At 43.4% G+C, this 72,089-nt stretch overlaps 2 protein-coding genes across 2 annotated transcripts; both read left to right on the forward strand.

The window, feature by feature from the left end:
- The first annotated feature begins 25,105 nt into the window (after positions 1-25,105).
- LOC310856348 (uncharacterized protein) lies at positions 25,106-37,316 on the forward strand. The gene is made up of 5 exons (XM_083761726.1): positions 25,106-25,629; positions 31,117-31,275; positions 33,375-33,762; positions 34,551-34,814; positions 36,335-37,316. The coding sequence occupies exons 1-5, from the start codon at positions 25,426-25,428 to the stop codon at positions 37,111-37,113; spliced, it is 1,794 nt and encodes a 597-aa protein (XP_083617852.1). The 5' UTR covers positions 25,106-25,425; the 3' UTR covers positions 37,114-37,316.
- A 15,743-nt stretch (positions 37,317-53,059) lies between these two features.
- On the forward strand, positions 53,060-54,292 carry LOC310856357 (E3 ubiquitin-protein ligase TRIM39-like; the record flags this gene model as incomplete). The annotated part of the gene is made up of 1 exon (XM_083761737.1): positions 53,060-54,292. One exon carries the CDS (start codon positions 53,060-53,062, stop codon positions 54,290-54,292), a length of 1,233 nt encoding a protein of 410 aa, XP_083617863.1.
- Between the last annotated feature and the right edge of the window lie 17,797 nt (positions 54,293-72,089).

Raw genomic sequence — 72,089 nt, forward strand, 5'->3', positions numbered from 1 at the left:
TAATAACTGTTGCTTTGTGTTCACTCTGTAATGTGTTCTGTTAGTAATCTGGCTCTGATGTTGTATTAATAACTGTTGCTTTGTGTTCACTCTGTAATGTGTTCTGTTAGTAATCTGGCTCTGATGTTGTATTAATAACTGATGCATTGTGTTCACTCTGTAATGTGTTCTGTTAGTAATCTGGCTCTGATGTTGTATTATTAACTGTTGCTTTGTGTTCACTCTGTAATGTGTTCTGTTAGTAATCTGGCTCTGATGTTGTATTAATAACTGTTGCATTGTGTTCACTCTGTAATGTGTTCTGTTAGTAATCTGGCTCTGATGTTGTATTAATAACTGTTGCATTGTGTTCACTCTGTAATGTGTTCTGTTAGTAATCTGGCTCTGATGTTGTATTAATAACTGTTGCATTGTGTTCACTCTGTAATGTGTTCTGTTAGTAATCTGGCTCTGATGTTGTATTAATAACTGATGCATTGTGTTCACTCTGTAATGTGTTCTGTTAGTAATCTGGCTCTGATGTTGTATTAATAACTGTTGCTTTGTGTTCACTCTGTAATGTGTTCTGTTAGTAATCTGGCTCTGATGTTGTATTAATAACTGTTGCATTGTGTTCACTCTGTAATGTGTTCTGTTAGTAATCTGGCTCTGATGTTGTATTATTAACTGTTGCTTTGTGTTCACTCTGTAATGTGTTCTGTTAGTAATCTGGCTCTGATGTTGTATTATTAACTGTTGCTTTGTGTTCACTCTGTAATGTGTTCTGTTAGTAATCTGGCTCTGATGTTGTATTATTAACTGTTGCATTGTGCTCACTCTGTAATGTGTTCTGTTAGTAATCTGGCTCTGATGTTGTATTATTAACTGTTGCTTTGTGTTCACTCTGTAATGTGTTCTGTTAGTAATCTGGCTCTGATGTTGTATTAATAACTGATGCATTGTGTTCACTCTGTAATGTGTTCTGTTAGTAATCTGGCTCTGATGTTGTATTAATAACTGATGCATTGTGTTCACTCTGTAATGTGTTCTGTTAGTAATCTGGCTCTGATGTTGTATTAATAACTGATGCATTGTGTTCACTCTGTAATGTGTTCTGTTAGTAATCTGGCTCTGATGTTGTATTATTAACTGATGCATTGTGTTCACTCTGTAATGTGTTCTGTTAGTAATCTGGCTCTGATGTTGTATTAATAACTGTTGCTTTGTGTTCACTCTGTAATGTGTTCTGTTAGTAATCTGGCTCTGATGTTGTATTAATAACTGTTGCATTGTGTTCACTCTGTAATGTGTTCTGTTAGTAATCTGGCTCTGATGTTGTATTAATAACTGTTGCATTGTGTTCACTCTGTAATGTGTTCTGTTAGTAATCTGGCTCTGATGTTGTATTAATAACTGTTGCTTTGTGTTCACTCTGTAATGTGTTCTGTTAGTAATCTGGCTCTGATGTTGTATTAATAACTGTTGCATTGTGTTCACTCTGTAATGTGTTCTGTTAGTAATCTGGCTCTGATGTTGTATTATTAACTGATGCATTGTGTTCACTCTGTAATGTGTTCTGTTAGTAATCTGGCTCTGATGTTGTATTATTAACTGTTGCATTGTGTTCACTCTGTAATGTGTTCTGTTAGTAATCTGGCTCTGATGTTGTATTAATAACTGTTGCATTGTGTTCACTCTGTAATGTGTTCTGTTAGTAATCTGGCTCTGATGTTGTATTATTAACTGTTGCTTTGTGTTCACTCTGTAATGTGTTCTGTTAGTAATCTGGCTCTGATGTTGTATTAATAACTGTTGCATTGTGTTCACTCTGTAATGTGTTCTGTTAGTAATCTGGCTCTGATGTTGTATTAATAACTGATGCATTGTGTTCACTCTGTAATGTGTTCTGTTAGTAATCTGGCTCTGATGTTGTATTAATAACTGATGCATTGTGTTCACTCTGTAATGTGTTCTGTTAGTAATCTGGCTCTGATGTTGTATTATTAACTGATGCATTGTGTTCACTCTGTAATGTGTTTCTGTTAGTAATCTGGCTCTGATGTTGTATTAATAACTGTTGCTTTGTGTTCACTCTGTAATGTGTTCTGTTAGTAATCTGGCTCTGATGTTGTATTAATAACTGTTGCATTGTGTTCACTCTGTAATGTGTTCTGTTAGTAATCTGGCTCTGATGTTGTATTATACTGTATTTTGATTGTGTTCTACTTGCATTGTGTTCTCGTAATGGTCTGCTTGATTTTAACTGTTGTCCTGTAATGTGTTCTGTTAGTAATCTGCTCTGATGTTGTATTAATAACTGTTGCTTTGTGTTCACTCTGTAATGTGTTCTGTTAGTAATCTGGCTCTGATGTTGTATTAATAACTGTTGCATTGTGTTCACTCTGTAATGTGTTCTGTTAGTAATCTGGCTCTGATGTTGTATTATTAACTGATGCATTGTGTTCACTCTGTAATGTGTTCTGTTAGTAATCTGGCTCTGATGTTGTATTATTAACTGTTGCATTGTGTTCACTCTGTAATGTGTTCTGTAGTAATCTGGCTCTGATGTGTTGTATTAATAACTGTTGCATTGTGTTCACTCTGTAATGTGTTCTGTTAGTAATCTGGCTCTGATGTTGTATTAATAACTGTTGCTTTGTGTTCACTCTGTAATGTGTTCTGTTAGTAATCTGGCTCTGATGTTGTATTATTAACTGATGCATTGTGTTCACTCTGTAATGTGTTCTGTTAGTAATCTGGCTCTGATGTTGTATTAATAACTGTTGCTTTGTGTCACTCTGTAATGTGTTCTGTTAGTAATCTGGCTCTGATGTTGTATTAATAACTGATGCATTGTGTTCACTCTGTAATGTGTTCTGTTAGTAATCTGGCTCTGATGTTGTATTAATAACTGTTGCATTGTGTTCACTCTGTAATGTGTTCTGTTAGTAATCTGGCTCTGATGTTGTATTAATAACTGTTGCATTGTGTTCACTCTGTAATGTGTTCTGTTAGTAATCTGGCTCTGATGTTGTATTAATAACTGTTGCATTGTGTTCACTCTGTAATGTGTTCTGTTAGTAATCTGGCTCTGATGTTGTATTAATAACTGTTGCTTTGTGTTCACTCTGTAATGTGTTCTGTTAGTAATCTGGCTCTGATGTTGTATTAATAACTGATGCATTGTGTTCACTCTGTAATGTGTTCTGTTAGTAATCTGGCTCTGATGTTGTATTATTAACTGTTGCATTGTGTTCACTCTGTAATGTGTTCTGTTAGTAATCTGGCTCTGATGTTGTATTAATAACTGTTGCATTGTGTTCACTCTGTAATGTGTTCTGTTAGTAATCTGGCTCTGATGTTGTATTAATAACTGTTGCATTGTGTTCACTCTGTAATGTGTTCTGTTAGTAATCTGGCTCTGATGTTGTATTAATAACTGTTGCATTGTGTTCACTCTGTAATGTGTTCTGTTAGTAATCTGGCTCTGATGTTGTATTAATAACTGATGCATTGTGTTCACTCTGTAATGTGTTCTGTTAGTAATCTGGCTCTGATGTTGTATTAATAACTGTTGCTTTGTGTTCACTCTGTAATGTGTTCTGTTAGTAATCTGGCTCTGATGTTGTATTAATAACTGTTGCATTGTGTTCACTCTGTAATGTGTTCTGTTAGTAATCTGGCTCTGATGTTGTATTATTAACTGTTGCTTTGTGTTCACTCTGTAATGTGTTCTGTTAGTAATCTGGCTCTGATGTTGTATTATTAACTGTTGCTTTGTGTTCACTCTGTAATGTGTTCTGTTAGTAATCTGGCTCTGATGTTGTATTATTAACTGTTGCATTGTGCTCACTCTGTAATGTGTTCTGTTAGTAATCTGGCTCTGATGTTGTATTATTAACTGTTGCTTTGTGTTCACTCTGTAATGTGTTCTGTTAGTAATCTGGCTCTGATGTTGTATTAATAACTGATGCATTGTGTTCACTCTGTAATGTGTTCTGTTAGTAATCTGGCTCTGATGTTGTATTAATAACTGATGCATTGTGTTCACTCTGTAATGTGTTCTGTTAGTAATCTGGCTCTGATGTTGTATTAATAACTGATGCATTGTGTTCACTCTGTAATGTGTTCTGTTAGTAATCTGGCTCTGATGTTGTATTATTAACTGATGCATTGTGTTCACTCTGTAATGTGTTCTGTTAGTAATCTGGCTCTGATGTTGTATTAATAACTGTTGCTTTGTGTTCACTCTGTAATGTGTTCTGTTAGTAATCTGGCTCTGATGTTGTATTAATAACTGTTGCATTGTGTTCACTCTGTAATGTGTTCTGTTAGTAATCTGGCTCTGATGTTGTATTAATAACTGTTGCATTGTGTTCACTCTGTAATGTGTTCTGTTAGTAATCTGGCTCTGATGTTGTATTAATAACTGTTGCTTTGTGTTCACTCTGTAATGTGTTCTGTTAGTAATCTGGCTCTGATGTTGTATTAATAACTGTTGCATTGTGTTCACTCTGTAATGTGTTCTGTTAGTAATCTGGCTCTGATGTTGTATTATTAACTGATGCATTGTGTTCACTCTGTAATGTGTTCTGTTAGTAATCTGGCTCTGATGTTGTATTATTAACTGTTGCATTGTGTTCACTCTGTAATGTGTTCTGTTAGTAATCTGGCTCTGATGTTGTATTAATAACTGTTGCATTGTGTTCACTCTGTAATGTGTTCTGTTAGTAATCTGGCTCTGATGTTGTATTAATAACTGTTGCTTTGTGTTCACTCTGTAATGTGTTCTGTTAGTAATCTGGCTCTGATGTTGTATTATTAACTGATGCATTGTGTTCACTCTGTAATGTGTTCTGTTAGTAATCTGGCTCTGATGTTGTATTAATAACTGTTGCTTTGTGTTCACTCTGTAATGTGTTCTGTTAGTAATCTGGCTCTGATGTTGTATTAATAACTGATGCATTGTGTTCACTCTGTAATGTGTTCTGTTAGTAATCTGGCTCTGATGTTGTATTAATAACTGTTGCATTGTGTTCACTCTGTAATGTGTTCTGTTAGTAATCTGGCTCTGATGTTGTATTAATAACTGTTGCATTGTGTTCACTCTGTAATGTGTTCTGTTAGTAATCTGGCTCTGATGTTGTATTAATAACTGTTGCATTGTGTTCACTCTGTAATGTGTTCTGTTAGTAATCTGGCTCTGATGTTGTATTAATAACTGTTGCTTTGTGTTCACTCTGTAATGTGTTCTGTTAGTAATCTGGCTCTGATGTTGTATTAATAACTGATGCATTGTGTTCACTCTGTAATGTGTTCTGTTAGTAATCTGGCTCTGATGTTGTATTAATAACTGTTGCTTTGTGTTCACTCTGTAATGTGTTCTGTTAGTAATCTGGCTCTGATGTTGTATTAATAACTGTTGCATTGTGTTCACTCTGTAATGTGTTCTGTTAGTAATCTGGCTCTGATGTTGTATTAATAACTGTTGCATTGTGTTCACTCTGTAATGTGTTCTGTTAGTAATCTGGCTCTGATGTTGTATTAATAACTGTTGCTTTGTGTTCACTCTGTAATGTGTTCTGTTAGTAATCTGGCTCTGATGTTGTATTAATAACTGTTGCTTTGTGTTCACTCTGTAATGTGTTCTGTTAGTAATCTGGCTCTGATGTTGTATTAATAACTGATGCATTGTGTTCACTCTGTAATGTGTTCTGTTAGTAATCTGGCTCTGATGTTGTATTAATAACTGTTGCTTTGTGTTCACTCTGTAATGTGTTCTGTTAGTAATCTGGCTCTGATGTTGTATTAATAACTGTTGCATTGTGTTCACTCTGTAATGTGTTCTGTTAGTAATCTGGCTCTGATGTTGTATTAATAACTGTTGCTTTGTGTTCACTCTGTAATGTGTTCTGTTAGTAATCTGGCTCTGATGTTGTATTAATAACTGATGCATTGTGTTCACTCTGTAATGTGTTCTGTTAGTAATCTGGCTCTGATGTTGTATTAATAACTGTTGCTTTGTGTTCACTCTGTAATGTGTTCTGTTAGTAATCTGGCTCTGATGTTGTATTATTAACTGTTGCATTGTGTTCACTCTGTAATGTGTTCTGTTAGTAATCTGGCTCTGATGTTGTATTAATAACTGATGCATTGTGTTCACTCTGTAATGTGTTCTGTTAGTAATCTGGCTCTGATGTTGTATTAATAACTGTTGCTTTGTGTTCACTCTGTAATGTGTTCTGTTAGTAATCTGGCTCTGATGTTGTATTAATAACTGATGCATTGTGTTCACTCTGTAATGTGTTCTGTTAGTAATCTGGCTCTGATGTTGTATTAATAACTGTTGCATTGTGTTCACTCTGTAATGTGTTCTGTTAGTAATCTGGCTCTGATGTTGTATTAATAACTGATGCATTGTGTTCACTCTGTAATGTGTTCTGTTAGTAATCTGGCTCTGATGTTGTATTAATAACTGATGCATTGTGTTCACTCTGTAATGTGTTCTGTTAGTAATCTGGCTCTGATGTTGTATTAATAACTGTTGCATTGTGTTCACTCTGTAATGTGTTCTGTTAGTAATCTGGCTCTGATGTTGTATTAATAACTGATGCATTGTGTTCACTCTGTAATGTGTTCTGTTAGTAATCTGGCTCTGATGTTGTATTAATAACTGATGCATTGTGTTCACTCTGTAATGTGTTCTGTTAGTAATCTGGCTCTGATGTTGTATTGTTGTATTAATAACTGTTGTTTGTGTTTGTTTGTTTGTTTGTTTGTTTGTCTTGTTTTCTATTGTAATGTATTGTCATGACTGTTATAAAGATTTGTTAAACAAAACAGAAAAGCCTTCATCACTGAACTTCCTTTGGGACACTTGTCGCTCCAACTGCAACGGCCAGTGAGGCGTGTATTTGTTATGATATCTATGACTGTAACTCTACACTGTCACCAACACCAGTGAACTGCAGCTGACACTGTGGAAGATCTGAGCAATGTTTTACAGTGACATGACTGTACAGTATGTGATCACGGAGGACTCCAGGGTGTCACTGTCTGTACTGTGAGTTTAAAACATTCTGGGCGGGAAGTACCCCTTTCGCTGTTTTAAGCATTGTTACACTTCAGCTATTGAAAAACAGCAGACCTACAAGTTCATAGCGCGCTACGACCACCATTTGATGATGATGAAATGGACCACCGTTTGATGACATTTAGCCTCTCAGACCCATCTGAGCCACGGAACCACCATCTGATGACATTTAGCCTCTCAGACCCATTTGAGCCACGGACCACCATCTGATGACATTTAGCCTCTCAGACCCATCTGAGCCACGGAACCACCATCTGATGACATTTAGCCTCTCAGACCCAATCTGAGCCACGGAACCACCATCTGATGACATTTAGCCTCTCAGACCCATCTGAGCCACGGACCACCATCTGATGACATTTAGCCTCTCAGACCCATCTGAGCCACGGAACCACCATCTGATGACATTTAGCCTCTCAGACCCATCTGAGCCACGAACCACCATCTGATGACATTTAGCCTCTCAGACCCATCTGAGCCACGGAACCACCATCTGATGACATTTAGCCTCTCAGACCCATTTGAGCCACGGAACCACCATCTGATGACATTTAGCCTCTCAGACCCATCTGAGCCACGGACCACCATCTGATGACATTTAGCCTCTCAGACCCATTTGAGCCACGGAACCACCATCTGATGACATTTAGCCTCTCAGACCCATCTGAGCCACGGAACCACCATCTGATGACATTTAGCCTCTCAGACCCATCTGAGCCACGGAACCACCATCTGATGACATTTAGCCTCTCAGACCCATTTGAGCCACGGACCACCATCTGATGACATTTAGCCTCTCAGACCCATCTGAGCCACGGACCACCATCTGATGACATTTAGCCTCTCAGACCCATTTGAGCCACGGAACCACCATCTGATGACATTTAGCCTCTCAGACCCATCTGAGCCACGGACCACCATCTGATGACATTTAGCCTCTCAGACCCATCTGAGCCACGGAACCACCATCTGATGACATTTAGCCTCTCAGACCCATCTGAGCCACGGAACCACCATCTGATGACATTTAGCCTCTCAGACCCATCTGAGCCACAGACCACCATTTGATGACATTTAGCCTCTCAGACCCATCTGAGCCACGGACCACCATCTGATGACATTTAGCCTCTCAGACCCATCTGATGACATTTAGCCTCTCAGACCCATCTGAGCCACGGACCACCATCTGATGACATTTAGCCTCTCAGACCCATCTGAGCCACGGAACCACCATCTGATGACATTTAGCCTCTCAGACCCATCTGAGCCACGAACCACCATCTGATGACATTTAGCCTCTCAGACCCATCTGAGCCACGGACCACCATCTGATGACATTTAACCTCTCAGACCCATCTGAGCCACGGAACCACCATCTGATGACATTTAGCCTCTCAGACCCATCTGAGCCACGGACCACCATCTGATGACATTTAGCCTCTCAGACCCATCTGAGCCACGGACCACCATCTGATGACATTTAGCCTCTCAGACCCATCTGAGCCACGGACCACCATCTGATGACATTTAGCCTCTCAGACCCATCTGAGCCACGGACCACCATCTGATGATATTTAGCCTCTCAGACCCATCTGAGCCACGGACCACCATCTGATGACATTTAGCCTCTCAGACCCATCTGAGCCACGGACCACCATCTGATGACATTTAGCCTCTCAGACCCATCTGAGCCACGAACCACCATCTGATGACATTTAGCCTCTCAGACCCATCTGAGCCACGGAACCACCATCTGATGACATTTAGCCTCTCAGACCCATTTGAGCCACGGAACCACCATCTGATGACATTTAGCCTCTCAGACCCATCTGAGCCACGGAACCACCATCTGATGACATTTAGCCTCTCAGACCCATTTGAGCCGCGGACAACCATCTGATGACATTTAGCCTCTCAGACCCATTTGAGCCACGGACAACCATCTGATGATATTTAGCCTCTCAGACCCATCTGAGCCACGGACCACCATCTGATGACATTTAGCCTCTCAGACCCATCTGAGCCACGGAACCACCATCTGATGACATTTAGCCTCTCAGACCCATCTGAGCCACGGAACCACCATCTGATGACATTTAGCCTCTCAGACCCATCTGAGCCACGGAACCACCATCTGATGACATTTAGCCTCTGTTTAGCAATGATTTAAATCTTTACACGCACGCACGCACGCACGCACACACACACACACACACACACACACACACACACACACACACACACACACACACACACACACACACACACACACACACCTCCTGAATCATGTACTAGTATCGTAATAATATTTGCATGACCTCACCGGGGCCACTCCTGACTCCTCCAACCACATGTCAGTATTTCCAACACCAGAAACACGGCTTTCTGCTACTATGTGTCGTCCTACTACCGAGTGAGTAGGCCTGAAGAGGACGTCTGTCAGTGGCCTTGTGGTTAGAGTGTCCGCCCTGAGGCTGGGAGGTCGGGGTTCGATTCCCCGGCCAGGTCATACCAAAGACTGTAATAATGGGACCCAGTGCCTCCCTGCTTGACACTTAGCATCAAGGGTTGGATTGGGGAGTCAGTCCCTGCTTGGCACTATGGGCCTCATGGCTACAGAAACAGGAGATAGGCTCCTGCCCCTATGGGCCTCATGGCTACAGAAACAGGAGATAGGCTCCTGCCCCTATGGGCCTCATGGCTACAGAAACAGGAGATAGGCTCCTGCCCCTATGGGCCTCATGGCTACAGAAACAGGAGATAGCCTCCTGCCCTATGGGCCTCATGGCTACAGAAACAGGAGATAGGCTCCTGCCCCTATGGGCCTCATGGCTACAGAAACAGGAGATAGGCTCCTACCCCCTATGGGCCTCATGGCTACAGAAACAGGAGATAGGCTCCTGCCCCTATGGGCCTCATGGCTACAGAAACAGGCGATAGGCTCCTGCCCCTATGGGCCTCATGGCTACAGAAACAGGTGATAGGCTCCTGCCCCTATGGGCCTCATGGCTACAGAAACAGGAGATAGGCTCCTGCCCCTATGGGCCTCATGGCTACAGAAACAGGAGATAGGCTCCTGCCCCCTATGGGCCTCATGGCTACAGAAACAGGAGATAGGCTCCTGCCCCTATGGGCCTCATGGCTACAGAAACAGGAGATAGGCTCCTGCCCCTATGGGCCTCATGGCTACAGAAACAGGAGATAGGCTCCTGCCCCTATGGGCCTCATGGCTACAGAAACAGGAGATAGGCTCCTGCCCCTATGGGCCTCATGGCTACAGAAACAGGAGATAGGCTCCTGCCCCTATGGGCCTCATGGCTACAGAAACAGGAGACAGGCTCCTGCCCCTATGGGCCTCATGGCTACAGAAACAGGAGATAGGCTCCTGCCCCTATGGGCCTCATGGCTACAGAAACAGGAGATAGGCTCCTGCCCCTATGGGCCTCATGGCTACAGAAACAGGAGACAGGCTCCTGCCCCTATGGGCCTCATGGCTACAGAAACAGGAGACAGGCTCCTGCCCCTATGGGCCTCATGGCTACAGAAACAGGAGACAGGCTCCTGCCCCTATGGGCCTCATGGCTACAGAAACAGGAGACAGGCTCCTGCCCCTATGGGCCTCATGGCTACAGAAACAGGAGATAGGCTCCTGCCCCTATGGGCCTCACGGCTCGGGGGAAGGCATAGCCTACCACACTTACTCACCACACTTGAAACTGAATGAAACACATTCAGTTTCAGTGTGACTGGTGAGTAAGACACTGTTCTAATGAATGAATGACTCAAAACCTTTTTTCCTCCAGGCCTGTTTATTCCAGAGCTGCTGACACCGTGACACAGCGAACACAGAAGAGCCTGGGTGTGATGCCACGTCATTGTTACTGCTGACCATGACACAGCGAGCTGAAAAACCTGCTATACGCCGCATGCATGTCGCATGCATACCGTATGCATACCGTATGCATGCCGTATGCATACCGTATGCATGCCGTATGCATACCGTATGCATGCCGTATGCATGCCGCATGCATGCCGTATGCATACCGTACGTCACCGTGGTTTGTGTGAGACCAAAAGCATACATTTTGGGTGCGTTCGGGAACCCCAAATGTTCCAGGGAAGGTTGCATTGTGCTGCTGGGTGGTCGTACAGTTCAAGTGGGCCCTGACTGTTCCAGGGAAGGTTGCATTGTGCTGCTGGGTGGTCGTACAGTTCAAGTGGGCCCTGACTGTTCCAGGGAAGGTTGCATTGTGCTGCTGGGTGGTCGTACAGTCCAAGTGGGCCCTGACTGTTCCAGGGAAGGTTGCATTGTGCTGCTGGGTGGTCGTACAGTCCAAGTGGGCCCTGACTGTTCCAGGGAAGGTTGCATTGTGCTGCTGGGTGGTCGTACAGTCCAAGTGGGCCCTGACTGTTCCAGGGAAGGTTGCATTGTGCTGCTGGGTGGTCGTACAGTTCAAGTGGGCCCTGTCTGTTCCAGGGAAGGTTGCATTGTGCTGCTGGGTGGTCGTACAGTTCAAGTGGGCCCTGACTGTTCCAGGGAAGGTTGCATTGTGCTGCTGGGTGGTCGTACAGTTCAAGTGGGCCCTGTCTGTTCCAGGGAAGGTTGCATTGTGCTGCTGGGTGGTCGTACAGTTCAAGTGGGCCCTGACTGTTCCAGGGAAGGTTGCATTGTGCTGCTGGGTGGTCGTACAGTTCAAGTGGGCCCTGACTGTTCCAGGGAAGGTTGCATTGTGCTGCTGGGTGGTCGTACAGTTCAAGTGGGCCCTGACTGTTCCAGGGAAGGTTGCATTGTGCTGCTGGGTGGTCGTACAGTTCAAGTGGGCCCTGACTGTTCCAGGGAAGGTTGCATTGTGCTGCTGGGTGGTCGTACAGTTCAAGTGGGCCCTGTCTGTTCCAGGGAAGGTTGCATTGTGCTGCTGGGTGGTCGTACAGTTCAAGTGGGCCCTGACTGTTCCAGGGAAGGTTGCATTGTGCTGCTGGGTGGTCGTACAGTTCAAGTGGGCCCTGACTGTTCCAGGGAAGGTTGCATTGTGCTGCTGGGTGGTCGTACAGTTCAAGTGGGCCCTGACTGTTCCAGGGAAGGTTGCATTGTGCTGCTGGGTGGTCGTACAGTTCAAGTGGGCCCTGACTGTTCCAGGGAAGGTTGCATTGTGCTGCTGGGTGGTCGTACAGTTCAAGTGGGCCCTGACTGTTCCAGGGAAGGTTGCATTGTGCTGCTGGGTGGTCGTACAGTTCAAGTGGGCCCTGTCTGTTCCAGGGAAGGTTGCATTGTGCTGCTGGGTGGTCGTACAGTTCAAGTGGGCCCTGACTGTTCCAGGGAAGGTTGCATTGTGCTGCTGGGTGGTCGTACAGTTCAAGTGGGCCCTGACTGTTCCAGGGAAGGTTGCATTGTGCTGCTGGGTGGTCGTACAGTTCAAGTGGGCCCTGACTGTTCCAGGGAAGGTTGCATTGTGCTGCTGGGTGGTCGTACAGTTCAAGTGGGCCCTGACTGTTCCAGGGAAGGTTGCATTGTGCTGCTGGGTGGTCGTACAGTTCAAGTGGGCCCTGACTGTTCCAGGGAAGGTTGCATTGTGCTGCTGGGTGGTCGTACAGTTCCAGAGTGGGCCCTGACTGTTCCAGGAAGGTTGCATTGTGCTGCTGGTGGTCGTACAGTTCAAGTGGGCCCTGACTGTTCCAGGGAAGGTTGCATTGTGCTGCTGGGGTGGTCGTACAGTTCAGTGGGCCCTGACTGTTCCAGGGAAGGTTGCATTGTGCTGCTGGGTGGTCGTACAGTTCAAGTGGGCCCTGACTGTTCCAGGGAAGGTTGCATTGTGCTGCTGGGTGGTCGTACAGTTCAAGTGGGCCCTGACTGTTCCAGGGAAGGTTGCATTGTGCTGCTGGGTGGTCGTACAGTTCAAGTGGGCCCTGACTGTTCCAGGGAAGGTTGCATTGTGCTGCTGGGTGGTCGTACAGTTCAAGTGGGCCCTGACTGTTCCAGGGAAGGTTGCATTGTGCTGCTGGGTGGTCGTACAGTTCAAGTGGGCCCTGACTGTTCCAGGGAAGGTTGCATTGTGCTGCTGGGTGGTCGTACAGTTCAAGTGGGCCCTGACTGTTCCAGGGAAGGTTGCATTGTGCTGCTGGGTGGTCGTACAGTTCAAGTGGGCCCTGACTGTTCCAGGGAAGGTTGCATTGTGCTGCTGGGTGGTCGTACAGTTCAAGTGGGCCCTGACTGTTCCAGGGAAGGTTGCATTGTGCTGCTGGGTGGTCGTACAGTTCAAGTGGGCCCTGACTGTTCAGGGAAGGTTGCATTGTGCTGCTGGGTGGTCGTACAGTTCAAGTGGGCCCTGACTGTTCCAGGGAAGGTTGCATTGTGCTGCTGGGTGGTCGTACAGTTCAAGTGGGCCCTGACTGTTCCAGGGAAGGTTGCATTGTGCTGCTGGGTGGTCGTACAGTTCAAGTGGGCCCTGACTGTTCCAGGGAAGGTTGCATTGTGCTGCTGGGGTGGTCGTACAGTTCAAGTGGGCCCTGACTGTTCCAGGGAAGGTTGCATTGTGCTGCTGGGTGGTCGTACAGTTCAAGTGGGCCCTGACTGTTCCAGGGAAGGTTGCATTGTGCTGCTGGGTGGTCGTACAGTTCAAGTGGGCCCTGACTGTTCCAGGGAAGGTTGCATTGTGCTGCTGGGTGGTCGTACAGTTCAAGTGGGCCCTGACTGTTCCAGGGAAGGTTGCATTGTGCTGCTGGGTGGTCGTACAGTTCAAGTGGGCCCTGACTGTTCCAGGGAAGGTTGCATTGTGCTGCTGGGTGGTCGTACAGTTCAAGTGGGCCCTGACTGTTCCAGGGAAGGTTGCATTGTGCTGCTGGGTGGTCGTACAGTTCAAGTGGGCCCTGACTGTTCCAGGGAAGGTTGCATTGTGCTGCTGGGTGGTCGTACAGTTCAAGTGGGCCCTGACTGTTCCAGGGAAGGTTGCATTGTGCTGCTGGGTGGTCGTACAGTTCAAGTGGGCCCTGACTGTTCCAGGAAGGTTGCATTGTGCTGCTGGGTGGTCGTACAGTTCAAGTGGGCCCTGACTGTTCCAGGGAAGGTTGCATTGTGCTGCTGGGTGGTCGTACAGTTCAAGTGGGCCCTGACTGTTCCAGGGAAGGTTGCATTGTGCTGCTGGGTGGTCGTACAGTTCAAGTGGGCCCTGACTGTTCCAGGGAAGGTTGCATTGTGCTGCTGGGTGGTCGTACAGTTCAAGTGGGCCCTGACTGTTCCAGGGAAGGTTGCATTGTGCTGCTGGGTGGTCGTACAGTTCAAGTGGGCCCTGACTGTTCCAGGAAGGTTGCATTGTGCTGCTGGGTGGTCGTACAGTTCTAGTGGGCCCTGACTGTTCCAGGGAAGGTTGCATTGTGCTGCTGGGTGGTCGTACAGTTCAAGTGGGCCCTGACTGTTCCAGGGAAGGTTGCATTGTGCTGCTGGGTGGTCGTACAGTTCCAGTGGGCCCTGACTGTTCCAGGGAAGGTTGCATTGTGCTGCTGGGTGGTCGTACAGTTCAAGTGGGCCCTGACTGTTCCAGGGAAGGTTGCATTGTGCTGCTGGGTGGTCGTACAGTTCAAGTGGGCCCTGACTGTTCCAGGGAAGGTTGCATGTGCTGCTGGGTGGTCGTACAGTCCAAGTGGGCCCTGACTGTTCCAGGGAAGGTTGCATTGTGCTGCTGGGTGGTCGTACAGTCCAAGTGGGCCCTGACTGTTCCAGGGAAGGTTGCATTGTGCTGCTGGGTGGTCGTACAGTCAAGTGGGCCCTGACTGTTCCAGGGAAGGTTGCATTGTGCTGCTGGGTGGTCGTACAGTTCAAGTGGGCCCTGACTGTTCCAGGGAAGGTTGCATTGTGCTGCTGGGTGGTCGTACAGTTCAAGTGGGCCCTGACTGTTCCAGGGAAGGTTGCATTGTGCTGCTGGGTGGTCGTACAGTTCAAGTGGGCCCTGACTGTTCCAGGGAAGGTTGCATTGTGCTGCTGGGTGGTCGTACAGTTCTAGTGGGCCCTGACTGTTCCAGGGAAGGTTGCATTGTGCTGCTGGGTGGTCGTACAGTTCAAGTGGGCCCTGACTGTTCAGGGAAGGTTGCATTGTGCTGCTGGGTGGTCGTAAGTCAAGTGGGCCCTGACTGTTATGAATAAAACCTACCTTTTTCCACTGAATAAAACCTACCTTTTTCCACTGAATAAAACCTACCTTTTTCCACTGAATAAAACCTACCTTTTTCCACTGAATAAACCTACCTTTTTCCACTGAAGAAAACCTACCTTTTTCACTGAAGAAAACCTACCTTTTTCCACTGATAAAACCTACCTTTTTCCACTGAATAAAACCTACCTTTTTCCACTGAATAAAACCTACCTTTTTCCACTGAATAAAACCTACCTTTTTCCACTGAATAAAATCTACCTTTTTCCACTGAAGAAAACCTACCTTTTCCACTGAAGAAAACTACCTTTTTCCACGGAAGAAAACCTACCTTTTTCCACTGAATAAAACCTACCTTTTTCCACTGAATAAAACCTACCTTTTCCACTGAATAAAACCTACCTTTTTCCACTGAATAAAACCTACCTTTTTCACTGAATAAAACCTACCTTTTTCCACTGAATAAAACCTACCTTTTTCCACTGAAGAAAACCTACCTTTTTCCACTGAAGAAAACCTACCTTTTTCCACGGAAGAAAACCTACCTTTTTCCACTGAATAAAACCTACCTTTTTCCACTGAATAAAACCTACCTTTTCCACTGAATAAAACCTACCTTTTTCCACTGAAGAAAACCTACCTTTTTCCACTGAATAAAACCTACCTTTTTCCACTGAAGAAAACCTACCTTTTTCACTGAATAAAACCTACCTTTTTCACTGAATAAAACCTACCTTTTTCACTGAATAAAACCTACCTTTTTCCACTGAATAAAACCTACCTTTTTCCACTGAATAAAACCTACCTTTTTCCACTGAAGAAAACCTACCTTTTTCCACTGAATAAAACCTACCTTTTCCACTGAATAAAACCTACCTTTTCCACTGAATAAAACCTACCTTTTTCCACTGAATAAAACCTACCTTTTCCACTGAATAAAACCTACCTTTTTCCACTGAATAAAACCTACCTTTTCCACTGAATAAAACCTACCTTTTTCCACTGAAGAAAACTAAATGGAAACTAAATTAAAACTATGCTTTGACGACTAAAACTAAGACTAAATATACTGACAATTTTGTCAACAAATAAAAACTAGACTAAAATGTTAGGAAGGGACTAGTGGACAACAGATCTAGTATAAGTCATTTTACACTTTGGTTGCATGCTGAAAATAGCAGATCTACAAGCGATCGGCCATTAAGTCAAAAGTAAAATAAGTCATTATGACGGCAACAAGGCCCGCAAAAATACATTTTAGTCGACTAAATCACCTGTAGATTTAGTCGACTAAAATCTTATGACATTTAGTCGACTAAAACTAGACTAACACTAAGACATTCCAGGTGACTAAAATGTGACCAAGACTAAGTGAAAACTATTCAGGAGACTAATGACTAAAACTAAAATAGAAATTTGCTGCCAAAAACAACACTGTTCCTCACAAAGTAACTCAAGTTCATAGAACACGATGACATGGAGGCATGTCACACATGTTCTAAACCATACCATGAGGGCAACATCACTTTAATCACATCTCAGGTTAATATCAGAAATGCAGAATACTATAGTTAGCTGAATTATTGATTTCAGAAATGATTGATTTCAGCTAATTACTAGTATTATTAGAATGTTATTGTCTTTTTTTTTAATGTCTTTGTCAATGTATTTGTATTTGTTTCATAAAGGTAACATAACTATAATAAACTAAATGCATCTGAAAACCTTTCAGGGTTCCAATTCAAAAATAGCAACAAAACAAATATTCAGGATTTCAATTAAAATTAAATTAGAAAAATAGCCGATCTATATACAAGCTCAAAACGTGTCGCAGTGCGACTGTCACGATCTGTTGCAGTGGCGTGCACAGACATTTAGAGGGGCAGGTGCTCAAGTGAAAAAAAGGGCACCTTGTGCAGCGCATTTTGGGGCGGGAACCCATTTTGGTGCTTTAGCTATTGAAAAATAGCAGATCTACAAGCTCGTAGCGCACCACCGAGTGGCGCGCTATGAGCTTGTAGGTCTGCTATTATTTTTTTTTTATCGAAGACCCACTGACATATAGAAACATAGCTTTAGAATTGTGGGGGGCCTAAATAATATAGTAGAAGCGTGTTTTAATCAAGATTTGATCAATGTCACCGCATGGTCCGCACACACTACACATTAAGAAAAAAAATAAAACGTTTTATTTTTACTTTTTAAGAGCAAAATTGCCAAAAGGGCAGGGGGTGCTCTAGCACCCCCTAGTGTCTATCTGTGCACGCCACTGATCTGGTGGTGGTGGTGAGGACCCAAATGCAGGACAGCCAGGCAGGAGGAGTGATCCAAACGCATGGTTGGGTCTTTCATTTAAACAGGTGAACAGAACATAAATCACAAATACAGAGTGACACTAAACAATGAACCGACAAGGACTGACTGACTGACTGACTGACTGACTGACTGACTGACTGACTGGCTGGCTGGCTGGCTGACTGACTGACTGACTGACTGACTGACTGACTGACTGACTGACTGACTGACTGACTGACTGACTGACTGGCTGGCTGGCTGACTGACTGACTGACTGACTGACTGACTGACTGACTGACTGACTGACTGACTGACTGACTGGGGAACAAGACTAACAGAGCGGCGCATTCCCTCCCCCTTTCAGAACAACGAACGGCCCAGGAAATGAAATGCAATGCATTCTGACCATAGGCTTTTCTTAAAGTATTTATTTAAAGACGGTTACGCCGCGGACAAAGACAACTCGGATCGTGACAAATCATGACAATGAACACAATGTTTTTGGGCCGATCAAATCATTAGAAAGAAGAAAATAAAGGCAGGAGACAACACTATTTGTTTTGTTTTTCTTCTAATAAATGATTTGATCGGCCCCAAAACATTGTGTTCATTGTCATGATTTGTCACGATCCGAGTTGTCTTTGTCCGCGGCGTAACCGTCTTTAAATAAATACTTTAAGAAAATCCTATGGGCAGAATGCATTGCATTTCATTTCCTGGGCCGTTCGTTGTTCTGAAAGGGGGAGGGACTGCGACGCTCTATATAAACAGGAGGGCTGATTACACATGAGAAACACCTGGGGAAGACATGAACATAGAACCACTAATATACACAGGAGGATTGATTGATTGATTGATTGAAATATTTATTAACAGTTTGTAGAATTTACAGTACATTTTAAGCACAAACTCAATACAAAGACTGTCAACTGTGAGTGGACGACCCAATTAAGCATTACACTTGTTTACAACAGGGTCCACATTGTTCAATTCATCAAAACATTTAAAGACATACAAACATTTAGAGACATACAAATAGACATTTCTATGTAGCTAAATTCATCATATGGGAAGCAAAAAAGGGAAAAGATACAATATACAGTGAGGGAAAATGGGGTGGGGGGGGTGGGGGGGATTCAGATTTTACAGAGGCCAGTTTCGAATTGCAGCCATCCGTAGGTGCCCTTTGAGAGCGTTTTGAAGGAGTCAAGGGATTCACATGTCTTAATGACTGATTACACATGAGAAACACCTGGGGAAGACATGAACATAGAACCACTAATATACACAGGATGATTACACATGAGAAACACCTGGGGAAGACATGAACATAGAACCACTAATATACACAGGCTGATTACACATGAGAAACACCTGGGAAGACATGAACATAGAACCACTAATATACACAGGATGATTACACATGAGAAACACCTGGGGAAGACATGAACATAGAACCACTAATATACACAGGCTGATTACACATGAGAAACACCTGGGGAAGACATGAACATAGAACCACTAATATACACAGGCTGATTACACATGAGAAACACCTGGGGAAGACATGAACATAGAACCACTAATATACACAGGCTGATTACACATGAGAAACACCTGGGGAAGACATGAACATAGAACCACTAATATACACAGGCTGATTACACATGAGAAACACCTGGGGAAGACATGAACATAGAACCACTAATATACACAGGCTGATTACACATGAGAAACACCTGGGGAAGACATGAACATAGAACCTGAACAAGTAGAACATAACATAGAAAAACAACATCTATAGATGAGCAAAGTCTGAGGCCGTGACAGTGACGCATTTTGAGCCTGTAGTTGCACACTCACTCACTCACTCACTCACTCACTCACTCACTCACTCACTCCCTCACTCCCTCACTCCCTCACTCACTCACTCACTCACTCACTCCCTCACTCCCTCACTCACTCACTCACTCACTCACTCACTCACTCACTCACTCACTCACTCCCTCACTCCCTCACTCCCTCACTCACTCACTCACTCACTCACTCACTCCCTCACTCACTCACTCACTCACTCACTCACTCACTCACTCACTCCCTCACTCCCTCACTCCCTCACTCACTCACTCACTCACTCACTCACTCACTCACTCCCTCACTCCCTCACTCCCTCACTCACTCACTCACTCACTCACTCACTCACTCCCTCACTCACTCACTCACTCACTCACTCCCTCACTCCCTCACTCCTCACTCACTCACTCACTCACTCACTCCCTCACTCCCTCACTCCCTCACTCCCTCACTCCCTCACTCACTCACTCCCTCACTCCCTCACTCCCTCACTCCCTCACTCCCTCACTCCCTCACTCCTCACTCACTCACTCACTCACTCACTCACTCCCTCACTCCCTCACTCCCTCACTCCCTCACTCACTCACTCACTCCCTCACTCCCTCACTCCCTCACTCCCTCACTCACTCACTCACTCACTCACTCCCTCACTCCCTCACTCCCTCACTCCCTCACTCACTCACTCACTCACTCCCTCACTCCCTCACTCCCTCACTCCCTCACTCACTCACTCACTCACTCACTCACTCACTCACTCACTCACTCACTCACTCCAGAATGATTGTGTCCTCCTGCTCTGTCCGTCTGTCCGTGGGCCGGGGAGGGAGGGAGGGGCTTCCCAGCATGCCTTGTGGCGTGTTTTCTTCTGCGTGTGTCTGAGTTTTATTATCGTGTTGTTATTTGTTCTTAATGGAACGCAGCGCAGCTGGGGGGGGGGGGGGGGGGGGGGGGGGGATGCAGTGTTGTTTTTGGCAGCATATTTCTATTTTAGTTTTAGTCATTAGTCTCCTGAATAGTTTTAGTTTTAGTCTTGGTCACATTTTAATCACCTGGAATGTATTAGAGTTAGTCTAGTTTTAGTCGACTAAATGTCATAAGATTTTATAGTCGACTAAATCTACAGGTGATTTAGTCGACTAAAATGTATTTTTGCGGGCCTTGTTGCCGTCATAATGAAAATAGCAGAAAATAGCAGATCTACAAGCTCACAACGCGTCGTCGCGTTGTGAGCTTGTAGATCTGCTATTTTCAGCATGCAGTGTGTAAAATGACTTATACTGGATCTGTTGTCCACTAGTCCCTTCCTAACATTTTAGTCTAGTTTTGTCGACGAAATTGTCAGTATATTTAGTCTTAGTTTCAGTCACCGTAGCTTTAGTTTTCATTTAGTTTCCATTTAGTTTTCTTCAGCGGAAAAAGGTAGTCGACGAACATTTTTCCTCTTCGTTTTAGTCGACGAAAACAACACTGGGGGGGACGCGTGTCATTTGGTTGTTGGCTTCTATAGGACAGGGGTTTTCAACACGTGGTCCGTGGACCACCTGGTGGTCCCTGGAGGTATTGCATGTGGTCCCTGACCATGCATTTAGTAATGTAGGATTTGTTAAAAATGTCATTCCACAGGTTGAGAAACAGTGAACTGAATGACCTGCATGGTGACCTCTGACCTGTGATGAGTCATTAGTCCTTTTGCAGTCAGAACTGCAGCATCACTCCCAATCTACCGCCGTAGTCTGAAAACCCACCTTTTCAGACTCCATCATGGCCCGTAGCACTTACCCTATAGAGCACCGAAGTCCTGACGTAACTCGCTCATCCCTTCCATTCCCCTGGTTCGCGGAAGTGATTTCTCTATGGAGAATAACATGGGGTGATCTTAATATCGTCTACTATAAGCGTTGTGGTCCAAAAATAAACAAGCTGTCTCTGCGTTATTGTCAGGGAGGTGTCTCTGTATCGTTTGCAACAGTCAGTCACTCATATATGATACAGTCTGCTTCTAGCGAAAATCTAACTAATTCAGCAGCAGTAACATTAGCGTTTTCTCTCAGTCAGTTGATTCTTCATATCCATATGAGTGAAGCGGCCGGGGTGACATGTTTATTTTTCAAACACAGTTCTTATATGAGGCGATCTCAAATCGCCTCAATGGGGATTTCAATGCAACTAAACAAATACATGAACCTGGGGACTGACGCCCTCTACTGGAAGTGACGTCAGACTTCGGTGCTCTATACCCCCTTAGATAGCATTTCTGTAGACTTAGATAGCATCTGATACAGACTTATAGCATGTTATGTAGACAGCACTATAATTGCATTGTATGTAAGTCATAGTACATATGTATAGCATAGTAGTATAGATGTATAGTTTATATGTATAGCTTCATTATATAGATATTCCACTGTTACTTTCTTAGCTTACGCATGTTTCTTGATAAATGTTTTTATGTGATCTATTCCCATGCTTTTTTTTGTTCTTGCTTAATGTAAGTCGCTCTGGATTAAGAGCGTCTGATAAATGCCTACATTGTAAATTGTAAATTGTAATTTTGTAGTAATTTTACTGACAAGTTTGGGTTGATTCTATAGTCAGGGTGGTGGTCCCCAGGTTGATTCTATAGTCAGGGTGGTGGTCCCCAGGTTGATTCTAAGTCAGGGTGGTGGTCCCCAGGTTGATTCTAAGTCAGGGTGGTGGTCCCCAGGTTGATTCTAAGTCAGGGTGGTGGTCCCCAGGTTGATTCTATAGTCAGGGTGGTGGTCCCCAGGTTGATTCTAAGTCAGGGTGGTGGTCCCCAGGTTGATTCTAAGTCAGGGTGGTGGTCCCCAGGTTGATTCTAAGTCAGGGTGGTGGTCCCCAGGTTGATTCTAAGTCAGGGTGGTGGTCCCCAGGTTGATTCTAAGTCAGGGTGGTGGTCCCCAGGTTGGTTCTATAGTCAGGGTGGTGGTCCCCAGGTTGGTTCTATAGTCAGGGTGGAGGTCCCCAGGTTGATTCTGAAACAAACACAAACAATGTCGATTCAGACAATATAGAGCATCACCAAAACTCATGTGGTTTTATTTTTTCATAAAAATGTTAGATTCCTGTTGATTTTACTATTTGAAGATCTGGATCCGGATCCACGGATCCAGTCCGGGTTTTCTTCCCAATAAAATGGACAAATCAACGGGAATCAAATTTTTTTATGAAAAAATAAAACCACATGCGTTTTGGTGATGCTCTATATTGTCTGAATCAACATTGTTTGTGTTTGTTTACGTACTAAAAGAGTGACTTTGAGAGCTGTTTTTAGCTACAATGTAAGTCAATGAGGAGCATATTTTGAATTATCAATTTCTAATCACTGGAGCAGTTATTTTTTATTTCTTGTCCACATTTGGAGTTGCATCATGGCAAAGTAACTACACAACCCAAACCTCAAAAAAAGTGGTCTTACCCTTTAAGAGTGATTAACAGTGATGTAACTGTTTTAAACCTTGTACGTCATCTTGTCCCTATGTGAAACTTTATTGACAGCCGTAGCCAGTAGAAGACAAACAACAATTAAAAAACATACAAAGCAGTTACAAATAAATACATTGGTTCATAAAACTCTAAAAACTCTCTTGTAAAAAAATAAGAAAATCTATAAGAGGCACTCGTACCAATGTTTCCACATCAGGGAGCGGTATCTAACAGTGCTAAACCTAGGATTAGTCAACACCTTAATCACATTATTAAGTGAGCCATCAAGTCTGCTTTTAAAGCTGAACATGAGGTTTCTTAAAGGACAACTTTAGTTTTTTTCAACCAAGGTTCATGTTTTAGGTTGTTATTAGAGAAAGTAAAAGATGAGTGTTATTTTTTTTCCATTTGCTGCTTTCTTTCGTTTTGGGGATTTTAGCTGTTTTGTACAGGGGGGGCGGGGGCATTCGAGCATGGGGCTAAATATGTATTTTTTTCCAAAATATTATGGAGATTTATTTTTTTATTATTTATACTATAGTCCTAATAAACCCCAGGAAATTACATTTGGCCACAAATAAATCACAGGATCTACTGAATGTGAAGGTAGCCTACTGGGGGAAGGCTTATACTGTGTGTCATAGGCTCAATGTCAGTTTGACACATTCAGTAGATCTTGTGATGTTTTGTGGCCAGATGAAATTTCCAAAAAGAAATCGCTATAAAATGTTGTAAACAAATACATATTTAGCCCCATGCTCGAATGCCCCCGCCCCCCTGTCAGAAACAGATAAAATCCCTAAAACTAAAGAAAGCAGCAAATGAAAAAAAAACAACACTCATCTTTTAGTTTCTCTAATAACAACCTAAAACATGAACCTTGGTTGAAAAAAACTAAAGTTGTCCTTTAAGAGAGCCTGGAAGGTGGTTAGACCAGAGTCGCAGAAGAGCTGACTAGCACTGCCACCCCTAGGCTTCTTCAGGAGAATCCTGAGAGCATCGTTATAAGCCACCTTTAGCTTTTATAACACGCAAAGATTAAATCCCATAAACAATAAAGATAGTTTACTGTTGGTTTATGTCACCGTGTGTGTTACATCACCATTACATCACCTAATCAACCATGAGTTAGACTTTAATATATTAGCGCCCCCGCTGCCCCTCACTTCACACAGGTGTGATTGTTTTTTATAGAAGTGTATATTTGTACGTCTCTAAATGTTCTGATGAATTGAAAAGGGTGGACCCTGTAGTAAACAAGTGTAAATGCTTTATTGTGTCGTCCACTCAGGGTTAACATGAAATGTACCGTAATTCTGCAAACTGTACAATCAATCAATCAATCAATCAATTATCAATCAATCAATCAATCAATCAATCAATCAATCAATCAATCAATCAATCAATCGATCCTATGGACCATAGAGGCACTTTCTTTGGGCTTGGGCCCTTATTTAATCAGACCAGTGTGTGTCCAGTGGAAACCTCGTATGAATCTGATCTCAGGTCAGAATGGGTTAATCAGACCAGTGTGTGTCCAGTGGAAACCTCGCATGAATCTGATCTCAGGTCAGAATGGGTTAATCAGACCAGTGTGTGTCCAGTGGAAACCTCGTATGAATCTGATCTCAGGTCAGAATGGGTTAATCAGACCAGTGTGTGTCCAGTGGAAAACCTCGTATGAATCTGATCTCAGGTCAGAACGGGTTAATCAGACCAGTGTGTGTCCAGTGGAAACCTCGTATGAATCTGATCTCAGGTCAGAACGGGTTAATCAGACCAGTGTGTTGTCCAGTGGAAACCTCGTACGAATCTGATCTCAGGTCAGAATGGGTAAAAAAAAAGAAAAAAAAGAAAAAACTTTTTGACTCCCCCCCCCCCCCCCCGCTCCAAATGCGCTTTAATGACGTCATGGCCGTGCGACAGCCACCACACAGAGGTCTGTAGTCTCCATCCATCAGCATCCATATCTCTGTGTCTGTCTCCTGGGAGGCCGTTACAGTCAGGATGGATTAGAACCGAACGGAACATCCTGGAGCCCACAGACAGAACCGACGCCATGGACTGTCTCTAGCCGAGGACTGGCGTTCTTTCCCCGCTGAAAACTGTTCCAGTGCTCCGCTCCGCCCCGCGCTGCTGCTGCTGCTGCGGAACAGCTAGCCTTATTAGCCCAGCAGGCTAATGCTAATGCTAATGCTAATGCTAGCAGCTAGCCTCTACTAGCCTCCATAGCTAATAGGCCGCCGAGGCGCCGCACAGAGACGAGCCGGGCTTCGGGACCTTCCACCCGGACCGAGAAGGACAAACACGCCGGCCTGTCGATCCTTCCGTCCTCCCTCCTCCAACCCAGCCACAGCTGGATTCATCCAACGGTTGTTTTAGTATTATTATCATTATTATTGTTATTGCCTCCTGAATGTGAGCGGGGTGTGATAAACATTATCGGGGAGAGAGTAGACGCACATAACGGTGATAAAAAAAAAGACCCAGACTGAGGCGTTAGCTTTAGCTTGTTTTGGTAGCTTTGTTGTTGACTGACACTAAACGGGGAGGAAGAAGAAGAAGAAGAAGCTAACGAGGCTAAAGAGAGGCTAGCATCTGTAGGGGTGTCCCTGCAGCATGTCGTCCCGGAGAGGGGGCTACGCGGCGGGCATGGAGGCCACGGGAGGGGCCGCTGGAGGAGGAGGAGGAGGGAACAACAACAACCACAACAACACCTCTGGAGGAACCTCTGGACGCAAACAGAGCATCATCAATGTCCCCAACACCAGGAACCAGCAGGACCCCTACGACCGCAAGATGGACAAGAGCAGCTACCAGCATGTAAGTCACACTGTGTTAAAGACCAGCTACCAGCATGTACGTTACACTGTGTTAAAGACCAGCTACCAGCATGTAGGTTACACTGTGTTAAAGACCAGCTACCAGCATGTAGGTTACACTGTGTTAAAGACCAGCTACCAGCATGTAGGTTACACTGTGTTAAAGACCAGCTACCAGCATGTAGGTTACACTGTGTTAAAGACCAGCTACCAGCATGTAGGTTACACTGTGTTAAAGACCAGCTACCAGCATGTAGGTTACACTGTGTTAAAGACCAGCTACCAGCATGTAGGTTACACTGTGTTAAAGACCAGCTACCAGCATGTAGGTTACACTGTGTTAAAGACCAGCTACCAGCATGTAGGTTACACTGTGTTAAAGACCAGCTACCAGCATGTAGGTTACACTGTGTTAAAGACCAGCTACCAGCATGTAGGTTACACTGTGTTAAAGACCAGCTACCAGCATGTAGGTTACACTGTGTTAAAGACCAGCTACCAGCATGTACGTTACACTGTGTTAAAGACCAGCTACCAGCATGTAGGTTACACTGTGTTAAAGACCAGCTACCAGCATGTACGTTACACTATGTTAAAACTAGATGGACAAGACCTCTGCCTACCAGCATGTAAGTTACAGTGTGTTAAAACTAGATGGACAAGACCTACCAACAGGTAGGTTATATTACTCTACTATAGTTAAATCATAGTTATTTGGCTATATATTCAGTGCTGCACACAAATATTTTGGTCTAGTACTCACAGGAGCACCTGGAGGAGTTAGTTGGTGCTCCTATAAAATGCGGCGACCCGTCTCGCCGGATGGATAAAAGAGGGATGAATAACTTATAGCAAAACGATATTTATTGGATAAGTGGGGACTGGGGAGTCAATGGAGAGTATTGCAACTCTAGATTCATCCCATTAAAAGAAATCTAGAGTTGCAAATTGCAGCTATAGGTCCATGTGTATTCCAGCCCTATATGCATATGCATATTCTAATACAAACTTCGTAATACTTCTAAGGATAATATGAGCATCAAAGCAATATTTTAGATTTTATTTTTTATTTAAATAGCCGATCTACTAGCTCACAACGTGTTGCGGAGGCGACACGTTGTGAGCTTGCAGATCAGCTATATTTGTTTAACATACGACACGTCACGGGGGCACAGTTGGTAGTGCTGTCGCCTCACAGCTAGAAGGTCCTGGGTTCGATTCCCGCTCGGGACGCTGTGGGCGCTGGGGGGCGTGTTCCCTCCTCCGCGTCATCAGTGCCCATACCCGAGGCGGGGGTTGGCGAAAGGGCCTTTCTGTGTGGAGTTTGCATGTTCTCCCCGTGTCCCCTAGGGTAGGTACCCTCACATGTTCTCCCCGTGTCCCCTAGGGTAGGTAACCTCACATGTTCTCCCTGTGTCCCCTAGGGTAGGTACCCTCACATGTTCTCCCCGTGTCCCCTAGGGTAGGTACCCTCACATGTTCTCCCCGTGTCCCCTAGGGTAGGTACCCTCACATGTTCTCCCCGTGTCCCCTAGGGTAGGTACCCTCACATGTTCTCCCCGTGTCCCCTAGGGTAGGTACCCTCACAAAAACATGCCGTAATCCTGGTCTCTAAAACTACCTCCCCCTGGCCAGCCGGGGCGCCTGATGGAGGGGAAAGGAACTGGTCGGAATAACGTGTTCCTTCCACGCGCTACGTCCGGCCGGGGAAATTCCCCCCTCTCTGTCGGGTGAAAAGAAGCAGCTTGGACTCCTCATGCATAGAAGGAGGCATGAGGTCACTCCGCTGCCCCCCCCCAGGTTGGCAGAGGAAGTGTAGCGCCCAGGATTACATTAGATAATTGGCACTGGGTGAAAAGAAAAACTGGGTTACAAAATCGTGGGATAAAAAATTAGAGAAGAAAACATACGACACGTCGTACGATGCTTCCCTTTTGTTTTTAGCCGAGGCGACGTACAGACTACACAGTCTACAGAGTCAGACACACATGGCTCCTCCTCGGTGCAAAATGAACAGTGTACACTACCCGACTTTACCATAATAATAATAATAATAATAATAATAATAAAACTTTATTTGTATAGCACCTTTCATGACATCAAATGCAGCTCAAAGTGCTTTACAGAACAATGGAGAATAAAAGAAAAGCAAGGCAACGACATTAAAAAACAAGCAGTAATGCAATACAGTGAGGACATGAATAACAAAAAATAAAAGATCAATTAAAAGCAATGTTGTAGAAGTGGGTCTTGAGCTGAGCTCTAAAAATGTCTACAGAGGCTGCCTGACGAAGGTACAGTGGGAGCTTGTTCCATGCCGACGGCCCGTAGAAGCAAAAAGCTGCTTCCCTGTATTTTTTAGTTGCCATTTTTTTAGGCAAAGCGAGCAGGCCAGCAGTGGAAGACCTTAGGGGGCGGTTTGGGACATATTTAGGCAGGCAGTCATGTAGGTAGGAAGGTGCGAGACCATTGAGAGCTTTATAGACAAGTAAAATAATTTTAAAATAATAAGGGACAGTTATTGTCGGGACACGCTGTTGTCATGTTGATAAGCTTCATGTTGTGCAGCAATTCTGCAAACTGTCAATCAAACGAGACCCCTGGCTACCAGCATGTAAGTTACACTGGGGAACCCCTTTTTCGTGTTTTAAGCATTATGTTATACTTTAGCTATTGAAAAATAGCAGATCTAAAAGCTCATAGAACTTGTAGGTCTGTTAAAAAACATTCCTCAAATCTTTGAATATATATTCTTTCAGAGTTTCAGTTTTTAACTCAAATAAATAAAACTTGTCCTATGGCCTGGCTACTAGACTATTAACAGATTGCAGAATGGGTACATTTAAAATAAGGTACAGGTCAATGTCTACGAGGATAAAAAGCACTAAGACTTGTGGGTCCTCCATTTTCAATTCATCAAAACATTTAAAGACATGCAAATATACACTTTTATGAAGAGAAAAATGTAAGAAAAAAAGGGGTACAAGTTTTTTTTTTACTTCTAGTTAAAACTCCTGTTGTGACTGCAAGATGGGTACCAGCAGCAGATGTATTGGGGTTAATATAATGGTATACTATAGTTGTAGTTTAACCCATTCTGACCTGAGATCAGATTCATACGAGGTTTCCACTGGACACACACTGGTCTGATTAACCCATTCTGACCCGAGATCAGATTCTAAAAAATGTCAGTCGTTCTTCGACTTTTTTTCAAAAATAGCAGACCTACAAGCTCATAGCGCGCCACTCGGTGGGGCGCTATGAGCTTGTAGATCTGCTATTTTTCAATAGCTAAAGCACAACATGATGCTGACACCAAAATGGGTTCCCGTTCAGAATGGGTTAAACACTAGAATAGAAGTGAGTGGTAAAGTGAGTGGAAAAGTGAGTTTAAAGGAGAATTCCATGTTAGAATGCTTTCTTATCTTTCTTATCTTTCTTTGTAGTTGCTACGTCCCCACCAAAGAGGTCCAGGTGTTATTTTGTGCAAAAACTCCTAATTGGCTATTTTCCCTACCATAAGCCCTCAATGAATTGCATTGCATTGAATGGGAATTGAATGGGGCTATGGGGTGTTATGCTAGTTTTGCTTATTTCCATCGAAATAAGTAGTAAAGTGTGCCGCTTGGGATATTATTTACATTATGAAGAGAGGATATATACAAAGAAATTTTAATTTTGAGCGATGGAAATAAGCGAATTAGCACAACACCCCATAGCCCCATTCAATTCCCATTCAATTCAATGCAATTCATTTAGGGCTTATGGTAGGGAAAATAGCCAATAAGGAGCTTTTGCACAAAATAACACCTGGACCTCTTTGGTGGCGACGTAACGACTACAAAGAAAGGTAAGAAAGCCTTTTAGTGTGGAATTCTCCTTTAACGTCATTTAACCCATTTTGGGTGGGAACCCCTTTTGGTTGCTTTAAAGCATTATGTTATAATTAAGCTATTGAAAAAAATAGCAGATCTACAAGTTCATAGCGCGGCCCTGAGTGCTGCGCTATGAACTTGTAGGTCTGCCAGTTTTGAAAATATCTCTAATAACTCAAATTCCCTACCTACCAAAAATGACAGCCAATCGGAGACCAACGTTTTATTTTGCTTGGCCTTATATGCGACTAACTCTGAGAGTGTACAAATGAGTGTACCATTTATTTTGTACACTCTCAGAGTTAAATTAACATTGATTTTACAATATAAATTGGGGGTCCCAGATAATTCCATTAAATGGGGGGGGTCCATTAGACTAATGGGCGGGAACCCCTTTTGGTGTTAGCATTATATTATGTTTTAGCTATTGAAAAATAGCAGATCTACAAGCTCATAGTGCGCCACCGAGTGGCGCGCTATGAGCTTGTAGATCTGCTATTTTTGAAAAATCTAAGAACGACTGACACAGAAACAGCTTTTTCAGAAAACTGTCAGGATGTAGAAGAACATCTTTAGAATCTGATCTCAGGTCAGAATGGGGGTTTGTTTGGGGACCACTGCAGTAGGTTGCCTAGTTATGCACAATGTCCTCCTGTGTGTGTGTATATATAAATGTTTGGGGACCACTGCAGTAGGTTGCCTAGTTATGCACAATGTCCTCCTGTGTGTGTGTATATATAAATGTTTGGGGACCACTGCAGTAGGTTGCCTAGTTATGCACAATGTCCTCCTGTGTGTGTGTATATATAAATGTTTGGGGACCACTGCAGTAGGTTGCCTAGTTATGCACAATGTCCTCCTGTGTGTGTGTATATATAAATGTTTGGGGACCACTGCAGTAGGTTGCCTAGTTATGCACAATGTCCTCCTGTGTGTGTGTATATATAAATGTTTGGGGACCACTGCAGTAGGTTGCCTAGTTATGCACAATGTCCTCCTGTGTGTATATATAAATGTTTGGGGACCACTGCAGTAGGTTGCCTAGTTATGCACAATGTTAGTGATAGTCTGTTTCTATTGAAAATGTAACTAATTTCAGCAGCGGTAACATTAGTGTTTTCTCTCAGTCAGTTGATTCTTCATATCCATCTGATCACGTGGGCGGAGATCGGGGCCAATCACGTCCTTTGTTCTGATCACGTGGGCGGAGATCGGGGCCAATCACGTCCTTTGTTCTGATCACGTGGGCGGAGATCGGGGCCAATCACGTCCTTTGATCTGATCGGAATGGCATCGGGAGCGACAAAACGTGTTCCGGGAGACATCCCTAGTACGAGAAGCGACGAATAAAGTCACGTTGACCTCTGTCTCTCTCACTGACCCCTCTCTCTCTCTCTCTCTCTCTCTCTGTCTCCATCCAGGGGAACATGACGCTGACCCCTCTCTCTCTCTCTGTCTCTGTCTCCATCCAGGGGAACATGACGCTGACCCCTCTCTCTGTCTCTGTCTCCATCCAGGGGAACATGACGCTGACCCCTCTCTCTGTCTCTGTCTCCATCCAGGGGAACATGACGCTGACCCCTCTCTCTCTCTCTCTCTCTGTCTCCATCCAGGGGAACATGACGCTGACCTCCCTGAAGCTCCGCCTGGCGCCCTCCATCCAGTCGGCCATGTCGGCGGCCGTAGACACCCTGCTGGGGGAGGTGGTCCTGGTTCTCAACGAGACGCAGCAGGAGCTGATGAACAAGGAGCAGGAGAACCAGAGGCTCAAGGTGAGGACCACCACCTCAGGATTACCCTGATAACGGAACGGCTCACAGTAATCTTATAGTTCTATCGTTCATTACCCTGATAACGGAACGGCTCACAGTAATCTTATAGTTATATCCTTCATTATTGTGATAATAGAACGGCTCACAGTAATCTTATAGTTATATCCTTCATTATTGTGATAATAGAACGGCTCACAGTAATCTTATAGTTCTATCGTTCATTACCCTGATAACGGAACGGCTCACAGTAATCTTATAGTTATATCGTTCATTATTGTGATAATAGAACGGCTCACAGTAATCTTATAGTTATATCGTTCATTATTGTGATAATAGAACGGCTCACAGTAATCTTATAGTTATATCCTTCATTATTGTGATAATAGAACGGCTCACAGTAATCTTATGGTTATATCCTTCATTATTGTGATAATAGAACGGCTCACAGTAATCTTATAGTTCTATCGTTCATTACCCTGATAACGGAACGGCTCACAGTAATCTTATAGTTATATCGTTCATTATTGTGATAATAGAACGGCTCACAGTAATCTTATGGTTCTATCCTTCATTACCCTGATAACGGAACGGCTCACAGTAATCTTATGGTTATATCCTTCATTATTGTGATAATAGAACGGCTCACAGTAATCTTATAGTTCTATCCTTCATTATTGTGATAATGGAACGGCTCACAGTAATCTTATAGTTATATCGTTCATTATTGTGATAATAGAACGGCTCACAGTAATCTTATAGTTATATCGTTCATTATTGTGATAATAGAACGGCTCACAGTAATCTTATGGTTATATCCTTCATTATTGTGATAATAGAACGGCTCACAGTAATCTTATAGTTCTATCCTTCATTATTGTGATAATGGAACGGCTCACAGTAATCTTATAGTTCTATCCTTCATTACCCTGATAACGGAACGGCTCACAGTAATCGTACAGCGCAGAGACTTTAATTAATTGTGAAATTAGCTTTTGTTGAGCTGCAAATGCAGCACCTCTTTAACCCTTTCTGGGCGGGAACCCCTTTTGGGGTTCTGTACAGTATGTACAGTTTTCAAAAATTACAAAAAATATGATGCTGCTATATTAATATTTGAAGTTTCGCAGAAAGATTCAGAAGGCGTTTTCAGAATCGGCCTCAGTCCTAAATGGATAATAAGGACCTGTAAAGATCATTTGTGACTACATTTGACTGAGGGACTGCCATTGGATTTTTTTTGAATTTCCGTTGAAATTAAATGAAAGCAGGGAATCATATCTTCAAATTGACATATTTGTTGTTCAGTTTGACCCACCAGTTTTGGAGATATGGCTTATAGAGTAATGTCTTGCAGAGAAACGGCGAGTTGAGAAAACTGGCTTGAAAAAGGTTCACTTCTGTGGTCTTTAACATTACACCTAGCTACATGTTTAAGCATTTATTTCATATTTACATGTCTTCTGTGGACTCTAACATTACACCTAGCTACATGTTTAAGCATTTATTTCATATTTACATGTCTTCTGTGGACTCTAACATTACACCTAGCTACATGTTACATTTATTTCATATTTACATGTCTTCTGTGGTCTCTAACATTACACCTAGCTACATGTTTAAGCATTTATTTCATATTTACATGTCTTCTGTGGACTCTAACATTACACCTAGCTACATGTTTAAGCAGATTAATGTCTATATATGGTTATGATGATAGAAAATTGGAGTCCAAAAAGTACAGAAAATGGCACTTTTACTCAAATTTGACATGCTGCGTTGGACCAGTAAATCTGAATGAATTTTCCCCAAACTTTGCAAAGATCATTTTTATAGCCATTGTAACAAAATTCCAAAAGAACAGATTGATATTTGGTCGTTAAATATTTAGCATTTAATTTTAAAAAGAAACACCGAAAATTGCACTTTTACCCAAATTTGACATGCTGCGTTGGACCTGTAAATCGCCATATATTGAAAAGATATTTTGCATAATGTTCCTACAACATGAAGTGGCATATTTTAGCAAAAGAACAGATCAGGAGGTTAAAATTGCATTTTTCGATGCACCCTAATGTCCATATATGGTCATGTCCCCCCAGGTGCGTCTGGAGGTCTCTGAGCGGGAGCTGAAGACCCTCCAGGAGTGCCTCTGCAGCGCCCAGAAGCTCATCGACCAGCTCCAGATCACCTACTCGGGGAACCAGGCGGTCAGCCAGTCGGTGTTCGCCCCGCTGACCGCCATGACCTCCATGGGGGGGGGTCCCGGGCAGGGGGGGGACCACCACCAGAACAACGGGCGGGGCGTGAACGGGGCGGGCGGCGGGGTGGACCTGGTGGGGGGGGGCCAGGTGGACCCCGACGGCCTGCACGGGTTCGAGTCCCGGGACGACTACAAGATGTGCCAGCTGTCCATCCAGCCCGACGGGTCGGTCACCAACCACGGCATGGAGGCCTACGCCAACAGCACCCACAGCACCTGTATGACAGGTAGGTTAACCACACCCCTAACCACACCCACAGCACCTGTATGACAGGTAGGTTAACCACACCCCTAACCACACCCACAGCACCTGTATGACTGACCACACCCCTAACCACACCCACAGCACCTGTATGACTGACCACACCCCTAACAGCACCCACAGCACCTGTATGACTGGTAGGTTAACCACACCCCTAACCACACCCACAGCACCTGTATGACTGGTAGGTTAACCACACCCCTAACCACACCCACAGCACCTGTATGACAGGTAGGTTACTACTGACCACACCCCTAACCACACCCACAGCACCTGTATGACTGACCACACCCCTAACAGCACCCACAGCACCTGTATGACTGGTAGGTTAACCACACCCCTAACCACACCCACAGCACCTGTATGACAGGTAGGTTACTACTGACCACACCCCTAACCACACCCACAGCACCTGTATGACTGACCACACCCCTAACAGCACCCACAGCACCTGTATGACTGGTAGGTTAACCACACCCCTAACCACACCCACAGCACCGGCCGTATGACAGGTAGGTTAACCACACCCCTAGCCGTTCACATCCCTGTTTACGGCTCAGACAGAATGCCTCGTATCTCCTAATCTAGGGAGCTCTCTGTGGTTTTGAGTTGACCAGATGGATTGACCTGCCTCTGGTTTCAAAATATGACCGCGAGGGATTATTCAGGGACTGTATCGTAATGATAGAGAGGTAAACGAGGAATAGTATTTCTCCCTCTTTATCGTAACGTAACGTAACTGTTGTGTTGTAGATGACCGTCAGCAGTCCCAGGGCGGAGGAGGAGGAGGCGGAGTCTCCAGGTTCGAGATCAAAGAGGAGCAGGGTCCGGCCAGTGGGGGAGGAGCGGGGGGGAAGGGGGGCGGCGACAACAGCCGAGTGGGCGTCGACGGAGGAGGAGGCGGAGACAACAGCGCGGGAGACCTGAACTACATCCAATCAGGAGGAGGAGAGGATGGCCCGTCGTCCTTCACCTACCCCCTGCGTCACCCCAGGCCCGTACGGCCTCGTAACGAAGGTAAGGCCCCTTCACCTCCCCCCTGCCTCACCATAGGCCCTTAAGGCCCCTTCACCTCCCCCTGCCTCACCCAAGGCCCTTAAGGCCCCTTCACCTCCCCCTGCCTCACCATAGGCCCTTAAGGCCCCTTCACCTCCCCCTGCCTCACCCAAGGCCCTTAAGGCCCCTTCACCTCCCCCCATCCTCACCTAAGGCCCTTAAGGCCCCTTCACCTCCCCCTGCCTCACCCCAGGCCCTTAAGGCCCCTTCACCTCCCCCCTGCCTCACCATAGGCCCTTAAGGCCCCTTCACCTCACCCCTGCCTCACCCAAGGCCCTTAAGGCCCCTTCACCTCACCCCTGCCTCACCCAAGGCCCTTAAGGCCCCTTCACCTCCCCCCTGCCTCACCCAAGGCCCTTAAGGCCCCTTCACCTCCCCCTGCCTCACCTAAGGCCCTTAAGGCCCCTTCACCTCCCCCCTGCCTCACCATAGGCCCTTAAGGCCCCTTCACCTCCCCCCTGCCTCACCCAAGGCCCTTAAGGCCCCTTCACCTCCCCCCTGCCTCACCCAAGGCCCTTAAGGCCCCTTCACCTCCCCCCTGCCTCACCCAAGGCCCTTAAGGCCCCTTCACCTCCCCCCTGCCTCACCCAAGGCCCTTAAGGCCCCTTCACCTCCCCCCTGCCTCACCCAAGGCCCTTAAGGCCCCTTCACCTCCCCCTGCCTCACCTAAGGCCCTTAAGGCCCCTTCACCTCCCCCCTGCCTCACCCAAGGCCCTTAAGGCCCCTTCACCTCCCCCTGCCTCACCATAGGCCCTTAAGGCTCCTTCACCTCCCCCCTGCCTCACCCAAGGCCCTTAAGGCCCCTTCACCTCCCCCCTGCCTCACCCAAGGCCCTTAAGGCCCCTTCACCTCCCCCTGCCTCACCCAAGGCCCTTAAGGCCCCTTCACCTCCCCCTGCCTCACCCAAGGCCCTTAAGGCCCCTTCACCTCCCCCTGTCTCACCCAAGGCCCTTAAGGCCCCTTCACCTCCCCCCTGCCTCACCCAAGGCCCTTAAGGCCCCTTCACCTCCCCCTGCCTCACCCAAGGCCCTTAAGGCCCCTTCACCTCCCCCTGCCTCACCCAAGGCCCTTAAGGCCCCTTCACCTCCCCCTGCCTCACCCAAGGCCCTTAAGGCCCCTTCACCTCCCCCTGTCTCACCCAAGGCCCTTAAGGCCCCTTCACCTCCCCCTGTCTCACCCAAGGCCCTTAAGGCCCCTTCACCTCCCCCCTGCCTCACCCAAGGCCCTTAAGGCCCCTTCACCTCCCCCCTGCCTCACCCCAAGGCCCTTAAGGCGTTCTTATATATATATATGATGTCGTGTATCGTGATAATAACGTTCTTATATATATCTACGATAATGTCGTATCGTGATAATAACGTTCTTATATATATATATATATATATATCTATGATGATGTCGTGTATCGTGATAATAACTGCTCAGAGAACATATGGTGATATTGTTGTTGTTTCCGTATCGCCCCGCCCCCTAAACCGAAGGCCAGAAGCAGCAGCCGGCGACGACTAGGACGTCCTCGTCCGCGGCGGGACGGTCGGACAGCGTGTCTCCGGGCCGGGCGGGAGGAGGGGGAGGGGGAGGGGGGGGGACGGGGGACGAGGACTCCCTCCCCGAGGGCCCCACCTCCGACCGGCCCCACCACTGCCTGGAGTGCGGCAAGACGTTCCGCCTGATCTCCAGCCTCAAGAAGCACATCCGCATCCACACGGGCGAGAAGCCCTACCCGTGCGGCGTGTGCGGCCGGCGCTTCCGCGAGTCGGGCGCCCTGAAGACGCACCTGCGCATCCACACGGGCGAGAAGCCCTACTCCTGCAGCGAGTGCGGCAACAGCTTCCGCCACCTGGACGGCCTGCGCAAGCACCGGCGCACGCACACGGGCGAGAAGCCCTACGTCTGCGCCATCTGCGGCAAGCGGCTGAGCCGCCTGCAGCACCTGAAGCACCACCAGCTCATCCACACGGGGGAGAGGCCCTGCTGCTGCCCCTTCTGCAACCGCAGCTTCAAGGAACCCGCCGCGCTGCGCAAGCACGTGCGCACGCACCGCGAGGAGGCGGGCCACATGGGCCTGCCCGGGGGGGGAGGGGCAGGAGGAGGGGGAGGGGGAGGGGGAGGAGGGGGGGCGGCCGGGGGGGGAGACGACACGGACCCCGACGGCCTGGACGACATCAACAGCATGCACCCCGCCGCCCCCTCCCCCACCATGCGCTTCGGGGAGTGGGGCGCCGAGGACGACGACGGCTCCGTCGTGGACTGCGTGTAAGCCGGCGGCGTTCAGAGACGCGTCGCGTTTGGCGGGTTTTTAGCGCAGTCGCACGGCAGAGCCGCTGTCCCGTCCCTCCTTCCCAACCCCCCCCCCCCACCCCCCTCCCTCCCTCCTCCCCCCCGCCTCTCGTTGAAGGAGAATTCAGGACCGGCCATTTACTTACCATCATCTGATCTGATTATTCTGTTGTTCTATCCAACAAGCAGTGGTTTAACGGTGGTACCACAGTGGTACCAGTGGCAGAGGTACCACAGTGGTACCACAGTAGTACCAGTGGCAGAGATAAAACAGTGGTACCACAGTGGTACCAGTGGCAGAGGTAAAACAGTGGTACCACAGTGGTACCAGTGGCAGAGGTACCACAGTGGTACCAGTGGCAGAGGTAAAACAGTGATACCAGAGTAGTACCAGTGGCAGAGGTAAAACAGTGATACCAGAGTAGTACCAGTGGCAGAGGTAAAACAGTGATACCAGAGTAGTACCAGTGGCAGAGGTAAAACACTGATACCAGAGTAGTACCAGTGGCAGAGGTAAAACACTGATACCAGAGTAGTACCAGTGGCAGAGGTAAAACAGTGATACCAGTGGCAGAGGTAAAACAGTGATACAAGTGGCAGAGGTAAAACAGTGATACCAGTGGCAGAGGTAAAACAGTGAAACCAGTGGCAGAGGTAAAACAGTGAAACCAGTGGCAGAGGTAAAACAGTGATAACAGTGGCAGAGGTAAAACAGTGAAACCAGAGGCAGAGGTAAAACAGTGTAACCAGTGGCAGAGGTAAAACAGTGAAACCAGTGGCAGAGGTAAAACACTGATACCAGAGTAGTACCAGTGGCAGAGGTAAAACACTGATACCAGAGTAGTACCAGTGGCAGAGGTAAAACAGTGATACCAGTGGCAGAGGTAAAACAGTGAAACCAGTGGCAGAGGTAAAACAGTGAAACCAGTGGCAGAGATAAAACAGTGATACCAGTGGCAGAGGTAAAACAGTGATACCAGTGGCAGAGGTAAAACAGTGAAACCAGTGGCAGAGGTAAAACAGTGAAACCAGTGGCAGAGGTAAAACAGTGATACCAGTGGCAGAGGTAAAACAGTGAAACCAGTGGCAGAGGTAAAACAGTGAAACCAGTGGCAGAGATAAAACAGTGATACCAGTGGCAGAGGTAAAACAGTGATACCAGTGGCAGAGGTAAAACAGTGATACCAGTGGCAGAGGTAAAACAGTGAAACCAGTGGCAGAGGTAAAACAGTGATACCAGTGGCAGAGGTAAAACAGTGAAACCAGTGGCAGAGATAAAACAGTGATACCAGTGGCAGAGGTAAAACAGTGATACCAGTGGCAGAGGTAAAACAGTGATACCAGTGGCAGAGGTAAAACAGTGAAACCAGTGGCAGAGGTAAAACAGTGAAACCAGAGGCAGAGGCGATGCCGCAGCTCAGAACGTTCGCCGTGTTACAGAAGCCCCTCCGGGGACAAAAACACTGTCCGACGACTTTGGTCGTTACGAAAGACGGACGTGTAGAAATGTGAAATTTCCTGAGCGATCTAAACGAAGCGATGTTGGCCTAAGACGCAGCGCTCTGACCGTACCACTCCTCATTGGATGTATAGTAGTGACGGATGGCGTTATGAAAAGCAGCGGTCCGTAATTCTCCTTCAAGCGGATCTAGTCCAGTTCTGAAGTCTTCCTGGTATGTTTCCTACACGTGGTGGATGATGATGATACCTGGTTTATACTTGGCCGCGCGCTGCTGTCGCCGTTACAAATTTTTTACAAAATAGCAGTAATAGTTGAACTGTCTACAAGCCTACGTGTTGTTAAGCTTGTAGATCTGCTGTTTCTGAAATGTATGGACATCTTTCAACGTGGAAACGATTATGCAAAAACGAATTGCGATGACTTAGGCGATGATGTAATATAATCATCGAGACACGCCTGGCTGTCGCAGCCCGTCTGCGCGTTGGGCTGCTTTCACACACCGACTGCGTGAGCAGCCCGTCTGCGTGTTGGGCTGCTTTCACACACCGACTGCGTGAGCAGCCCGTCTGCGCGTTGGGCTGCTTTCGGACGCGACTACTTTAGTTCCAGCAGCGCAGCTACGTTTAAACCAGGTCCAGGGAAGTCTGAGTTCCAGCCTCTCTTTGTTTCAGCTGTTCTTTTGGTAAGGAAACAGGCTAATGTGTGTTTGTATGTGTATATATATATATATATATATATATATATATATATATATCCATATCCTAGCCTTGGAAAATAATCAGGGTAGCCTAATCTGACGGTTTTGTGTTACAACACTTTTTTAAGATGTAAAAAAAAAGTAGCTTTTAGAATATAGAATATAGACTTGTACATCCAGTTTTCTTTTACCTTTCCAGTTTTCTTTTTTTAAAGTAACAACACATGCGATAGTTTTTTTTTGTCACATCGCCCTTCGAGAAGAATCATTAGTCCTTAAAGTCCTTACAGCAGACTGACCCTATAGCTAAATGGAAGAGTCCTTACAGCAGACTGACCCTATAGCTAAATGGAAGAGTCCTTACAGCAGACTGACCCTATAGCTAAATGGAAGAGTCCTTACAGACCCTATAGCTAAATGGAAGAGTCCTTACAGCAGACTGACCCTATAGCTAAATGGAAGAGTCCTTACAGACCCTATAGCTAAATGGAAGAGTCCTTACAGACCCTATAGCTAAATAGAAGAGTCTTTACAGACCCTATAGCTAAATGGAAGAGTCTTTACAGACCCTATAGCTAAATGGAAGAGTCCTTACAGACCCTATAGCTAAGTGGAAGAGTCTTTACAGACCCTATAGCTTAACGGAAGCGTTCTTGTGACACAGGATTCATAATTGGTCAGAATAACGTAGAACCTGTCCTGTGGGACCTTTGAGCAAAAGCACTGAGACCCTCCCTGTGTCGACGGTTGGAATCCTCGCCCTGTCCGATAAGAAGAAGAATAATAGTGACACATGCATGCGTGCACATTAGGAAGAGATTTAATTAGCTAATGTAACGTGTTAACGTGTTTTAATTATTATTTTTAATACTGACGTAACACGTCGTACAACTCCCACTTATATTTCATTTAATTTGACTGCCAGCTCCGTCTCCAAGACCACTAGTTTACAGGCTTATTCCTTAGGATGTGGTGATGAGGGGTCGACGCGTCACCTAGTTTGTGTGGTACGGAATGTAATCATACTAACTCTCTTCTCTTTATATATATATATATCTTGAAAAACAGAGAGTCAAAGAGTCTTGGTACCACAGGCTGGGCGGGCCCAGATGGAGAGTCTTGGTACCACAGGCTGGGCGGGCCCTGATGTTTTCAGACAGTATTTTAACAACTTGAAAACCCCTTTAATACTTAGTTGACCGGGAGGGATGACCCAGGGCTCTGTACTAGGCCTGCTTGTATTCCCCCCCCCCCCCCCCCCCTTGCCTACACTAAATCAAATGCTGTGAAAATGGCCGATCTACAAGCTCACGTTGTCTCCCCAGAACATGGACACTAAGCTAATGTAGTAGAGCTGCTATCTATGAAATTCTATGTATTTTTTTATAACATGAACCTTCATGGCCAAAATGGGAATGCCGGGGTAATGCAGTTAAAGTATATTAATGGGTGGTTGTCTGTCTCCCTCTCCTGGCGGAATGAGGTCATTGCAACAACGCTGCCAACACTGTCGGAGAGCAGCAGCAAATTCGACACATGATCTAGTAAGTTTGTTCAAAACAAGCTTTATCGACAGAGTCCTAGCAGACAGCGCGGTGTAAATGGAACAATGCTTCAGTGCACGCGTACCTTCTGCCCGGTAGCAGGCGCGGTATCCATACATGATGTCATCACCATGTCTTTATGTAGGGTTACTTAACAAGTTACTCAACAGTAAACACTCTGCTACACCACAGGGTCTCAAAGGGTGGTCGGGGGACCCTCGTGGTTCCATTTTATTATTATATACAGACTCTCAACGGGTGATAAATCCTAACGTGGGGATCTATAGATCCCCAAGCAGTGCTCGTTTAAAGATAACACTATTTCGAGATAGATGCCCAAGCAGTGCTCGTTAAAAGATAACACTATTTCGAGATGGATGCCCAAGCAGTGCTCGTTTAAAAATAACACTATTTCGAGATGGATCTGAAAGCCACGCGAGAGCTTGTTGATCGGCTATCTTTATGGCGTTATTTAGCATTATTAAACTCCAGTTTACTGTAAAAAAAATGGGAAGTGGTTTGAGAAGACGAAGCTAGTTTGATCCTTGCATTATGATTCATTTCATTATTATTGGACCATGATTATCTCTTGACCAATAGCATTCCTTCTGTTGTGCCAGCCGGTGCATGTTTGTGTTTTTTTATTTTTACTACTTCAATTACTGTAAGTTACCGGCTGTGTGTGTGAACGTGGGTGTGCATGATATGATGCGTGTGTGTGTATGAACGTGTGCATGATATTATGATGTGTGTGTGTGTGTGTGTGTGTGTAGCTCTCCCAAGCACCCCAAGTTTGTTTTTCTTGCTGTAAATAGAAACGGGACAGTTTTTTATCAGTCTGTACTTATCTTATCTTGGTTATATAAGGGTAAAAAAAATCTTGCGTGGAATAGATTGATGATGATGATGATGATGATGATGTGCAACAAAGTTTAACCACTCTTGTTTTTATATTTTGTGGTGGGGCCGTGTCGCGTCTCAACGGAGGAAACAGCCCTGTTTAGTCCAGCTACGCCACCAATCGCGACGCGTAGCACGGGCGGACGGACAGGGCTGTTTCCGCCGCTGTTTGGCGACGCGATGCTCGACATTTTTAGGGACGTTACCGTGCACAACGTAAGGGACGTTACCGTGCACAACGTAACGGACGTTACCGTGCACTGCACAACGTAAGGCATGTCACCGTGCACCTCCTCGCGCTGCGTGCGCGCGTGCTTGCTCAGCGCAGCCCGCTCCTTGAAGCTGTTGGTTGCAGAACGGGGCAGGAAAAGTTCTTGTTTCTTTTTTTTTTTACTCTCCAGAGTAATAATTGTAACGATCAGTATAAGTACCAACACCACCGCCACCGTGTGGTCAGTATAAGTACCAACACCACCACCACCACCGCCGTGCTATGTAAATATGTTCTCCTCATTCCCACTCGCTTCCCACCGATGAGCAAACCAAGCTGTTTGGGAAAAGAAAGGAAAAACGGATCACAGACATGGATTTATTACGGGAATTACACGGAATGGAACTGAACCAGAAAGAGAATAGATAAGAGTCTTTATATCGGGTTTTAACTTTAGACGTCGCTCTCTCTCTCTCTTGGATTATACTCTTGAACTCTTGTATACTACTTATATTCAGTCTTCTTCAGTACAAACTATACGACGATGTACATTTACATTTTAAAAATTACTGACCATAACTTTCACTGTACACACATGAACATGTACTGTATGTTTTTATGTTTTCCAAGGTTGTCTTAACCCCCCCGAGATATGTGTTTTCCTTGTTTTTATGTTTTATACCACATTACAGCGTGGGGATGGGGGGGGGGGGAGGCCTTTGCACGTTTAATTTTAGATGGAATGTTATATTTCCTTCCTTGCTAAAAAGAAAACAGAAAGACGGAAAGGTGAATTTGGTGTAAAAATGTTTTATTCTTTTTTTTTTGCTTTTTTTTTGCTTGTTTCACACCCCCCTCCCCCCTCCCTGTTACCTTGTTCTACATGTTACTATATTAAAGGGCCTTTGTTTTATAACCTATCGTCTATTTATGTTTTATAACTGTTATTGTCCAAGTATGTTTTATAACGTTATAATCGTCTCCGTGAATTCAAGGAGATTTTGTCCACACACGTGGGAGGCCAGAGTTGTTACAATAGGACCCAAGTCCTTTCAGTCTTATTTCCACTACTTAGTACATTCATAGGCCTAGCTATTTTCTCATTTAAATCTAGGAAAGGCAAGTTTTATTTTTAGCACATTTCAACAACGAGGCAATTCAACGTCAAGCAAGAGGAAACACAATTATAATAATATACAGTTACATTAGGGATGCATAAAAAACCCTGAAGCAGCTTTCTGCTTCTACGGGCCGACGGCGTGGAACATTCTGCTTCTACGGGCCCACGGCGTGGAACAAACTCCCACTGTACCTTCGTCAGGCAGCCTCTGTAGTTTAACAAACTCCCACTGTACCTTCGACAGGCAGCCTCTGTAGTTTAACAAACTCCCACTGTACCTTCGTCAGGCAGCCTCTGTAGTTTAACAAACTCCCACTGTACCTTCGACAGGCAGCCTCTGTAGTTTAACAAACTCCCACTGTACCTTCGACAGGCAGCCTCTGTAGTTTAACAAACTCCCACTCTACATTTTTAAAGCACAGCTCAAGACCCACTTCTACGCTCTTGCTTTTAGTTCATGTTGTTCATGTCCTCACTGTGTTGCATTACTGCTATTATTTTAATGTTTTATGCCTTTGCTTTCTTTTCTTTCTCTATTGCTCTGTAAAGCACGTTGAGCTGCATTTCATCGTCATGAAAGGTGCTCTACAAATAGTTTTATTATTAAATAAGTAAAAGGTAACGGTTACAGTTTCATTGTAGGAGAGAGAACAAAGTAAGTCAATGAAAGGCAGCAGCAAACAGAAATATCTTTAGTTGTGTTTTATTAAACTAAATAAGTAAATCAACCTTTAACCTCTAACCTATGTTACTACTGTGTGTCAGTACGACTGTATGTCAGTGGTGCTCAACCTTTTTCATGTCAAGGCCAAACATGCTAACATGCAAGGCCAAAGCAAATGTATTATGGAATACAATAAATCATTGTCTTTGTGTAAGTAATCAACTGGGGAAGTTCCATGGTGATAACAATTTAATATAGGTATGGTTTTGCACACTCGATTCATAATTAACATTCCAGTGTTGGAGCTCTGGCTCAAGGACTAAGAACCAAAAAGAACTGAACCGGTTCCCAACCGGTGGAAAAGGGGCCTGTGAGACCCACTGATGTAGCATAGTGTTTCCAGTAGCAATTTACAATTTAGGCATTTATCAGACGCTCTTAATCCAGAGCGACTTACATTAAGCAAGAACAAAAAAGCATGGGAATACATCACATAAAAACATTTATCATGAAAGTAAGAAACTATACATATAAACTATGCTATACATATGTACTATGGCGTGCTATGACTACATACAATGCAATTATAGTGCCGTCTACATAACATGCTATAAGTCTGTATCAGATGCTATCTAAGTCTACAGAAATGCTATCTAAGGGGGTAGGGTAAGTGCTATGGGCCATGATGGAGTCTAAAAAGGTGGGTTTTCAGACTACGGCGGAAGTTTGGGAGTGATGCTGCAGTTCTGACTGCAATGGGAAGTGCATTCCACAGTTTTGGAGCCAGAAGGGAGAAGAGTTTGGGACGTGTGGAGCGTTGTTGTCCCGGCGTTTTTAGTGAGGGTACTTCAAGCTTCCCTGCGTTGGCTGATCTGAGCAGCGCCCTGAGGCCTCATACACACATTTCAAACGAACATTCGGTGTTTCATGGCCGCCTCAGATTTTTCCAATGGAAGTCACGTGGTTTGACTGAAACACTTGTGTTTAATTGATTGCCCCCCTCCCCCCATCAAACAAGTGTTTGGTCAAACCACGTAGTCCGGCAGCCGACAGGCTGCGTTTGTTTAAAGTGGGAAATGTGGTATATATAGTATATCTTTTTATAGACTGACTACTAGGCAAATAAAAAAAGACTATTCCAAATTTCCCCCTCGGCTGCCGGACTAACGTGACTTTCATTGGAAAAGCATTGAGGTGGCCGTGAAACACAGACGGCACACAGAATGTTTGTTTGATATGTGTGCATGAGCCCTGCCTCTGTTTGACCAGAATGGAACAGACTTCATTAGCATCATTAACACTGACTCTGTTTGACCAGAATGGAACAGAGCCTTCATTAGCAGCATTAACACTGACTCTGGTTGACCAGAATGGAACAGAGCCTTCATTAGCATCATTAACACTGACTCTGTTTGACCAGAATGGAACAGAGCCTTCATTAGTATCATTAACCCTGACTCTGTTTGACCAGAATGGAACAGAGCCTTCATTAGCAGCATTAACACTGACTCTGGTTGACCAGAATGGAACAGAGCCTTCATTAGCATCATTAACACTGACTGTTTGACCAGAATGGAAGAGAGCCTTCATTAGCATCATTAACACTGACTTTGTTTGACCAGAATGGAACAGAGCCTTCATTAGTATAGTTGGTAACATGGTAGATCTTTCTTCCCAATGTGGCTGATGTGATTCTGTTGGTTCTGTGTCGAACATAGGGGAACATTGGTTAAGATTTGGGGTACCATCATCATGTTCTTCTTATAAACACTAGGCTATAGGAGTGTGTGTCCTTCATTAGTTTAAGGTTAGTAACACTAGGCTATAGGAGTGGGTGTCCTTCATTAGTTTAAGGTTAGTAACACTAGGCTATAGCAGTGGGTGTCCTTCATTAGTTTAAGGTTAGTAACACTAGGCTATAGGAGTGGGTGTCCTTCATTAGTTTAAGGTTAGTAACACTAGGCTATAGCAGTGGGTGTCCTTCATTAGTTTAAGGTTAGTAACACTAGGCTATAGGAGTGGGTGTCCTTCATTAGTTTAAGGTTAGTAACACTAGGCTATAGGAGTGGGTGTCCTTCATTAGTTTAACGTTAACACTAGGCTATAGGAGTGGGTGTCCTTCATTAGTTTAAGGTTAGTAACACTAGGCTATAGCAGTGGGTGTCCTTCATTAGTTTAAGGTTAGTAACACTAGGCTATAGGAGTGTGTGTCCTTCATTAGTTTAAGGTTAGTAACACTAGGCTATAGCAGTGGGTGTCCTTCATTAGTTTAAGGTTAGTAACACTAGGCTATAGCAGTGGGTGTCCTTCATTAGTTTAAGGTTAGTAACACTAGGCTATAGGAGTGGGTGTCCTTCATTAGTTTAAGGTTAGTAACACTAGGCTATAGCAGTGGGTGTCCTTCATTAGTTTAAGGTTAGTAACACTAGGCTATAGCAGTGGGTGTCCTTCATTAGTTTAAGGTTAGTAACACTAGGCTATAGCAGTGGGTGTCCTTCATTAGTTTAAGGTTAGTAACACTAGGCTATAGCAGTGGGTGTCCTTCATTAGTTTAAGGTTAGTAACACTAGGCTATAGCAGTGGGTGTCCTTCATTAGTTTAAGGTTAGTAACACTAGGCTATAGCAGTGGGTGTCCTTCATTAGTTTAAGGTTAGTAACACTAGGCTATAGCAGTGGGTGTCCTTCATTAGTTTAAGGTTAGTAACACTAGGCTATAGCAGTGGGTGTCCTTCATTAGTTTAACACTAGGCTATAGCAGTGGGTGTCCTTCATTAGTTTAACACTAGGCTATAGCAGTGGGTGTCCTTCATTAGTTTAACACTAGGCTATAGCAGTGGGTGTCCTTCATTAGTTTAACACTAGGCTATAGCAGTGGGTGTCCTTCATTAGTTTAAGGTTAGTAACACTAGGCTATAGGAGTGTGTGTCCTTCATTAGTTTAAGGTTAGTAACACTAGGCTATAGCAGTGGGTGTCCTTCATTAGTTTAAGGTTAGTAACACTAGGCTATAGCAGTGGGTGTCCTTCATTAGTTTAAGGTTAGTAACACTAGGCTATAGCAGTGGGTGTCCTTCATTAGTTTAAGGTTAGTAACACTAGGCTATAGCAGTGGGTGTCCTTCATTAGTTTAAGGTTAGTAACACTAGGCTATAGCAGTGGGTGTCCTTCATTAGTTTAAGGTTAGTAACACTAGGCTATAGCAGTGGGTGTCCTTCATTAGTTTAAGGTTAGTAACACTAGGCTATAGGAGTGGGTGTCCTTCATTAGTTTAAGGTTAGTAACACTAGGCTATAGGAGTGGGTGTCCTTCATTAGTTTAAGGTTAGTAACACTAGGCTATAGGAGTGGGTGTCCTTCATTAGTTTAAGGTTAGTAACACTAGGCTATAGCAGTGGGTGTCCTTCATTAGTTTAAGGTTAGTAACACTAGGCTATAGGAGTGGGTGTCCTTCATTAGTTTAAGGTTAGTAACACTAGGCTATAGGAGTGGGTGTCCTTCATTAGTTTAACGTTAACACTAGGCTATAGGAGTGGGTGTCCTTCATTAGTTTAAGGTTAGTAACACTAGGCTATAGGAGTGGGTGTCCTTCATTAGTTTAACGTTAACACTAGGCTATAGGAGTGGGTGTCCTTCATTAGTTTAAGGTTAGTAACACTAGGCTATAGGAGTGGGTGTCCTTCATTAGTTTAAGGTTAGTAACACTAGGCTATAGGAGTGGGTGTCCTTCATTAGTTTAAGGTTAGTAACACTAGGCTATAGCAGTGGGTGTCCTTCATTAGTTTAAGGTTAGTAACACTAGGCTATAGCAGTGGGTGTCCTTCATTAGTTTAAGGTTAGTAACACTAGGCTATAGGAGTGGGTGTCCTTCATTAGTTTAAGGTTAGTAACACTAGGCTATAGGAGTGTGTGTCCTTCATTAGTTTAACGTTAGTAACACTAGGCTATAGGAGTGAGTGTCCTTCATTAGTTTAAGGTTAGTAACACTAGGCTATAGGAGTGGGTGTCCTTCATTAGTTTAACGTTAGTAACACTAGGCTATAGGAGTGAGTGTCCTTCATTAGTTTAACGTTAACACTAGGCTATAGCAGTGGGTGTCCTTCATTAGTTTAAGGTTAGTAACACTAGGCTATAGGAGTGTGTGTCCTTCATTAGTTTAAGGTTAGTAACACTAGGCTATAGCAGTGGGTGTCCTTCATTAGTTTAAGGTTAGTAACACTAGGCTATAGCAGTGGGTGTCCTTCATTAGTTTAAGGTTAGTAACACTAGGCTATAGGAGTGGGTGTCCTTCATTAGTTTAAGGTTAGTAACACTAGGCTATAGCAGTGGGTGTCCTTCATTAGTTTAAGGTTAGTAACACTAGGCTATAGCAGTGGGTGTCCTTCATTAGTTTAAGGTTAGTAACACTAGGCTATAGCAGTGGGTGTCCTTCATTAGTTTAAGGTTAGTAACACTAGGCTATAGGAGTGGGTGTCCTTCATTAGTTTAAGGTTAGTAACACTAGGCTATAGCAGTGGGTGTCCTTCATTAGTTTAAGGTTAGTAACACTAGGCTATAGCAGTGGGTGTCCTTCATTAGTTTAAGGTTAGTAACACTAGGCTATAGCAGTGGGTGTCCTTCATTAGTTTAAGGTTAGTAACACTAGGCTATAGCAGTGGGTGTCCTTCATTAGTTTAAGGTTAGTAACACTAGGCTATAGCAGTGGGTGTCCTTCATTAGTTTAAGGTTAGTAACACTAGGCTATAGCAGTGGGTGTCCTTCATTAGTTTAAGGTTAGTAACACTAGGCTATAGCAGTGGGTGTCCTTCATTAGTTTAAGGTTAGTAACACTAGGCTATAGCAGTGGGTGTCCTTCATTAGTTTAACACTAGGCTATAGCAGTGGGTGTCCTTCATTAGTTTAACACTAGGCTATAGCAGTGGGTGTCCTTCATTAGTTTAACACTAGGCTATAGCAGTGGGTGTCCTTCATTAGTTTAACACTAGGCTATAGCAGTGGGTGTCCTTCATTAGTTTAAGGTTAGTAACACTAGGCTATAGGAGTGTGTGTCCTTCATTAGTTTAAGGTTAGTAACACTAGGCTATAGGAGTGGGTGTCCTTCATTAGTTTAAGGTTAGTAACACTAGGCTATAGGAGTGGGTGTCCTTCATTAGTTTAAGGTTAGTAACACTAGGCTATAGGAGTGGGTGTCCTTCATTAGTTTAACGTTAACACTAGGCTATAGGAGTGGGTGTCCTTCATTAGTTTAAGGTTAGTAACACTAGGCTATAGGAGTGGGTGTCCTTCATTAGTTTAAGGTTAGTAACACTAGGCTATAGGAGTGGGTGTCCTTCATTAGTTTAAGGTTAGTAACACTAGGCTATAGGAGTGGGTGTCCTTCATTAGTTTAAGGTTAGTAACACTAGGCTATAGGAGTGGGTGTCCTTCATTAGTTTAAGGTTAGTAACACTAGGCTATAGGAGTGGGTGTCCTTCATTAGTTTAAGGTTAGTAACACTAGGCTATAGGAGTGGGTGTCCTTCATTAGTTTAAGGTTAGTAACACTAGGCTATAGGAGTGGGTGTCCTTCATTAGTTTAAGGTTAGTAACACTAGGCTATAGGAGTGGGTGTCCTTCATTAGTTTAAGGTTAGTAACACTAGGCTATAGGAGTGGGTGTCCTTCATTAGTTTAAGGTTAGTAACACTAGGCTATAGGAGTGGGTGTCCTTCATTAGTTTAAGGTTAGTAACACTAGGCTATAGGAGTGGGTGTCCTTCATTAGTTTAAGGTTAGTAACACTAGGCTATAGGAGTGGGTGTCCTTCATTAGTTTAAGGTTAGTAACACTAGGCTATAGGAGTGGGTGTCCTTCATTAGTTTAAGGTTAGTAACACTAGGCTATAGGAGTGGGTGTCCTTCATTAGTTTAAGGTTAGTAACACTAGGCTATAGCAGTGGGTGTCCTTCATTAGTTTAAGGTTAGTAACACTAGGCTATAGCAGTGGGTGTCCTTCATTAGTTTAAGGTTAGTAACACTAGGCTATAGCAGTGGGTGTCCTTCATTAGTTTAAGGTTAGTAACACTAGGCTATAGCAGTGGGTGTCCTTCATTAGTTTAACACTAGGCTAGAGGAGGCCTGTCATGTTCTGTGTGTGTTTGATGGTGTCGTAGATTTTGTTCATTGTGTTTTAGAGAAGTGTTCTTTGTTTGGACGTTTTATTGAGCAAACGTCTGATAAATGGTAAATGGTGCATTTATATAGCGCCTTTATCCAAGGCGCTTTACAGAGATCGTGCATTACATTCACCCATTCACACACACATTCATACACCGATGGCAGCGGAAACCATGCAAGGCACCAACCAAGCACATCGGGAGCAATTGGGGGTTCAGTGTCTTGCTCAAGGACACTTCGACAGTAACTCTGGGGGAGCCCACAGGGTTCGAACTGGCAACCTTACGGTTACCATCCAGGCAATCTACCCCTGAGCCACCGCCGCCGCCGTCTGGGCAACCAACCACGTACTGATAAACTTTAGGACTTTGGCACTACAATAATATTGCAACCATAAATATTATGTTTGCAATAGTATGTATAGTGGTTAGTGGAGGGTGTGAAGGGTTAACAGCATACTGTACAAGGAGGAAGTTTCTCTACAAGTCTAAAGGTGAAGTTCAGTTATCTGTCTCTCTCTCCTATCGCTCTCTCTCTCTGTCTCTCTCTCTCTCTCTCTCTCTCTCTCTCTCTCTCTCTCTCTCTCTCTCTCTCTATCGCTCTCTTCAAGACATTCAACAGGACTTGACTGATCATTCAAGACGGTGAGTAAAGGATAATGATTTATTATTACATTAAAAGACTATGAGTATTAAACTGTATCAGACGTGCTTTCACCTGTTTTTATAGTCCTTGAACTTCCACAGTTCCGTCTTTAAAAAAAAAAAATGATTTCTGTAATAACTAATAGGCTATAGGTAATTTTAGCATTCAATCATCAAGGCCGTGTTAACATAATGGGTCCTACACTGAGTGAAAAGAGGCGTTCACGGGCTATTATGGGCACTAGATTTGCCCGTAGACCTCAAGTTTAGCAGCATATTATAGAGTAACCCATTTAGCAGTGGTGTGCACAGACATTTAGAGGGGCAGGTGCTCAAGTGAAAAAAAGGGCACCTTGTGCAGCGCATTTTGGGGCGGGAACCCATTTTGGTAACCTGACGCTGCCAGATCCAAGAAGCTTGCTACACAAATTTGTTTCACAGCTTATTGGGATCTGGGATCGCGGAAGCTAATTCGATGACGGGGATGTTCCTTTTTTTCAAGATACTTGGTAGATGATTGGATGGGACCGTCTGTCTATCACCGTGTGGGCGTGCAAACACAACCAATCATATTGACGTGTCTATATAGCTTCACGTCCGGTTTCGCACATATCCCGCCCTTAGCTCACGCTGATTGGTTCGGTACGGAACGGATTTTTGTCAGCTCAACTGCCTGAGAGATTCCAGATGAGTGCTGTGTTGGGGAACATGGTTACCCAATACCGCCCTCATCTGACAGCGTCAGGTTACCATTTTGGTGCTTTAGCTATTGAAAAATAGCAGATCTACAAGCTTGTAGGTCTGCTTTTTTTATCGAAGACCCACTGACATAGAAACATAATTATAGCTTTAGATTGTGGGGGGCCTAAATAATATAGTAGAAGCGTTTTTTTATCAAGATTTGATCAATGTCACCATGGTCCACACACTACAAATTAAGGGAAAAAAAGAACTTTTTTTTAAGAGCAAAATTGCCAAAAGGGCAGGGGGTGCTCTAGCACCCCCTAGTGTATCTGTGCACGCCACTGCCATTTAGGCCTGACGTCGAAGAATAAAATAAAAAGTATTCTGAAAGAATATATATTCAAAGATGTGTGCCGCATTTTCACGGCGAGCTTGTAGATCTGCTGTTTTTCCATATAGCTAAAGTACAACATAATGCCTAGTTAAAACCCCAAAAGGGGTTCCCGTACAGAACGTCACAATCGGGGAGTTTACCGGAGTTTGTAGGAACGTTTAACGGGAGTTTCCTGTAATCCGTATTCCACGCTTTTTGTGCAGTGCTAGTCCCCCCCCCCCCCCCCCAGTGCTGTGCACACACGTGCACGCTTAGCGCTCATGCACACTATAGCGCTCGTGCACACTGGATCTTTAAAGTGCAGTTTACAGCAGTATAGTTACAGATTAGTGAACTCATTACAAATGATGTCATTGCACGTGACACAGGCGTGCACGTGACACAGGTGTGCACTTGACACAGTTGTGCACGTGACACAGGTGTGCACGTGACACAGGAGGTGTGCACGTGACACAGGTGTGCACGTACAGCCATCACAAGGTTCAGCATAAGCAGTGAGCAGTAGGCTATACCATTAAGATGATACTCACAGAACTTTATTTTATTTAACTTTTTTTTTTTTTTTTTTTATCCCACGATTTTGTAACCCATTTTTCACCCCTGTGTCAATCATCTAATGTGATCCTGGGCTCTATACACACCCTCCGCCAACCTAGTCCCCATATATGGGGGACAAGGGGAGACCAACCTAGTCCCCATATATGGGGGACAAGGGGAGACCAACCTAGTCCCCATATATGGGGGACAAGGGGAGACCAACCTAGTCCCCATATATGGGGGACAAGGGGAGACCAACCTAGTCCCCATATATGGGGGACAAGGGGAGACCAACCTAGTCCCCATATATGGGGGACAAGGGGAGACCAACCTAGTCCCCATATATGGGGGACAAGGGGAGACCAACCTAGTCCCCATATATGGGGGACAAGGGGAGACCAACCTAGTCCCCATATATGGGGGACAAGGGGAGACCAACCTAGTCCCCATATATGTGGGACAAGGGGAGACCAACCTAGTCCCCATATATGGGGGACAAGGGGAGACCAACCTAGTCCCCATATATGGGGGACAAGGGGAGAGCAACCTAGTCCCCATATATGGGGGACAAGGGGAGACCAACCTAGTCCCCATATATGGGGGACAAGGGGAGAGCAACCTAGTCCCCATATATGGGGGACAAGGGGAGACCAACCTAGTCCCCATATATGGGGGACAAGGGGAGACCAACCTAGTCCCCATATATGGGGGACAAGGGGAGACCAACCTAGTCCCCATATATAGGCGCCCCTGCTATTTAACAATTTTTATTTATTAGTAGGCCTACTTTGTGTTTTAGTATTTGTGGAATTAAAATTACAATAAAATGACGGAGCATAGGCATTTGTCTAGCTTGTCTGTGCATAAAAACTGCCCGAGAACTACTGCTCATACTTTAACTTTTCTCCTCAGTGTGTATAAAATGGCGTCCGCCAGCAGTCTCCTGTCTGAAGAGCAGTTCCTGTGTTCCATCTGTATGGAGGTGTTCACTGATCCGGTCAGCACTCCGTGTGGACACAACTACTGCAAAGCCTGCATCACACGTTACTGGGACACTAGTGATGTGTGCAAGTGTCCACTTTGTAACAAAACCTTCGACAGAAGACCAGAAGTCTTCGTCAATACTTTAATTTCTGGGATGGTTGATCAGTTCAGGAAGGAAGCAAAGACCGAGGATGAAGTTCAGCAGATGATCCAGGAGAGACGAGAGAAGATTCAGGAGGTCAAACGCTCAGTAGAGCTCAGCAGGAAAGATGCAGATGCAGTCATAGCCGTCAGTGTGCAGGTCTTCACTGATCTGATCAGCTGTGTTGAGAGAAGCCAGGCTGAGCTCATTGATGTGGTTGAAGAGAAGCAGAAAACAACAGAGAAACAGGCTGAAGGCTTCATCGAAGATCTGCAACAGGAAGTCACTCAGTTAGAGAAGAGAAAACTGAACCCGAAAGCCAGCCCAGGGTGGAGACCCACCAAGGACTGGACAAAGGTCAAAGTCCATCAGTCTTCACATGTGGACACATTGAGGGCAGCTGTGTCTCAGCTGGAGAAGACACTCGGCCAGGAGATGAAGAAGCAGCTGTGTGATGATGAGCTGAGGAGGATGCAGCAATATGAGGTGGATGTAACTCTGGACCCTGATACAGCGAATACATACCTCATCCTGTCTGAGGATGGAAAACAAGTGAGTTGTGGAGACGTATGGAAGAATCTCCCTGAAAACACTAAGAGATTCTCTAGATATCTTGGTGTCTTAGGAAAACAAGGATTCTCCTCAGGAAGGTTTTACTATGAGGTTCAGGTTGGAGGGAAGACTGACTGGAGATTAGGAGTGGCCAGAGAGTCCATCGACAGGAAGGGACACGTCACACCGAGTCCCAACAATGGTTACTGGTCTATAGTGTTGTATAATGGACAGTACTCTGCTGCTGCTGGCCCTGATGTCCTCCTCCCTGTAGAGAAGCTCCAGACAGTGGGAGTGTTTGTGGACTATGAGGAGGGTCTGGTCTCCTTTTATGACGTGGAGACCAGAGTTCTCCTCTACTCCTTCACTGGCTGCTCCTTCACTGAGAAACTCTTTCCATTCTTCGGTCCACGTCTTAATGCTGGTGGTAGAAACTTTGCTCCTCTGATCATCTCTCCTGTCAATCACACTGATTAGGCTAGTGTTTCTCAGCGAGGGGGGGGGGGGGGGGGTGGAACTTTTTGACTGAGATCTTCAGGGGGAACCAGCTTGTACATCGGCTATTTTCACTTCTGCTTACTTGTGTGGAAATTTATGGAATTGTTTAATTTTACTATTTTATTTTATCTATATGGAATTATTTTTGATGACATTGTTTGAATTTTTGTGTGTATGGAAAACCTTTGTAATTATATTTTTGTAATTAGTATTAGTATTAAAAAGAAACAAACCTAATAAAACAGTTGGGTCCCGAGCCACTGCTTGGAAAACAATGTTGTAGACAGTGGCGGCCTTATATATGTTTCAATCGTTTCAATTGAAACGGGCCTCGAGTCTCCAGGGGCCTCCCTTTAAAAAATAAAAAATAAATAGTAGTAGTAGTAATAAGTATAGTGTGTTGTTTGGTTGTAATTGTTCCCACTTCCCAGTGTGTGCACTCACTGCACTAGCAGCGCTGACAGTTGCGATTGCATCATTGTATAGCCAATGCTGCCTTCCAGTTATACCTTAAAGTAAAAAAAAGGTTTAATCAAGCAAGCTGCTGTTGTGTATTTTCTACTTGGCTGTGTATGCTGTTCATGCTTTGAAGTCCCATAATACACACTGAAAAAAAAAGAAAAGAAAAAAAAAAACATTTTTATTTTTTATTATGACGTCATGAACGGGGCCTCCCGATCCTTAAGGCCGCCCCTGGTTGTAGATAATTTGACATGAAAGTATAACAGAGTTTTATACGTAACCATTTAGAGTGTTATTACATGTCATGACATCCTGAATGACAGCATCTTAAATCTGATGGAAATCACCATATTATTGAGTGTTATTACATGTCATGACATCCTGAATGACGGCATCTTAAATCTGATGGAAATCACCATATTATTGAGTGTTATTACATGTCATGACATCCTGAATGACGGCATCTTAAATCTGATGGAAATCACCATATTATTGAGTGTTATTACATGTCATGACATCCTGAATGACGGCATCTTAAATCTGATGGAAATCACCATATTATTGAGTGTTATTACATGTCATGACATCCTGAATGACGGCATCTTAAATCTGATGGAAATCACCATATTATTGAGTGTTATTACATGTCATGACATCCTGAATGACGGCATCTTAAATCTGATGGAAATCACCATATTATTGAGTGTTATTACATGTCATGACATCCTGAATGACGGCATCTTAAATCTGATGGAAATCACCATATTATTGAGTGTTATTACATGTCATGACATCCTGAATGACGGCATCTTAAATCTGATGGAAATCACCATATTATTGAGTGTTATTACATGTCATGACATCCTGAATGACGGCATCTTAAATCTGATGGAAATCACCATATTATTGAGTGTTATTACATGTCATGACATCCTGAATGACGGCATCTTAAATCTGATGGAAATCACCATATTATTGAGTGTTATTACATGTCATGACATCCTGAATGACGGCATCTTAAATCTGATGGAAATCACCATATTATTGAGTGTTATTACATGTCATGACATCCTGAATGACAGCATCTTAAATCTGATGGAAATCACCATATTATTGAGTGTTATTACATGTCATGACATCCTGAATGACGGCATCTTAAATCTGATGGAAATCACCATATTATTGAGTGTTATTACATGTCATGACATCCTGAATGACAGCATCTTAAATCTGATGGAAATCACCATATTATTGAGTGTTATTACATGTCATGACATCCTGAATGACGGCATCTTAAATCTGATGGAAATCACCATATTATTGAGTGTTACTACATGTCATGACATCCTGAATGACGGCATCTTAAATCTGATGGAAATCACCATATTATTGAGTGTTATTACATGTCATGACATCCTGAATGACGGCATCTTAAATCTGATGGAAATCACCATATTATTGAGTGTTATTACATGTCATGACATCCTGAATGACAGCATCTTAAATCTGATGGAAATCACCATATTATTGAGTGTTATTACATGTCATGACATCCTGAATGACAGCATCTTAAATCTGATGGAAATCACCATATTATTGAGTGTTATTACATGTCATGACATCCTGAATGACAGCATCTTAAATCTGATGGAAATCACCATATTATTGAGTGTTATTACATGTCATGACATCCTGAATGACAGCATCTTAAATCTGATGGAAATCACCATATTATTGAGTGTTATTACATGTCATGACATCCTGAATGACGGCATCTTAAATCTGATGGAAATCACCATATTATTGAGTGTTATTACATGTCATGACATCCTGAATGACGGCATCTTAAATCTGATGGAAATCACCATATTATTGAGTGTTATTACATGTCATGACATCCTGAATGACGGCATCTTAAATCTGATGGAAATCACCATATTATTGAGTGTTATTACATGTCATGACATCCTGAATGACAGCATCTTAAATCTGATGGAAATCACCATATTATTGAGTGTTATTACATGTCATGACATCCTGAATGACGGCATCTTAAATCTGATGGAAATCACCATATTATTGAGTGTTATTACATGTCATGACATCCTGAATGACAGCATCTTAAATCTGATGGAAATCACCATATTATTGAGTGTTATTACATGTCATGACATCCTGAATGACGGCATCTTAAATCTGATGGAAATCACCATATTATTGAGTGTTATTACATGTCATGACATCCTGAATGACAGCATCTTAAATCTGATGGAAATCACCATATTATTGAGTGTTATTACATGTCATGACATCCTGAATGACAGCATCTTAAATCTGATGGAAATCACCATATTATTGAGTGTTATTACATGTCATGACATCCTGAATGACAGCATCTTAAATCTGATGGAAATCACCATATTATTGAGTGTTATTACATGTCATGACATCCTGAATGACAGCATCTTAAATCTGATGGAAATCACCATATTATTGAGTGTTATTACATGTCATGACATCCTGAATGACGGCATCTTAAATCTGATGGAAATCACCATATTATTGAGTGTTATTACATGTCATGACATCCTGAATGACAGCATCTTAAATCTGATGGAAATCACCATATTATTGAGTGTTATTACATGTCATGACATCCTGAATGACGGCATCTTAAATCTGATGGAAATCACCATATTATTGAGTGTTATTACATGTCATGACATCCTGAATGACAGCATCTTAAATCTGATGGAAATCACCATATTATTGAGTGTTATTACATGTCATGACATCCTGAATGACGGCATCTTAAATCTGATGGAAATCACCATATTATTGAGTGTTATTACATGTCATGACATCCTGAATGACGGCATCTTAAATCTGATGGAAATCACCATATTATTGAGTGTTATTACATGTCATGACATCCTGAGTGACAGCATCTTAAATCTGATGGAAATCACCATATTATTGAGTGTTATTACATGTCATGACATCCTGAATGACGGCATCTTAAATCTGATGGAAATCACCATATTATTGAGTGTTATTACATGTCATGACATCCTGAATGACAGCATCTTAAATCTGATGGAAATCACCATATTATTGAGTGTTATTACATGTCATGACATCATGAATGACAGCATCTTAAATCTGATGGAAATCACCATATTATTGAGTGTTATTACATGTCATGACATCCTGAATGACAGCATCTTAAATCTGATGGAAATCACCATATTATTGAGTGTTATTACATGTCATGACATCCTGAATGACAGCATCTTAAATCTGATGGAAATCACCATATTATTGAGTGTTATTACATGTCATGACATCCTGAATGACAGCATCTTAAATCTGATGGAAATCACCATATTATTGAGTGTTGTTACATGTCATGACATCATGAATGACAGCATCTTAAATCTGATGGAAATCACCATATTATTGAGTGTTACTACATGTCATGACATCCTGAATGACAGCATCTTAAATCTGATGGAAATCACCATATTATTGAGTGTTATTACATGTCATGACATCCTGAATGACAGCATCTTAAATCTGATGGAAATCACCATATTATTGAGTGTTATTACATGTCATGACATCCTGAATGACAGCATCTTAAATCTGATGGAAATCACCATATTATTGAGTGTTACTACATGTCATGACATCCTGAATGACGGCATCTTAAATCTGATGGAAATCACCATATTATTGAGTGTTATTACATGTCATGACATCCTGAATGACAGCATCTTAAATCTGATGGAAATCACCATATTATTGAGTGTTATTACATGTCATGACATCCTGAATGACAGCATCTTAAATCTGATGGAAATCACCATATTATTGAGTGTTATTACATGTCATGACATCCTGAATGACAGCATCTTAAATCTGATGGAAATCACCATATTATTGAGTGTTATTACATGTCATGACATCCTGAATGACGGCATCTTAAATCTGATGGAAATCACCATATTATTGAGTGTTATTACATGTCATGACATCCTGAATGACGGCATCTTAAATCTGATGGAAATCACCATATTATTGAGTGTTATTACATGTCATGACATCCTGAATGACGGCATCTTAAATCTGATGGAAATCACCATATTATTGAGTGTTATTACATGTCATGACATCCTGAATGACAGCATCTTAAATCTGATGGAAATCACCATATTATTGAGTGTTATTACATGTCATGACATCCTGAATGACAGCATCTTAAATCTGATGGAAATCACCATATTATTGAGTGTTATTACATGTCATGACATCCTGAATGACGGCATCTTAAATCTGATGGAAATCACCATATTATTGAGTGTTATTACATGTCATGACATCCTGAATGACGGCATCTTAAATCTGATGGAAATCACCATATTATTGAGTGTTATTACATGTCATGACATCCTGAATGACAGCATCTTAAATCTGATGGAAATCACCATATTATTGAGTGTTATTACATGTCATGACATCCTGAATGACAGCATCTTAAATCTGATGGAAATCACCATATTATTGAGTGTTATTACATGTCATGACATCCTGAATGACGGCATCTTAAATCTGATGGAAATCACCATATTATTGAGTGTTATTACATGTCATGACATCCTGAATGACAGCATCTTAAATCTGATGGAAATCACCATATTATTGAGTGTTATTACATGTCATGACATCCTGAATGACGGCATCTTAAATCTGATGGAAATCACCATATTATTGAGTGTTATTACATGTCATGACATCCTGAATGACAGCATCTTAAATCTGATGGAAATCACCATATTATTGAGTGTTATTACATGTCATGACATCCTGAATGACGGCATCTTAAATCTGATGGAAATCACCATATTATTGAGTGTTATTACATGTCATGACATCCTGAGTGACAGCATCTTAAATCTGATGGAAATCACCATATTATTGAGTGTTATTACATGTCATGACATCCTGAATGACGGCATCTTAAATCTGATGGAAATCACCATATTATTGAGTGTTATTACATGTCATGACATCCTGAATGACAGCATCTTAAATCTGATGGAAATCACCATATTATTGAGTGTTATTACATGTCATGACATCCTGAATGACAGCATCTTAAATCTGATGGAAATCACCATATTATTGAGTGTTATTACATGTCATGACATCCTGAATGACGGCATCTTAAATCTGATGGAAATCACCATATTATTGAGTGTTATTACATGTCATGACATCCTGAATGACAGCATCTTAAATCTGATGGAAATCACCATATTATTGAGTGTTATTACATGTCATGACATCCTGAATGACGGCATCTTAAATCTGATGGAAATCACCATATTATTGAGTGTTATTACATGTCATGACATCCTGAATGACGGCATCTTAAATCTGATGGAAATCACCATATTATTGAGTGTTATTACATGTCATGACATCCTGAATGACGGCATCTTAAATCTGATGGAAATCACCATATTATTGAGTGTTATTACATGTCATGACATCCTGAATGACGGCATCTTAAATCTGATGGAAATCACCATATTATTGAGTGTTATTACATGTCATGACATCCTGAATGACGGCATCTTAAATCTGATGGAAATCACCATATTATTGAGTGTTATTACATGTCATGACATCCTGAATGACAGCATCTTAAATCTGATGGAAATCACCATATTATTGAGTGTTATTACATGTCATGACATCCTGAATGACGGCATCTTAAATCTGATGGAAATCACCATATTATTGAGTGTTATTACATGTCATGACATCCTGAATGACGGCATCTTAAATCTGATGGAAATCACCATATTATTGAGTGTTATTACATGTCATGACATCCTGAATGACGGCATCTTAAATCTGATGGAAATCACCATATTATTGAGTGTTATTACATGTCATGACATCCTGAATGACAGCATCTTAAATCTGATGGAAATCACCATATTATTGAGTGTTATTACATGTCATGACATCCTGAATGACGGCATCTTAAATCTGATGGAAATCACCATATTATTGAGTGTTATTACATGTCATGACATCCTGAATGACAGCATCTTAAATCTGATGGAAATCACCATATTATTGAGTGTTATTACATGTCATGACATCCTGAATGACAGCATCTTAAATCTGATGGAAATCACCATATTATTGAGTGTTATTACATGTCATGACATCCTGAATGACGGCATCTTAAATCTGATGGAAATCACCATATTATTGAGTGTTATTACATGTCATGACATCCTGAATGACGGCATCTTAAATCTGATGGAAATCACCATATTATTGAGTGTTATTACATGTCATGACATCCTGAATGACAGCATCTTAAATCTGATGGAAATCACCATATTATTGAGTGTTACTACATGTCATGACATCCTGAATGACAGCATCTTAAATCTGATGGAAATCACCATATTATTGAGTGTTATTACATGTCATGACATCCTGAATGACGGCATCTTAAATCTGATGGAAATCACCATATTATTGAGTGTTATTACATGTCATGACATCCTGAATGACGGCATCTTAAATCTGATGGAAATCACCATATTATTGAGTGTTATTACATGTCATGACATCCTGAATGACAGCATCTTAAATCTGATGGAAATCACCATATTATTGAGTGTTATTACATGTCATGACATCCTGAATGACGGCATCTTAAATCTGATGGAAATCACCATATTATTGAGTGTTATTACATGTCATGACATCCTGAATGACAGCATCTTAAATCTGATGGAAATCACCATATTATTGAGTGTTATTACATGTCATGACATCCTGAATGACGGCATCTTAAATCTGATGGAAATCACCATATTATTGAGTGTTATTACATGTCATGACATCCTGAATGACGGCATCTTAAATCTGATGGAAATCACCATATTATTGAGTGTTATTACATGTCATGACATCCTGAATGACGGCATCTTAAATCTGATGGAAATCACCATATTATTGAGTGTTATTACATGTCATGACATCCTGAATGACAGCATCTTAAATCTGATGGAAATCACCATATTATTGAGTGTTATTACATGTCATGACATCCTGAATGACGGCATCTTAAATCTGATGGAAATCACCATATTATTGAGTGTTATTACATGTCATGACATCCTGAATGACAGCATCTTAAATCTGATGGAAATCACCATATTATTGAGTGTTATTACATGTCATGACATCCTGAATGACAGCATCTTAAATCTGATGGAAATCACCATATTATTGAGTGTTATTACATGTCATGACATCCTGAATGACGGCATCTTAAATCTGATGGAAATCACCATATTATTGAGTGTTATTACATGTCATGACATCCTGAATGACGGCATCTTAAATCTGATGGAAATCACCATATTATTGAGTGTTATTACATGTCATGACATCCTGAATGACGGCATCTTAAATCTGATGGAAATCACCATATTATTGAGTGTTATTACATGTCATGACATCCTGAATGACAGCATCTTAAATCTGATGGAAATCACCATATTATTGAGTGTTGTTACATGTCATGACATCCTGAATGACGGCATCTTAAATCTGATGGAAATCACCATATTATTGAGTGTTATTACATGTCATGACATCCTGAATGACGGCATCTTAAATCTGATGGAAATCACCATATTATTGAGTGTTATTACATGTCATGACATCCTGAATGACAGCATCTTAAATCTGATGGAAATCACCATATTATTGAGTGTTATTACATGTCATGACATCCTGAATGACAGCATCTTAAATCTGATGGAAATCACCATATTATTGAGTGTTATTACATGTCATGACATCCTGAATGACAGCATCTTAAATCTGATGGAAATCACCATATTATTGAGTGTTATTACATGTCATGACATCCTGAATGACGGCATCTTAAATCTGATGGAAATCACCATATTATTGAGTGTTATTACATGTCATGACATCCTGAATGACGGCATCTTAAATCTGATGGAAATCACCATATTATTGAGTGTTATTACATGTCATGACATCCTGAATGACAGCATCTTAAATCTGATGGAAATCACCATATTATTGAGTGTTATTACATGTCATGACATCCTGAATGACGGCATCTTAAATCTGATGGAAATCACCATATTATTGAGTGTTATTACATGTCATGACATCCTGAATGACAGCATCTTAAATCTGATGGAAATCACCATATTATTGAGTGTTATTACATGTCATGACATCCTGAATGACGGCATCTTAAATCTGATGGAAATCACCATATTATTGAGTGTTATTACATGTCATGACATCCTGAATGACAGCATCTTAAATCTGATGGAAATCACCATATTATTGAGTGTTATTACATGTCATGACATCCTGAATGACGGCATCTTAAATCTGATGGAAATCACCATATTATTGAGTGTTACTACATGTCATGACATCCTGAATGACAGCATCTTAAATCTGATGGAAATCACCATATTATTGAGTGTTATTACATGTCATGACATCCTGAATGACAGCATCTTAAATCTGATGGAAATCACCATATTATTGAGTGTTATTACATGTCATGACATCCTGAATGACGGCATCTTAAATCTGATGGAAATCACCATATTATTGAGTGTTATTACATATCATGACATCCTGAATGACAGCATCTTAAATCTGATGGAAATCACCATATTATTGAGTGTTATTACATGTCATGACATCCTGAATGACAGCATCTTAAATCTGATGGAAATCACCATATTATTGAGTGTTATTACATGTCATGACATCCTGAATGACGGCATCTTAAATCTGATGGAAATCACCATATTATTGAGTGTTGTTACATGTCATGACATCCTGAATGACAGCATCTTAAATCTGATGGAAATCACCATATTATTGAGTGTTATTACATGTCATGACATCCTGAATGACAGCATCTTAAATCTGATGGAAATCACCATATTATTGAGTGTTATTACATGTCATGACATCCTGAATGACGGCATCTTAAATCTGATGGAAATCACCATATTATTGAGTGTTATTACATGTCATGACATCCTGAATGACGGCATCTTAAATCTGATGGAAATCACCATATTATTGAGTGTTATTACATGTCATGACATCCTGAATGACAGCATCTTAAATCTGATGGAAATCACCATATTATTGAGTGTTGTTACATGTCATGACATCCTGAATGACGGCATCTTAAATCTGATGGAAATCACCATATTATTGAGTGTTGTTACATGTCATGACATCCTGAATGACGGCATCTTAAATCTGATGGAAATCACCATATTATTGAGTGTTATTACATGTCATGACATCCTGAATGACAGCATCTTAAATCTGATGGAAATCACCATATTATTGAGTGTTATTACATGTCATGACATCCTGAATGACGGCATCTTAAATCTGATGGAAATCACCATATTATTGAGTGTTATTACATGTCATGACATCCTGAATGACAGCATCTTAAATCTGATGGAAATCACCATATTATTGAGTGTTATTACATGTCATGACATCCTGAATGACAGCATCTTAAATCTGATGGAAATCATCATATTTCTGCTGCCAGTTTGTATAAATGTTTAAACATGTATATGAATCAAATCAAATAAGGTAAATATATATCAATGTGTTTATGTACAGTATATACAAATAAACTGCAATGATTGACACATGTGTCAGTTTTAACATAAACAAAACAAAGGAGGTTTTCATATTGCTGTTGTTGACGTTGTTCATATTTCATATTTAATTTTCCATCGTGAATTTAGAACTACTGTAAATGTTTATTTAGGAATTCTCTGTTCAATTATTGCTATAAACATAATACAATAAAATGGGGTGAAAAAATAAAGAACTGGAGTTATTGTCCATTTTGTTTAATTTTAACGCTATAATGTAAACATAGAAGTCTAGTCTTTAATATTTGTCTCCTGTCACAAAACAAGGCGTTGTGAGCTTGTAGATCTTATACTTTCTAAGGTATAATATGCACTATAATGAAAACGTATACATGTTTAATATTTATTAAATATTATTATAAAAACATATTAAATTAAATTGATATAACATGTGTTAAGGCTGGCTCTTGGGCCTTAACAAAGAGGGGAGACCAGACGGAGTTTAAAGCAGAAAAAAGTGTTTTATTCAACAATTAATTAATAAAGGTAATCAAATAATTCATTTTAATGTTCCAACTAAAGTTGGCAGGGAACACTGCCCAATTAACAAAAGATAACAAAAACTACAGTTGCCCTGGTGTGGCTGCCCTGCAGCCTGCCTGAGGAGGAATGGGGAGACCAGAACATTATCACAGCAGGTGCTTTAATAGTGTTTGGGGAGGACACTGGCCAGGTGTCTCCCCTTCTGCAGATTGCAAGCTCCGCCCTCCCAATCCGGCACTGCAAAGGGATTGGGTTAAGCATGCCTGACACAGAACAGCATGCAGACTCCTTAAAGGTACAGGGGCCGTCACACCCCCCCCCCCTTAAAAACAGGGTCCCAAAGGGAACCCTGGCCCAAAATACGTAATATTAATAAACAATTAAAAAAAGTGTAAATACTTTAAATGTAAGCAAGTAATAATAATCCTATACTGAGAACAACACCCCAGTTCACATCTGCCTCATGCCTAGACCACACCCTCTCTCAGCAACTGGTACCTTGGAGCTTTTAAGAAAAAAGGTTAGGACATAATGCAAAACAGATCATGAACAGGATTAATTGCACGGGGCCCTAGATAAGGCATCCGCCACCACATTTTCTTTTCCTTTAATATGGCGGATGTCCAACGTGTAGGACTGAAGAAACAAGGACCATCTAATGAGCCTCTGGTTTGGACTGTGGAGAGAATGTAAAAATGTTAAAGGTTTGTGGTCTGTGTACACCACCACAGGTCCAGAACCCACATACACCTCAAAGTGCTGCAAAGACCATATGAGAGCCAAAGCCTCCTTCTCGATCACTGAGTAGTTTAACTGATACCTGTTAAATTTCTTTGAAAAAAAACACACAGGTTTGTCAATGCCCAATTCATCCTCCTGCAGCAAAACTCCACCTGCCCCCACATGGCTGGCATCAACCTGCAGTTTAAAAGGCCTTGTCATGTGTGGAGCAGCGAGGACAGGAGCATCATACAGGATTTGTTTTGCATTTTCAAATGCCTGCTGACGAATAGGAGACCAAATGTATTTTGCATTATTCTTGAGCAGGTCAGTAAGCGGAGCAACAACAGTTGAGAAATTCCTACAGAAAGCTCTATAGTATCCAATGAAACCAAGATATCGTTGCAATTCTTTTTTTGTTGTTGGTGGCGGGTATTTTTCCACTGCTTCCACTTTAGCACGCACTGGACGCACTTCACCCTGCCCCACCTGACGACCAAGGTATGTTACTGTGGCCCGAGCAAAATCACATTTAGCCAAGTTCACAGTAAGACGCGCTTCAGCCAAGCGGCTAAACAGTGCTGAGATGCGCTCAATGTGATCTTGCCAATTATCTGAATAAATGACCAAATCATCCAAGTAAACAGCACAGCCTTCTAGGTTACAAACCACTGTGTTCATTAAACGCTGAAATGTTGCCGGTGCGTTGCGTAACCCGAACGGCATGACAGAGTAAGAATAAAGGCCAGAGGGAGTAATGAATGCGGCTATTTCTTGTGCGCGCTTTGACAAGGGAATTTGCCAATACCCCTTTAATAGATCGAACTTGCTAATGAATTTAGCAGAGCCAACCTGATCAATGCAATCATCTATGCGCGGCAAAGGAAAAGAGTCCGGTTTCGTAACATTATTTATTTTTCTGAAATCAGAACAAAATCTGTACGTCCCGTCCGGTTTTGGAACGAGCAGGCACGGCGATGCCCAACTCGAAGCAGACTGCCCAGCAATACCATTTTTGAGCATGTATTCAATTTCAGAATCCAAATATTTTCTCTTATCTGGATTTGCCCTATAAAACCGCTGTCTTATAGGCTTGGAATCTGTCAACTCAATATCATGTTCAATCACATGCGTAACAGATGGAACATCACCAAATAGGCATGGGTACTCACGTATCAGCGCCACCAGCTCTGTTCGCTGTGACTCCGATAGGTGAGACAAAACATCAGTTAGACTTGACAATACCTCTGAATTTTTTAATCGACCTGACAACAAGGCAGAGTCATGATTTGGCAAACCATCCTCACAAACGGCATCATTCTCCGATGTTGCCTTCACCCCGTGCGTGTTACCAACACACACAGGACGAGTGCAACTCAACGCTGCGCTCAGCGCCTGTGGCGCGCGGGCCAGATACGGTTTCAAAAGATTGACATGGCACAATTGATTGTGCTTTCGACGGCCCGGCGTGGCAATGAGATAATTTTGATCTGACAGCTGTTTCACGACAGTATATGGGCCCATGAATTTTGCCTGAAACGGCGAGCCCACAATAGGCAATAAAGCCAACACTTGATCCCCTGGAGAAAAAACACGCTTCTCCGCTCTACGGTCATACAAACGCTTCATTTTAGTTTGCGCCGAGGCCAATTTCTCTTTTGCCATTTCCGTAGCAGAGTACAGTCTGTGCTTAAAGCCATTTACATAATCAATTAGATTCGTCGGCGGGTCCACTTCTTTCCAGTCATCCTGTAGAATAGCCAGCGGCCCTCTCACAGTATGGCCAAACACAAGTTCATTTGGACTAAAACCCAAACTCTCCTGTGTCACCTCTCTCGCAGCCAACAGTAACCATGGTAAACCCTCCTCCCAGTCTTCACCCATCTCAACACAGTATGCACGCATCAGCGACTTTAACGTTTGATGGAACCGTTCCAGTGCGCCTTGGCTTTGCGCATGGTATGCTGACGCCTTATTGTGTTTGATATGCAACTGCTTTAATACCTGGGCAAACAAATGAGATGTCAGGTTCGAACCCCTGTCACTTTGGACCGTGCGCGGAATGCCAAAAATAGACATGAACTGCGTAAGAGCACGCACAATTGATTTAGCTGTAATCGTGCGCAATGGATATGCGGCAGGATATCTGGTGCTCTGGCACATAACAGTAAATAAATACTTAGCACCAGATTTCGCGCAAGGCAGAGGACCTACGCAGTCCACAATCAAATGCTCAAACGGCTGAGCCACAGCTGGAATAGGATACAGAGGCGCCACTTTAATGGACTGATTTGGTTTTCCCGTTAACTGGCACGTATGACACGTTTTAATGTAGCCAGCAACGCTCTTTTTAACCCGAGGCCAGAAGAAATGCCTCAAAACACGATCGTATGTTTTGCGCACACCCATGTGTCCTGACTCATCATGAGCAACACGCAAAACCAAATCACGGAACTTGGAGGGAATCACAATTTGATAAATAGGGTCTCCAATGAACGCCTCGCCATGCGGCACCCATTTGCGCAATAGCACACCATTCTCAATGAAGTACCCGTGCGCAAGATTTTCCAAATCACTCTTCGGGCACACCACTTGGAATAAATCCTTCAAAGAGGGATCGGTTGTTTGCTCACTCACCAATTCAGCACGTGGAATAGCAATTGGAGTATTGGCTAAGGACAACATCAACCCACCCACAATATCACTTTGTGAATCAATTTCCCCCCGAGCCTCGTTCTGGTCACTTGTTTTTTTCATGGCACGCGTCACAGCGCATGCATGAAAAACGTCTGGTAAAACACTCTCATTTTCATCGGGGCCTTGGGTAATCAATGGCACCGGGACCAGAACTGGACTGGCAGGCTGAACCCCCTGATCCGCCCACACCCGTTCTCCCGCTACACCATTGCCCAGAATTACAGTCACCCCGTCAACTGGAAGCGCCGGTCGTACGCCCATGCGCACTTCACCATCAAACAACGCTGAGTGGAACAATAGTTTGTGCACAGGGACATGGAACACAGCCATTCCCATACCCAACACAGGTAGAAATGACCCAGTATGAGTCTCTTCAGAAAAAGGAAGAGCAGACGACAAAATGAAGGAATCAAACGCGCCCGTGTCACGCAAGATAGTAACTGGCACCCTCTCTTTACCCCCAAGTATGGAGACATGGCCTTTAGACAAGAAAGGCAAGAAAGCCTCGTCAGGTTTTGACAACACAGGTACCTCAGTAATTATTCGTTTCACATCACCGGTACCAGGCAACGACGCAGCAAATGCCGCAGGTTTCCCCTTAAACCCACCATTCTTGTTACGTCCCTTAAGCGTCGGACACTCACGTTTCCAGTGCCCTGGAAGGTGGCAGAAGTGGCAAGCACTCTCGGAGTCACGACCAGCCGGTCCACTATTCTCCGAGTTCACATTTCCACTGGGTTTGGGAGGAAAGTATTTTCCCCCAACAACTTGGCCAGCTTCTCTGCCGCCACCAGACCACCCACCATAACCGCGGTTGTCCCCCCGCCCTTTGTGTGTCAATGAGAATTCATCGGCGAGTGCTGCAGCCTCAGCTGCAGTCTTTGCTTTCTGTTCAATGATGTACATGGCCACCGCTTCGGGGACTGAGTTCTTAAACTGCTCCAGCACAATAAGAGCAGCCAGGTCATCGTAGTCTTCCACCCCTGAAGCCACACACCAGCGTTCGAAGTGTGTTGACAGGTCACGGGCAAACTCAAGGTAGGACTTATTATTGCCTCTCTGCCAACTCCGAAACCGCTGTCTATATGCCTCGGGAACTAGTTCGTACGTACGCAGCACTGCTGCTTTGACCACTGCATACCTGCTGCTGTCTCGTGTAGACAGTGAGGCGAATGCCTCCTGAGCACGTCCAGTGAGCACGCACTGTAACAGGACCGTCCGGTCCGCATCATCCCAGCACCGAGCGTCTGCCACCCGCTCGAACAGCGTGAAGAACACTTCCACCTCTTTCTCATTGAACTTGGGTACCAACCGTAAACTGTTCAAAATGTTGCCATTGTCACCACCTGACTCGCCCCTCCGTACCTCACTCACCTTACCATCTCCCACCAACTTGAGCCTTGCGCCCTCAATATCCAACCTTTTCATCTCCGCTTCATGCTTTAACCTTTCCATAGCCAAATCTCTTTCCTTCAGTTGTAATTGCAAGTCAACATCCCTCTCCTTCAACTTCAACTGCAAGGTTAACTGTAAGGTTAACAACTCCTTCTGTTGTTCGAAGTTTAGCCCAGTGGCCCCCGCGGGCACTGAGGCCACATCCTCCTCCTCACACGCAGGCTGCTGCGGCCTCAAAACGTGCTGCTCACACAGTATCTCCTTTATCATGACCTTGACCCTGTCTTTCCCCGCCCTTTTGTCCGGAATGTCAATGCCGTAATGCTCTGCAATTGACAATAATTGGTCCTTATTAAAGGATTCCAAGCCCTCCTCTGATGGATCAGCAACAAACTCAGGCACCTCCATCGCAAAACGAAACCAAACAAAACCAAACAAAACAAAACAAACAACTCAAAGCCAACAGAAACAAAAGAACGAAGCGCATTTAATTAAATAAATGCCCCAAACAAGTCAATTTCAATTGAGCCTCCCCTCTAACTGCCTAACCAAAAACTTATCTACATCTCAACCCTAGTCTTCAGGGGATAGTTGGGACAGGTATTTACGCACCTCAAACGTTGGCGAGGGTGAAGTCTACAGCAAGCTGTCCACCGCCCAAGGCCAAAGAGTGCTCCCGAGCATATAGCTCCAACCCTTTCTCCCCACACTACGTGTACTATATAAATGCTCACAAGTCCCAAAGGGGAAATGCGCTTTGCCTGTCAGAGTCGGCCCAACAAAAAGTGACTTGTAAACAGAAAGGTATACTTACGTTCTTCATTCCCGAGACCTGAGTAGCCAAAAACCCCTCCGCTGGTTCCCCAACTCACAAGGCTCCACCCCACCGCTGCCACTGATGGAAGGTGGGAACCTGAAACTACTGTTGCTTGTCTTAACACATAAGCAACTAAACTACAAAGCCTTGTAGTTTACAACAAACTGCTTGCTTTGACCGAGCCCCCATTTGTTAAGGCTGGCTCTTGGGCCTTAACAAAGAGGGGAGACCAGACGGAGTTTAAAGCAGAAAAAAGTGTTTTATTCAACAATTAATTAATAAAGGTAATCAAATAATTCATTTTAATGTTCCAACTAAAGTTGGCAGGGAACACTGCCCAATTAACAAAAGATAACAAAAACTACAGTTGCCCTGGTGTGGCTGCCCTGCAGCCTGCCTGAGGAGGAATGGGGAGACCAGAACATTATCACAGCAGGTGCTTTAATAGTGTTTGGGGAGGACACTGGCCAGGTGTCTCCCCTTCTGCAGATTGCAAGCTCCGCCCTCCCAATCCGGCACTGCAAAGGGATTGGGTTAAGCATGCCTGACACAGAACAGCATGCAGACTCCTTAAAGGTACAGGGGCCGTCACACATGTAATTGACCCCTGCATAATGTGCAGGATGCATGTGATCACAGAAAAAAAAAATTGAGGTTATAATTACTAATTACTTATTATTATTATTATATTAATATTAATTTTATTCTTATAATTTTGCAGTGGTGGACAAAGTACTCAAATGTTGTGGTAGAAGTCCCGTATTCAAAAAGTAAAAAAAGTAAAAGTACAAAAGTATCGGCATGAAAATTTACTTAAAGTACTACAAGTAAAAGTAATCACAATGAATGTCCCACTTCACAAGTTCAAATCATGTGATAATAGCAGATCTACAAGCTTGTAGATCGGCTAATTTCAAAGGGCCGCAATGTATAATTATACTATAGGGTTGAAGTGGTTCATGTATGTTTTCTAATCTAAAGTAACTATAGTAGATAAAGTCTTCAAATAAATGTAGTGGAGTAAAAGTACAGGTTCTGAGACGTAGTGGAGTGGAAGTAAAAGTATTGGAAATTGGAAATACTCAGGTAAAGTACAAATACCTCAAAATTGTACTAAAAAGTACAGTACTTAAGTAAATGTACTTAGTTACTTTACACCACTGTAATTTTGTGTCATCCAGTCAAAATAGCTGTCAGTGAAGTCCACACCCACAACACCAGAGGGAGTGCAACAAACCATGTACAGCCCAGATTCGGCACAAACAAGGGACTACATTATTTTCGCTCCTATATGCCACCAAAATGTGGAACGCCCTACCAACAGTCATTAAGACATGTGAATCCCTTGACTCCTTCAAAACCGCTCTCAAAGGGCACCTACGGATGGCTGCAATTTGAAACTGGCCCCCGT

The sequence above is a fragment of the Protomyctophum parallelum genome, assembly GCF_964188405.1.
Source record: "Protomyctophum parallelum genome assembly, chromosome: 1".
NCBI classification, from domain to species: domain Eukaryota; kingdom Metazoa; phylum Chordata; class Actinopteri; order Myctophiformes; family Myctophidae; genus Protomyctophum; species Protomyctophum parallelum.

What these genes read in the sequence shown, in the direction of transcription:
- LOC310856348 (XM_083761726.1), top strand. Translation starts at nt 25,426, where the DNA reads ATGTCGTCCCGGAGAGGGGGCTACGCGGCGGGCATGGAGGCCACGGGA. An exon ending in ACAAGAGCAGCTACCAGCAT is followed by an intron (nt 25,630 to 31,116) that starts GTAAGTCACACT and finishes GTCTCCATCCAG; the next exon opens with GGGAACATGACGCTGACCTC. An exon ending in CCACAGCACCTGTATGACAG is followed by an intron (nt 33,763 to 34,550) that starts GTAGGTTAACCA and finishes GTTGTGTTGTAG; the next exon opens with ATGACCGTCAGCAGTCCCAG.